Raw genomic sequence first — 72089 nt, forward strand, 5'->3', positions numbered from 1 at the left:
CTCCTTAAGACCAAAAGCACACTTGGATTTCTTAGCATATAGTTGATGATCTTTGAGTAATTGTAATGCTTGATCTACCTACTTCAAATGTTCTTCCGAAGTGTTGCTATAAATAAATATATCATCAAAAAATAGTAACATAAAATTTCTTGAGAACTTCTTACAAATGGAATTCATCAAACTTTGCAATGTAGATGTTGCATTGGTAAGACTGAATGGAATCACCAAAAATTTATAATGACCCTTATGAGTTTAAAATGTTTTCTTACAAATATCTTCTTTGTTCATCTAAATTTGGTGATAAACTGATATAAGATCTAACATGGTAAAATACATAGCTCCATTTAATTCATATATAAAATCATCAATGACTGGAATAGAAAACTTATTTTTAATGGTCTACTTGTTGACCACTCTATAATTAGGACATAGGCACAAAGTTTCATCCTTCTTATGAACCATCACCACAAGTGCAAAGTAAGAACTTTGGGTATGCCTAATAATTCCCGCTTCTAGCATTTCCTCAACATTTTTTTCTATCTCACCTTTTTGTATGTGTGGATATCTATAGGGCTTGACCTTTGGTGTCTAGCTCCTTGGAACGAGTTGTATGGCATGGTCATGATCCCTCTTAAGAGGAATTCTTTTTGGCATATCTCCAAGAACTATTGAGTGACAATTATTTACTGCTTGTAAATATGGATGAGTAAGATAATTGGAATGAGAGACTTCTAATGAACATAGCTAAGCCACAAATCCATCTGCTTCTTTCTTAAGAAAATTTTGGATTTGACAAGATATTACCATCTAAGGAGATTTTTCCTTCAAACCCCTTAGCTCCACTATATTTCCTTTTGATTAAAATCTCATAAATAATTCTTGGAAGTTCATCTCAATTATTCCAAATGTAGTAAGTCATTGTACTCCCAAAACAATATTTATTGTACCCATGGATATCACATACATTGGGTTATCAAGTTGATAATCTCCCATTGGTAATTTGATGCCATGACACTTCCTTGAACAACTAACTATACCCCCATCTGCAATCAAAATCTAAAACCTTGGGATTGGATATATAAAACAATTTATTTGCCAAACTTTTATTGATAAAATTATCAGTACTACCTAAATCGATCAACATTGTTACCTTTTTCTTCTTTAAGAAATCCATGACCTTAAGAGTTTGTGGTGCAATAAAACTTGAAAGTGCATGACAAGAAATGATTGGTTGAGAATCTTGTGATTCCTCACTTGACTGCCTATCCTCCACCAATATGGGTTCATCCTCTTCTTCCTCACTTGGACCTTCAATATAGAATAATTTCTTTTCACTACATTTATGTCCCCAGTTATATTTGTTATCACAATTGAAACACTACTCTTTTTCTCTTTTCTCTTCAATTTGTTTTGGAGTCAACCTAGTAGGTTTAAGAAGATAGGGTGTTGAATATCATTTTTCTCTTGTCACATTAGCCCCTTGCTTCCTAGGAATCAAGAACTTCTCCTCTACCCTATGTACCAATATAAAAGACTCATTTAATGAGCTAGGACTAAACATGCATACATCATATTGAATGTGATTTTTGAGACCACCCACTAATAAATCATTCGAGTTCTCCTTTGTAATTGTATCCTCTCTTAAGGATAGATTTTTGAATTTTTGAATATAATCCTTGATTGATCCTATTTGTTAAAGTGTAGCAAGTTGGCTAAAGAAGGTTTTTGTCACAATATTGCTATATTGAGTTTGGAGTTCTTCTATAAAAATTGACCATGATACAATGAGATCCTTTTTCCTACTATGAGTACAAAACCAATGATAACAAATGAGTTGATCTAGTTCTAGATATAAGGAAGCCATCGTGATCTTTGTCCATATGGGATTTGATGTACTTCAAAAAGATTCTCCATTTTATTTATCCATGCTAGAGGATCCTTCGCATCAAATTTGCTGATTTCCACCTTTGAAAAAAATTCCTAGATCCCATAGTAGTATTAAAATTTATGTCATTATTAGTTGACTTGAAGGCTTCACCTTGATTGCTTGAGAACTCTTTCCTTATTTCATTCATATAGGTTCTTAACATGATTTATATATCTAATATAACTCCTCATAGGTTACACATACCCATCTTAACCTCTTCCTTGAACTTACTTATTTCCTCATTGGGATGACTATCCTCTGTCATTTCCCAATTCTGATTAGAGGATTTCCCTAGTGTGGTAGCATTCTTTTTGCCTCTTGTTCGAGGCCCCATCATGATGGAAACCAATATTTCTGAAATAAATCACACAAATAAAATGTAAAATCTCTTATTTTTTTTTTCTTTAAATTATTGTAAATTACTAGGGCTAAGATACCATTACTCAAAAAAGAAATCCAAAAAATTAGCAAATTTTTTGCCTTGAGAGAAAATTTTCCTTAATTTTGCAATAACTTGCTTATTTTTGGTTCAATTTCTCCAAGATTTTAAATTTAGGCTTCTCTAATATGTATTAAAAAACCCAATACAAGTTATACTCTAATTCGACAAGATGTGAGAGATATGTAGATGTTAATAAATTATGTAGACATAGTAATTCTAAAATAATTTGTTCAAATTTGCTCCAATTTTTCTAAATTTTGGAATATATCTTATTTAATATGGTCTTCAAAAACCCTTTAAACATCTTTGGAAAATTCACTAAATTTTGAAAGTTATGCTCTTCCCAAAATCACTTCAATGCTGAGAAAAAATCTTGCCTCTATAGTGACAAGATCATACTCTAATACCACTTGTAATTAAATGACTTGCACAATAGAAGAAATAATATAAAATATTATATAATTACTTGATAATAACTAAGAGTAATAGGCCACTTCGAGGGGGTAACCTCCAAATATATCCAATAAGAACACACTTCATAATATGATGTTTAAATAAGACTCACAACCTCCTATATCTATCTAATTATGCTTAGGCTAAATAGACACAACCCTAAATAACATCTATGACAACCCACCTACCTATATAATAATATAATAATGATAATATGAATTAATTAAGGATTAAGATACCCAGAAGTTGACTATTCATAGCCCTATATATATCAATATTAAGGGCATAGTAGATATAGATCCTAATAGCTATCTTTTGTGTGTCATTTCCTATTACAATTTGAACATTGCCTAGTGTTTTTCCATTGAATAGATTTACATGAACCAAGTCATCATTTATTTTATCTACTATATAGCCTAGTCCCTCATACGTTGGTCTCATTGTTGGTTCAATAGCCTTTATGATCACTTGATCATGTTTTCTGAATCCTTTACCTCTGTAACCTATTTTCATCATGATAATCCAACAAACATTATTATTATCACAACTGAGCATATTTGATGCCACATTTTCATGTTCTATTTACATTCTTTTTCATAAACAACTTCAACACAATCCCACTTATATAGTGGTAAATTCAAATCATCTATACTATATGGAATATCACATACTAATTTCATCTTCACAAGGGTATTTCTTTCAATAAGTGATTGATTTAGTTCATCCTTTAACAAGTCATTTTCCCCTTGTATTGTCCCCATTTTATCCTCTAATTCATCATTTGTTTTCTTAATATCATCAAAAAAAATTAATTTTTGTTCTAGCTCTCGAGTTTCTTCTATATAAACACTATGATATAAAAAGTTACATTTTTCTACACTTATTTAATTTCTCATTTTTTTCAATTCTCCTAGCAAAATATCCTTGTCACATAGTACTCTTGCATTTTCTTTCTTTACCTTCATTAATTCTTATTCTAAATTATTGGTCTTCTCATTTTTAACTCTTCCAACTTTTCCCATTAATTTTAAATTCTCCCTCTCTTTTGTCAATTTCAAAAAAAAAAAACACTTATTAAATAATTATTGCGTTATTCAAAAACTCTCAAGTTTTCATTGACCATAATGTTTAAACCCAAAATCCCCTTAAACTACACTCTTTTATTTCTTATTTTGATTATTGTGAAATATACAAATCTGAACACCCTTTCTTAACATCAATAATTACCATCAAATTTCATGGTTACTATGATTCATTGTTTTGTGGCACTCCTCTAATGGAAATGATTTTCAAATTGTGATCTCTTACAACCATTTTCAGGAGATGAAGACTTCAATCTACTACTAAAGATGAATAATCATTTTTTAGGACTTCAATGTGATCTACAAACACTATGGTGCCTCTTTAATAATTGCAATCTCTTTCATCTGAAACTAGAAATTCTCAACAAACTGGTGGCTTCAAAAAACATTGCTCACTCTTTCTTCATAACCAATAATCCTATCATTAAGGATAGAAGAATAGGAATACTGAAAGAAGAAGAACTTTAGACCTATAAACAAATCAAAGTTTTACACACCAAAGACAAATAACACAACCCATGAATAAAAATGTGCTCTGATACCATGTTGAAAAATTATAATATACTTTCATATGATAGAGAGAAATCAAAACATAAATAGAATAGATAAAAATGAAAGTAATTTTATTCATTCATACATCTTTGTAATTAGGACACATCAGTGTTGGTTATCCCTCTATTTATAGAGGACTTTTACCAATCGTATACAAGAAGAAGGTTCTAGAATTAAAGTGATATCTAGCTTCCATCTATGTGCAATGTGTAAGTAGTATTCTATCTAAATACATTTGATAGCATTAACACTTCCTAATTGAATATTTGATATCCTTCTTTGATATTCTCCAAGATCTCGTCTGATAGTGTCACTCAGGTAGCCCCCTCCTAAACCTCATGATCCTCATCAACTATATCTAAGAAACCCTTTCAGTTTAGAGCATCTACCACCACATTTTATTTTAAGGATTATATAAGATCTCAAAGTAAAACTTTTCTAAGAACTCTTGCCACCTGGCTTGCTTTGGTGTCAACTCTGCTTGAGCCTTGAAGTAAGTTGAGGAGACATTGTCTATCTTCACAATGAACTATTTCTCTAAGAGATAGTTCCTCCAAGTCCTAAGATAATTTATGATCCCTATTATTTACTTCTAATGGATGAAGTACTTATTTTCCCCATCCAAAATTTCTAGAATCATATACAACTAGATGTCTATCCTGCATCAACACTCTCTCATCTACATTATCTGAAGCATCACTTTCAATTTTGAATGGTCTTGTGAAATCAAGAAATGCCAACATAGGGCACAATGTGAGTTTCTTCTTTAGTCCCTCAAATAATATCTGACTACTTCCACTTTTTGTCCTTGTTTGAGAGATCTATCAAGGGGGTAGCAAGCTTGGAATACTACTTAGCAAACTTCTTGTAGTAGTTTTCCAAGCCTAGAAATTGCCTCACTTCATGAAAATTCTTCTGACTTCCAATTCCTAATTTCTTAAAGTTTCTTTGGTTCTAGATGTATCATATGTTTACCACAATGTGACCCAAGAAGTGTACCTTTTCTTGAGAAGAGGAACACTTTTTCTTTTTCACAAATATCTTATTTTCCTTGACAAACTCAAACACCTCTGCTAAATGCGGCATGTGTTCCTCCATGTTTTTGTTGTAGAACAAGATGTCATCCAAATACACCACCACAAACTTATCTAGTAGAGGATGGAACACATCACTCATGAGTGTGCAAAATTTTGATCGTACATTGCATAGCCCAAATGACATCACCATCAACTTGTGTGACCCATATCTTGTCACACATGCAACTTTCTCTTCATCCCTAGTAGAAAATCTCAATAGTAGCCTAGCTTCATATCAAGCTTGATGAATAATCTCACTCCTGATAAGCGATCAAAAAAATATGCAATAAGAGGTAGGAGATACTTGTTCTTTATGCTTAACTTGTTTAGAGCTTTAAATTCAATGCATAACTTGAAAAACAACTCATCTTTCTTCTTTTGAAACAACACTAGAGCTCCATAGGGAGAATGGGATAGTCTGATATATCTCACCTCAATCAATTCCTCCAACTTCCTCTTAAGGTCAACGATCTTAGTTCCAAACAACCAATATGGTTCCTAAGATCAATTCCTTGCCCTTAGTACTAACTCAATCTTATAATCTATGGCACTTCTTAGTGGGAGTTGAGTGGGCAACTTGACTGGCATTAGATCCTCATATTCCAATATGACCTCATCCACTTCTATTGGGAGTGGTGTCTCCTTCACTCCTTGTAGCTCATCCCAACCTGTGAGTAGTGCTAACAAGAACATCAGTTCTTTCTCTTTCTTATTGGCTTCCTTCTTCATGCTTAATAATAAGATCATTGTAGCCTTCCTATATTTTTTCCTCTTAGATGTCTTAACCATGCCTAATTTGTATGGATCTAAGAACAACAATGGCTTCAAATAAGCCATTCATGGTAACCTTTCCTAACCTCAAGAACTCTTGGCCTAGTATCAACTCAAAATCATTAATATTAATAGTCATTAGATCTATGTCCCCCTTCCACTTTTCCACTTTCACCAATGTGTCCTTCACTACACTAGTTACTCTCTTAGCAAGTGAGTTCACCACCTTAAAGGAACTTGTACCTAGTTGCACCTTAAGTCCCAATTAAACAATTCTCCTAGCTAGAATATATTTTTGTGTGGCTCCTAAATCTACCATCTACATGATTATCCAGTTTTTCATCTTTGCCTCCCCATATTACAACCTATTTGGACTTTTAGGCTTGGTTGTTGTAGCCTTGTGTTGTTATTGTGGGCTCTTCACTGCACTCAAAACTTGGATCACATCCATCAGTAAGGTTGACCCATCCTTCTCTACATTCTCATTCTCCATTGAAGACAACCTCTATCTCTCTAGACACACCTTAGCCCAACTGTTATGGTTCCCATAGATGAAGTACCCACTTTTCTTTGATGTTTTGGACTCCTCAGAATTCCCCTTCCCCAAGGCCTTCTTGTGTGTTGGTTTTGATGTCCTAGACAACTTTTTACTCAAAGAAGATCTATATGAATTACTACTACCTTTAGTCTTATCATCATTCTTCTTCTAGAACTACTTTTTTTTTATGTTTCTGATGAGATCCATTATTGTTTTTCTTCTCCTTAGACCCAAATTCATGATCATCAAGTGCATTTACAATAGCAATGGCATTATCCATAGTTTCTAGTCTACCCTTTCTTACTTTAGCTGTTGTACCCTATTTCATGTGAATTATGAAGAAACTCACTTTGTCAAACTCATCCCAGTTTGGCATCTATAGCACATATGTTCAGAAGCTCTAGATGTACCACTTTAGTAACCTCATCTACCTCATATTCTTGAACTTATAACTAAGCTCCATGCCTACACTCTGTAGCTTAAAAATTTTCTTTAGATGTGTCAAAAAATTATCCCAAGTGTTCACAGTTAGCATTGGCCTCTGATGACTTTTGGTATTGCACCCTAGTTCTTTCCCATAATTTAGCTACCCCTAATAGACAACACACCACGTCATCAAGCTTCTCCTCATCTAAAATTCCTCTTGAAGTTTTCAAATATCTCTTCATTTTGGATATGAAATTCTCCAAGACCTTTTCATCCCTCTTACCATCATAAGCATCTAGGGGCTTCTGTTTATGCCCAATCTTGACACCCCCTCCTTGAGTGAAGAATTCCTTCAAGAAATGAACCTCATCAGTCAACCTCTAAACCTTTATTTCCAATGTTTGACAATCTAAGTATTATACTCACCCACTAAGGTCTATTATTTAGTTGGCAATGCTAGATGATCATCTCTCAAATTTTTATTAGCTTCTCCCAAAAGATCATGATGATTCGAGAGTGAATTATGCTACTGCATAAATGACTAACAATTCATATTCACATGTCTAGTGTCATTCATTATATCTTTGAAATCATCCCCCAACACAACTATTTTGTGTGTTGTGGCCATGTCCTTTATTGACACCATTTGACTCTCCATGTCATTGATCTTATCAGTTAATTTTAGTGTGTTCCTAGGCCTTTTATTGATAATAACTACTTTCCATCTACATACAATGTGGAAGTAGTATTCTATCTAAATACATTTGACATCACAGACACTTCTCTTAAACCACTAGCTAGGAAACTTGATAGACTAGCAGATTTTGACTTTTGATTGTAGTTTTGTTATAAGTGTTTGCTAGGTGAAGGAAGGATCATTAGCTCTTTCAATATTTTGCATCTCTACCCAAATTTCTCTTTGTGCTTTCTAGGTACTTTCCTACACAAATTGTACCCACTCATGAATCTACACATTTAGTCACCTTTTAGAAAGTTTGCAATTGCTATGGGTGACTAGCTGGTAGATGGCTGATAGATCTATGGGGCACCACCTATGTTGCTGGTTGAATAAAATAGTTTTTTTTAGGCACCAATTTTATTGAGATTTATCATTTTCTTGATTAAATTTAAATAACTTTATAATATTTTTCATCTAAATTAAACTTTTAAATGAATTTATTTGAATTATTTTTTCTTTTTTATTTGATATTTCACATAATTTTAAAAGTTTCAAAAAATAAAATGAATAAATCAATTATTTTCTAATGTCCTTTATTATTGTGTCTATGTAATAAGGTTTGGTATCCAAATAGTTAAACAATTAAAATATGATATAAGTCTTCTTTCAAATAAGTTGTTTATTCTAATCATATTTTAAAAAAATTAAATGTAATGATTTAATATGAATAATATAAATATGAACAATATTAGTACCAATTATTTAATAATGCTATCATTTAATAAAAAAATTATTCATTACATACTTCTTAGAAAAATATTATCAAAATTACTAATCTTTGACATTCCTAAATATGCAATAAATAATAAGTAATCATGATGTATTATCACAAAAAAAGGAATTAAAATATGTTTAATAATTATAGTGCTATCTTAAAGCTCATTTATCAATAGAAAATGTAGACTAGAGAATTAAAATATAGGTAGACAACTTTGTCAAAATATAGACAACTAGAGCATCAAAGATCGGGATTATGTCAGCAATCAATAATTTAGTTTGTGAACCTATTCTTAGAGTTGAGAACATGGTGGCAATGCCATGTTCAATGAATTTTCTTTGTTATACTAGGCTTCAAAGTTTGTATTGAATGGAACTAAGAAAATATTTTAGTGAATATTTCATTAATAGTATCAAAATATAAAATCAGACTTGATTAGTCTCTTTGCATGCCTTTTGATGCATCCATCTATCAAGTTTATAGTTATCCACTAACCTGTCAGAAATTTTATGTGACATGGTGGGTTGCCTCTATAGCCAAACACCCACCTACCTTCTTGATAACATTCGACTTAGTAGGTGAGTTTGAAGTTTGAAAATGAGAGGGAAACATTTTTGGTTTGGGACAAAAGGACCGAATCTCTTTCATTCAATAATAGTAGTGAGAAGGAAGTAGATAGAGCAGAAGTGTAGAGCATAGAGCAGAGAAGGAAGAAGATTAATAGATTAGAATAGAGAAGAAATATTTAGAGTTCAAAGGATAGAAGGAAGGTTCAGTATCACAGCACGTGTTGAATCTCTATGTCATTCTGTACATTCATTTTGGTTTTTCCTAAGAAGTAGCAATTGCTCCAAGTGTATTCTATGCAGCCTTCAGTGTTGTAAGTTTATATTTAAGTTTTATTAGTTTGAAGTATTATGTAGTTTTCTAGTTAAAGCTAAATGCTCCTAGATTTTGTAATAGTTTTTAACCTAGTTGAATAGAATGTAAGCATGCATACTTGGCTTATTGTTGTCTCCCTTCTATTCTCTATTGCACGTTTACTTTTTAAGAAGTTCATAATTAAAAGTTTCATTGTTGTCATCTCTATGTTTTAATGACAAAAATTCTCAGACTATAAATCTATTAAATAGCTTACTTGGTTCACTCCTTAACCAATGTCTTCCTCTTTCATTCCTACCAATTTTACTTCGTCAAAGTGTTGGTTGTGTGTAGAGCTTATCAAGCTCCACCTCCTTTTCGAGTCTAATCTCATTTGAAAAGCACTGTGTTGAGCTCCACCTTCTCTTTGGTGACCAAGCACATTTGGCATCCTTTTGTGTTGAGTTACCATTATTGCTGAGCTTACTCAGCTTCATTGTGTGCTGAGTCACTTGGCACCATTTGCCTATCACTCGACACCCTCTTTTGTTGAGTAGAACTATCAATTGACATTCGTTGTTTACCAAGCAAAATTTTTGAAGTTGTGAAGTTGAATTCTTTACATCCTTTCTTTTCTAGGTATATTTGAAATGGCAGGAGATGCTAGAAACATATGGCAGTAGTCACCATTCTTTAATGGACACAATTATGATACATGGGCAAAGAAGATGAAAGCCATAATTGTAGCTAATGATTTTTAGGAGTTTTTAATCGAAAAGTTCAATGATGTTATAGTCCTAGCACTGTATGTTTCCCTCACAAACCCACATAAGACATAGATAAAGGAGTCAAGGATGAAGGATGCGAAGGCATTAAGTTTGAGTGAGGCAACAATGCCAGAGATAGTCTTACCTAAGATTGGAGCAAAAAATTATTCAAAGGAAACATGGGATACCCTTGAGATGAGTTTCAAGGGGACTGCTAAGGTTAGAGTAGTGAAGCTATAGATGATAAGAAGTGAGTTTGAGAACCTTTAGATGAAGAACAATGAACCTATTGTAATTTTAGCTCACAAATCTCCACTTTGATAAATCAACTCAAATCAAATGGAGAAGATTGTGAAGAGTAAAGGATTGTGGAAAATGCATTGAGGAGTTTGCCTCAAAAATATGACAACCTTTTGATGATCATTGATGAAGTAAATGACCTCACCAAATTGACCATGGATGAGTTGATTGGAAATCTTCAAACCCATGAGCACTAGATTAATAGATCAGTAACAACTTTCCAAGAGTAGTCTTTTAATGCTCAAGAGAATTCAAGAGGTAGGGGGAGAGGAAGAAATGGCTCTGGTAGAGGCTCAAGAGGTAAATTTTGTGTTAAGAATGGTCAAAGGAATGTTGGTGTAGAAAGCTCAAGAAAAGAAAGTAACCAAAAGGGAGAAAACACCTCTCAAAATAGCTCTAGAGGAGCTAAGAAGAATTACAACTCCAATAAGAGAAACATAAAATGCTACTACTATCATAAGTATGGGCATAATACTAGTGAATATTAGAAGAAGCAGGGTGATTAGTCAAAGTAGAATGCAAATGTGGCCGATGTGAGAATGGGAAATGAAAACTATCTCACAACCTTCATCATTTGTAACATTGGTGAAGAAGGTAGCCCTGAGGTATGGTACCTATACAATGGTTATAGAAACCATAGGAGTGGTAATAAAAGTTTATTCTCTTTCATTGATAAGAATGTTAATTCTTAAATTAAGATGGAAAATAATGGAACCATTCCCATAGTGGGAAAAGAATTTATCATGATCTGCACCAAGCAAGGTGATAAGAAGGAGATATAGAATGTATATTTTGACCTCGATATGAAGAAAAACTTGATGAGTGTTGGACAACTCATTCAATATAGTTACAAGGTGCTGGTAGAAAATGACAAGTGTGTCATTCATGAGAAGGATAGGAGTAATTGACTACTTGCAATAGTCCAAATGACAAATAACTAAATGTTCCTTTTGAGGGAAAAGACATGCTTCTCTTCTTAAGTCAATGTTGCACCTCCCAAGCTCATGTATGTACAATAGTACATCAACAATCTCAGGTATAGATATTTTGGCTTTGTTGGTTTAAATTTTTTGTCCAATAAAAGAATGGTAGATGGTTTGCCAAGCATAGTAGATTCATATGACAAATGTGAGTCTTGTATTTTGGGTAAGAAATATATGCTTCCCTTTAATTCTAGAAATTCTAGAAGGGCTAGATCACCATTATAATTGGTGAATTCTAATTTAGTAAGCCCTATAAAAACTACTTCTATTGGGGGAGTATTTATTTTATGACATTCATAGACAATTTTAGTCGTAGAACATGGGTGTATTTTTGAAGAGAAAATGTGAAGCATTTGATAAATTTGGTTAATTTAAAGCCCTGGTTGAAAAGGGACATGGACACTATGTTAATATCCTTAGATTGGATAAAGGATGGGAGTATACCTTTAATATTTTTGTAAATTCTTCCACGGAGAATGGCATTTAGAAGGAGCTTACAGCTAGTTATACTATACAACAAAATGGACTGGTTGAGAGGAAGAATAGGACCATTGTTGAAATTGCTAGAAGCATGATGAAATCAAAAGAGATTCCAACTAAATATTGGGGAGAGGTTGAAAGAACAGGTGTCCCACTAATTTAATTCATGAAAACATTCCTCTTGAGGCTTGATCAAGGAATATATGGACAATTGATCACTTGAGAGCATTCAAATGTGTAGCATATGTACATGGGTAAAAGTACAAAATTGTCTCACCTTTTAGGTGAACTTATTAAAACAAGTAAATTTGAGTATTTCTATCTAAAATCTATTTTTTTAAAACATATGATCTAGATAAATTCATTCTAGCTAAGTTATATATGGTTTCACACTTTTCTAATTGGAAATGTCTATTAAATGCATGTTTTATAATAGTTTGTTTCCAATTACTAAAGAAATAAAATTATTTCAAAAAGGTGACATTTCAATAACTCTTATTATTTTTAAGGATTTTTTTTTTAATAATATGTAAACACCATTCTATAGAGCTCTAAGTCAAGAATATTCTCATATATATTTTATAGTGTTTTAATTTGATATAGTATGTTATAATTAAAAAATTCTACAACTACATATTTTAACACTCAAAAAGATTTTGATTTTGAGAAAGAAAAAACATTAGATCATGTGAAAAAAATATAAAAATAATATGACATTCTTAAGGAGAGAGTCCTCTTAAAGAATGTATAATTTTTCTCTTGTTTAGAATAGATTTTTTTTGAAAAATGTAGTGGGAGATGAAAACTATCGATTTCAATCCTTATAAAGGAGAAAATATAGGTCTAAAGAATTTTTTTATATTGATTGTTCTAGATATATATTACCTATAACATAGTCTAAGATTATAGGGAAATATGTTTATTTCCATATAGTTTTGTGGTGGGAACTAGACCACTAATTTTTAGCATTTTTCTAGACCTAAAAATTCATCTATAAAAATTATAAAAATATATTAATTCTTGTTCCAAATAATTATTAAAAATTATAATCCTAAAATTTATCCATTTCTACACATTTCAATAGTTTACTTCATTTTCAAACTCAAAATAATAATGCCAATTTTATTTCAATGAAGGTAAACAGTTATACTTTTGTTAGCCTTTTCCTTTACAAAAGGGTGACATAGGTTTGTGCTTTTACCCACATTTTCCAAAGGAACAAAGGAAAAAAGCTTGATGAAAAAGGTGTGAAGTTTATATTCATAGGTTATAGCTTAAAATCAAAGGCTTACAGGCTATATGATCCAATCACCAAGAAGATCATCATTTCAAGAGATGTGGAGTTTCTTGAAAACTAGTCATGGGATAGATTGTTTGATGTATCTTCAATCACTTCAAGAAAAGTGCCGATTATTGATGAGGAACAAGAAGAAATCAGTGATGAGTAGGATGATGGAGAAATAAACACGGATTACAGTCAAAGGAAAAAGGCAAGCAAACTCTTACATGTCAAATGATAGCTCCAAGTAGTTCAAGACAACCCTGAGCTAGTATGCAAACTAGTATTACCAAAAATACTGAAAATTCATACCCCACTCTCATCTCCCTATTTCTAAGAAAGACTAAGATTCTAAGGGAGATATACTAAGAAGAAAGGTACAAGAAACATTACAATGAGAGGGTTAATTTTTCACTATTTTCTCATAGTGATCCAATTTACTTTGAAGAAGCTATGAACAAGGAAAAATGGTATAATGCCATGAAAGAAGAAATAGATTCTATTGAGAGAAATGAGACATGGGAGTTAACTACTTTTCCTCCCAAGAAAAAAGTAATTGGAGTCAAATGAGTTTACAAGACCAAGTGAAATGCTAAAGGAAAAATAGATAGGCTTAAGCCACATTTAGTGGTCAAGGGGTACAAGTAGCAGTATGGAAGAGATTACAATGATACATATGCCCCAGTTGCAAGAATGGAAACCATGTTTTCTATCATAGCAATTACAGCCCAACAAAAATGGAAGGTATATCAAATGGATGTGAAGTTTTCCATCTTGAATGGTGTATTGAAAGAAGAAGTTTATGTGGAGTAGCCACCTAGTTATGAAGTCTCCGATGAAGAACACAATTTGCATATATTAAAAAAAACTCTATATGGGCTCAAGCAAGCCCCACGAGCATGTTACAAGAGGATTGATTCATATTTTATTACCAAAGACTTTAGCAAAAGTGATGGTGAGCCTACTTTTTACATCAAAGTAGAAAACGGTAAAGTATTGATTATTGTCTCATATGTAGATAGCTTAATTTTCACTGGAAATGATAATTTCCTAATTGCTATTTGTTGGAATTCTTTAGAATAATAGAGAGGGAGGGTGAATCAATTATTCTAAAGAATTTCAAAAATTGGTATTAGAGTCATCTACTTAAGACGACTAGTTTGAAGGTACTAGAAGATCAAAGATCAAGATGTCAAAAAGAGAAGTACCCAAGCTTAACTAAGATAAATTTCTTGCATTGCAAAGTTTGATGAAGCTAAAACTTAGAAGACATGGAGATCATGCACAATATACCATTACTACTAAGCATGTTGATTTTTCCAGAGCCTTAATTGCTAAAGATATGCAAAAGAAGAAAGAACACAACTAGGCAATTTTGGAGATTGCTTTTTCCCTAATCTATGCCAAATTTGATGATATCAAAGGTTGTGACACTACAAAGAAAATGTGGGATGCTTTACACACCATCTATGGAAGAGTCACTAATATTCAAAGAGCCAAAGGTGATAATCTCAAAGGTAAGTTTGATGATATGAAAATGGAAGTAGATGAGAATATTACTCAACATGTTGCAAGGATAAAATAAGTTGTTATAAAATAAGAGGAGCTACTAGTCATATTGATGATAATACTTTGCTAAGAATTTTTTTGATAAAACTACTACCTATTTATGCTATTAGATTTTTTGAAATTCAAGAACTAAGATGTATTCTAGGAAATAATCTAACCATTGAAGGTCTGGTAGGTAGGCTCACTGCTTTTGAACTATCTAACTTTGATAATTATAAACCTGAGAGTCTTGAATCTGCTTTCAAAGCTAAGTTGTAATTGAAGGATTTTGAGGAGAAGAAGTAGTACAAGAAGATAAAGATAAAATATGTCTCTAGTCATACTAATATAGATGAGGAAGATGTTGAAAAAATTGAAGCACTATTGTCAAGAAGATTTCATAGAGGTAAAGGTAAATTACCTATCATTTGTTTCAATTGTGATGAGGTTAGTCTTATTGCTAAGGTTGGTCTTATTTCTACTAGATGTACATAGAAGAAGAACTACAAATGTGGTGGCAAGAACAAAAGATAAAGAGATGATGAAAACAAGGACTATAAAGAAAAAGGAAAGAAGTCATGCTACATTGCTGAAAAGGAAACAAAAGATGAATCTGATGAACATGATGATGAAGTGGTGTATGTTGCAATGAAGGAAAAATCTAATGAAGATGGGACAACTACACTTGTGATTTGTGTGAAAAAAAATTATAGATGGTTTATTGATAGTGGATGTTCACATCCCATGACTGGAGATAAAAGTAAGTTCATTACCTTAAATTGTTATGAAGGAAATAGTACAAGATTTGGTCATGATGCACCTTGTTTGATAAAAGGAAAAGGCTCTATCAAACCCATAGATAAGATTTCATGTGTCAAAGGTTACTATGTTAAAGGAATGAACTATAATCTTTTGAGTCTGTCACAATTGGATAATTTAGGATGTAAGGTTGAGTTTAAAAATAAGACTGCTAAGATATATGATATTAATGAAAAACTGATTGGAAAGGGTGATGAGACTAGGAGTAATCCATTCTACCTTGACATAGAGGATGCTACTTTTCTAGTTGTAAAATTTGATGATGTTACATAGGTTATGTCATGTTAATATTGATAATTTGGTTAGTATTAGTAACATGAAGAAAGTTAGAGGTTTTCCTAAGTTGAACAAACCTAACAATACAATGTGCAAACAATGTTAGTTAGGAAAAATGACAAAGTCAAATTTCAAGACTAAAATTTATACCTCTAAAGGAATACTAGAGATTATTCATGTTGAATTGTGTGGAATAATTGATATGCAAAGCTACAAAGGAGATAAGTGCATTATGTTGCTTGTTAATGATTAATCTAGAATGATGATAGTTATGTTTCTAAAACATAAATTTGATACTTTCCAAATGTTTAAGTGGCACTTAACAAGAGTTTAGAAGGAAATATGTAAAAGTCTAAAGTGTTTGAGATCAAATAGAGGAGGATAATTCACATCACATGAGTTTGAGATGTTTTGTAATGAAAGAGAAATCAAAAGACAAACATCTACTCTTAAAACCCCTCCACAAAATGGAATTGTTAATCGGAAGAGAAGGTCTATAATGGACTATGCTAAGACACTCATGATGGAAAATAATGTTTCTTTGAAATACTGGAGAGAAGCCATAAGTACAACTATCTATACCTTGAATTGTTTGCAAGTCAAGAAAGGTTCTCATTCAACAGCTTTTGAACTATGGTGGGTAAAAGTACAAAGCTATGTCACCTTTTAGGCTAACTTATCAAAATGACTAAATCTGAGCGTTTATATCTAAAAACCAATTTTGTTAAAAAATGTGATCTAGATAAATTTATTCCAACTAATTTATACATGGTCTCACTATTTCTAGTTGGAAATGACTATTAAATGCATGTTTTATAGTAGTTTGTATCCAATTACTTAACAAATAAAATTATTTTTAAAAAGTGGCATTTCAATAACTCTTACTATTTTTTATGATATTTTTTTAATAACATATAAACACCATTTTATAGAGCTTAGAGTCAATAATATTCTCATATAGATTTTATAGTGCTTTAATTAGATATAGTATATTGTAATTAAAATACTTTACAAGAACATATTTTAATAGTAAAAAAGATGTCAGTTTTGAGAAAGAAAAAAATATTAAATCATATAATTAAAATATAAAAATTATATGATGTTCTAGAGGAGAGAATCCTCTTCTAGAATGTATAATTTTTCTCTTGGTTAGAATAGATTTGCTTTGAAAAATGTGGTGGGAGATGAAAACTATTGATTTTAGGTGAGTTAAAATGTAAATCATTATAAAATAGAAAATATAGGTCTAAAACTTATTTTTATTTTTTGTTGTTCTAGATATATATGTTATCTATAACATAGTCTGATATCAAAAGGAAATAAATTTATTTCCTATAGTTTTGTGGTGGGAACTAGACCCCCAATTTTTTACATTTTTCAATAACTAAAAAATTGTCTATAAAAATTAGGAAAATATATCAATTCTTATTCCAAATAATTATTAAAAATTATAATCCTAAACTTCTACAATTTCTAGAAATTTTAATAATCTACTTCATTGTCAAATTTAAAATAATAATACCAATTTTATGTCATTGAAGGTGAACAGATATACTTTTGTTAGCCTTTTCCTTTACAAAAGGGTGATACAGGTTTGTGATTTCACCCTAGTATGGATACTCACCCAATGTGAAATATTTTAAGGTATTTGGAAGAAAATGTTATATTCATAAAAAATTTAAGAAAGGTAAACTAGATGCGAAAAGTGAAGAAGGGATATTCCTAGGATATTCTACAAGAATTAAAGCTGATAAGTGTTTGAATACCAACATTAACAAAGTTGTGGAAAGTGCAAATGTAAATTTTGATGAATATAAAAAAGTACATGAGGCTGAACCTATAAAAGAACCAAAATAATACAAATCATTTGTATACTTTTATGAGGGTATGCCTACTGAAGAAAATGCTACAAATCAAGTTGCAAATCAACAAGTTTCAATGACTACTGAGTCACATCCTATGAATGTTGAGTTGCATTCAGGAACCAAGCCACATTTAGATGACATGTTATAGAATGAAGTTGGAGCACATTTTGATTCTAAGGTTATTGTACATGAAAGAGATGGAAAGATACCTAATAGAGAAGTACATAATGACTCTAAAATTGAAAGACAAAATGAAGAAACTAGAGCTGAACCAAGATTGTTTAAATATGTAATTTAAAGACATCATCCTACTAGACAAATCATTGGAGATAAAGATGCTATATAAATAACAAGAAATTGATGGAGAAATGATACATGTTTTCTGATCATGATAGAACCAAAATCGATGAGAGACACATTTGAAGATGTGGACTAGAGTAAACCATGGAAGAAGAGATTGAACAAATTGAGAAGAACAAAATATGGAGTTTAGTTCCTGGACTAGAAGACAAGAATTTAATTGGTGCCAAATGGGTATTCAAAAACAAGCTAGATAAAAATGGTGAAGTCACAAGAAACAAGGAAAGATTAGTCTACAAAGGATATCGACAAGAACAAGGAATTGACTTTGGAGAGACATTTTCTCCCATTGCAAGATTAGAAGGAGTAATAACTCGACTTGCTTATTCCACATACAAATGTTTCAAAGTTTATCAAATGAATGTTAAATCTACATTTATGAATGGTATATTAGAGGAAGAATTTTACATAGAACAACTAAAAGGATTTGTTGATGTTAACAATAAGAACATGGTATGTAGATTACACAAAGCTCTTTATGGTTTGAAACAAGCACCAAAGCAATGGTATGTGAGGCTTCATAACTATCTTATGAAGATTGGATTTCAAATGATTGATGATAATAGCAATCTGTAGATGAAGATAGATAAAGGCAAAGGTATTTTGTTATCTAAATTTTTTGTTTATGATATCATATTTGAAGGTCAAGATGCTTTATGCAAGGATTTTGCAAATTAGATGATGCAAGAATTTGAGATGTCTATGTTGGGAGAGATCAAATTCTTTGTGGGTTTGCAAGTATATTAGATGAAAGATGATATATACATCACTTGGTCAAAATATGTCAAAGAAATATTAAAAACATTTGCATTGGAAGATTCCAAATTAGTAAGTACACCTATGGTGATAGGCCATAAGTTGTCAAAGAATGATGATTCTACTAAGGTGAATGAAACATTATATAGTTCTATGATTGGAAAATTGCAATATGTAGTGCATAGAAAACCTGATATTGCATTATCTATAGGGATAGTTTCAATATTCTCTGCTAATCCCAGGGAGAATCATTTAATGTTTGTGAAGGGAATAATGAGATATCTAAAAGGAATAGAAGGGTTTTGTCTATACTATAAGAAAAATGAGAAATTTGAATTAAAAGTCTATACTAATGCTAATTGGGCTAGAAACATTGATAACATAAAGAGCACTAGTGGACAATCATTTTTCTTATGCAAGAGGCTAGTTACATGGACTAGTAAGAAACAAAATTGCACTTCACAATCTACTATTGAAGCTGAATATGTTACTGATGCTATAAATTGTACAAACATTGTATGGATCAAATAGGTACTCAGAGGTATCAAGGAAGAGATCATAGAACCTGTGACACTTTTTTGTGATAACACAAGTGTTATAAACATATCAAAGAATGTTGTGATGTACACAAAGACTAAGCACATTGCAATCAGGTATCATTACTTGAGAGAATCTGTTCAAGAGAAAGAGGTGAAGATGGAATATGCTAACACAAAATAGAAAATTTTCAATATCTTCACAAAATTATTACCTAAGAATGCTCATGAGTATCTAAGAGGTAAACTAGGGGTGATAGCCCTATAAAAGGCTATCTAAGTAACAAAATAAGTGCTCTACACCAAACAAGTTGATTGTCATATGTAACAAATTGATGTAGTGGACATTACTTTAGGGACTACCTAAAGTAATCAAAGTGCTAGAACTACAAATCAATCACATGTAAGGTGATAGAGGGAGAAACTAAAGAAGCTTATATGTGCATGTAAAGATGACAAGTCTTTAGCATTGTTGTAAAATAGTGAGAAAGAAATGCATTAAAATGATCCTAGAGTGAGAAATAAAGGGGGAGAGTTGTTGATAATTGAAGATAGATACTGATCTTAGGAGTAGATAGTTAGAAGAAAGAGAAATCCTAACACCTACCTAGTAAGAGGGAGAAATAGAAAAAATTCAGAGGGAGTTATAAGAGGTTTGTAACCTATTCATAAAATGGAAGTTGCTGGTAGAGGGAGAGATTTCAATACAAGGAATTATTTTCTTTTTGGTATATTTTGGTCTTACTATTTTAACCTAGTCCATTTGGTTGATCAATTTGGTTTATCATTAATGCCAAAGAGGTAGATTGTTGAAAATGATTGAATAAGATCGGTAAATAGGGAGATTGTTGTATATGCTTCAATCATTATTTTGTCATTAATGCCAAACCTATTATTTACCAGTAAGAGAACTACTTATATGATTTAAGTACTATCACTAATTTTATTGATGAAGAGGATTTAATCAAAAGATCTAACAATAGCACCTAGAGGAAAGGTTGAGTTATGATTATGTAGAGGAGTCTAAGAATCAGTTAAGATAGTGATAACATGATGTATTGATAATCTACTTAAGGTTACAAAAGCTGGCTACACTAAGAAAGTTTAGAAGAATAAGTTACACAAAGTTTGTCTGCCAAGTTTTACCAAGTGGATAGTAGGTGCGGAGCAATGTCAATGCAAGTTGAGCAGAAAATCAGTTGGAGCTAAGTAAAAGAAAAATTTAATGGATACTTAGCAAGAAAATTGATACTAGGTACAATTTAGTTGATGCCAAGTAACATGGTATGTTTCAGGCATCAAAAGCAAGATAGTGCCAAGATACTATATTATTTTAAAGATTGTGGATTCAATGAACCTACACCAACAAGTTTGTTTTCTTGGATTGTGTAACCTAGGTGGAAGATAAGGATGATGAGTTGGTGGCACAAAACTTAAGGTAAACAATTTTTAGGAAAATTCAAAGAGGATTGAAGGAGAAGTCTCCCAAACAAATATGGAATATGGGGTAGATATCCTAACCTTAAATTAGAAAATGGAGAATGAAAAAAAAGATATCTTAATTTCCTATTTATAGGGATGGCTAGTCATAAAACAAAGGTTTTTATGTGCAACAACCTAAGTAGGAGAATGAGTTAAGGGTTTTGCTTCATCAAGTGACTTAGAGAAGAGTCTATAGTGGCATGTTAAGCAAGAAGGATTAGAGTATGAATGCTTGAAGGGTGAACAAGCTAAAAAATCCATAATGAGTTAAGACCAAGTAGAATGTAGAACTGAAACAATGATCTATAATTTGCAAATGGAGTCATAACATTTTATCAGATCAAGCCTTACATATACTCTCTAACAATTGTATCATTCTAGGGTAAAATCTATTTGATTAAGGTTGACCTAATAGTCATTTGTAAATCCTTGAACTAGGCAACATTCCAATTGAATGGTAAAAATTCTTCTAACAAGGATCACTCCTAACAGGGTCAATAAAATCTTTTAACATGGTCACATTTAATAGTGTGTATTATAACCTTTAATAGGGTTGGCCTTTCATAGGGCATCAATTCAAAAGAGTGAAAAAAAGTAACATGTTATTGGTGGTCTTTCCCAAATTAGGTTTCCATGTAAATCATTGTGTCAAATGTGTTGTTGAATCTTTAATGTTTCATGTTTACATTTCTGCAGGTTGATTTGATAGTAACCTATAAGTTTTTAAGTGATTACACAATCTTATGGATGCATGCATGATGATAAATATTTTATTGGTTCACTAAGCTATGAAAACTTTTATTTATACATCTGGACCTTGAATAACTAATTCACCCCCATTGTTTTTATTCTAAAGAATTCCAGTAGTGAGTTCAAAGATGCCATGAAGAATAAGTTCAAAATGACAAATTTTGGTCTCTTGAAGTACTTTCTAGGTATACAACTAAAAAAATGCATGACAGCATCTTCATCTCTCAAGAAAATTATGCAAATCAGATCTTGGAGAGATCCAAAATGTAAAATAGTTAGGAAGCCCCCACACCAACATCGATATGTTTGAAGTTGAGCAAGGAAGATTGCAAAAAAAGTGTGAATCCAACATTATACAAGAGTATGGTTGGATGTTTGATGTATTTGATAGAAACCCAGTTGGACATGATTCACATAGTAAGTCTGATTTCTAGATATATGGAAACACCAAAAGATTTCCATTAGCAACCAAGGAAGAGGATTCTAAGGTATGTGAATGGTACTAGGGGATTTGGGATTTTGTATGCTATAGATAATGATTTTAAGTTGCTTGGTTATATGGATAGTAGTTGGGTTGGTAGTCTAGATGATAGGAAGAGCAATTTCAAATACATGTTCCATATGGATTAGGTGAAATTTTATGGGCATCCAAGAAGCAATATATTGTTTCTCAATCTATAGTAGTGGTTGAATACATAGTAGTGAATGCAACAACTTTTGAAGCTATTTGGTTAAGGAGAATGTTGATAGATTTGAATGGGAGGCAAGAGGATAGAACCACAATTTTTTTGATAACATTTCCTCAAGTGCATTTTCTAAGCATCCAGTCTTCCATGAGAGAAACAAGCACATAGAAATTAGATATCACTTCATTAGAGAATTGGCAGAGAATAGAGATATCAAAATGGAATTTTGTAAGTTTGAGAAGGACCTAGTAGACATATTTACTAATACTTTGGGTATAGGAACTTTTGTGCACCTAAGAAGGAGTCTTGGTGTAGTTCATTTGAATTATGAGTGATCTTTCCTTTTTTTGGTTTTGAACAAAGAGGGAGTGTCAGATATTTGATGTGATATGGTCAGTAACCTCTGGAGTCAAATGTCCACCTACCCACCTAATAGCATTCAACTTGATAAGTAAGTTTGAATTTCAAAAATAGAGGAAAACATTTTTAGTTTGGCAGAAAATGAAGGAATCTTATTCATCTAATAAGATTAGTGAGAAGGAAGCAAGCAGAGGAGAAGTCTAGAGCATAGAGTAGTGAAGGAAGAAGATCAATAGATTAGAATAGAGAAGAAATATTCAGAGTTTAGAGGATAGAAGGAAGGTTTAGTATTACAACACATATTGAATCTCTCTATCATTCTATGAGTTCATTTAGGATTTTTCTGAGAAGTAGTGATTTCTCGAGGCATATTGTATAGAACCTTTAGTATTGTAACTTTATATTTAAGTTTTATTAATTTGAAGTATTATGTAGGCTTTTGGTTGAAGCTTAGTGCTCCCAAATTTTGTAACAGTTTTTCACCTAGTCAAATATAAAGAAAGTAGGCATAATTGGCTTATTTTTGTCTCCCTTCTATTCACTATTGTAGGTTTAGTATTTGAGAAGCTCATACTTGCAAGTTTTGGTGTTATCCTCTTTGCATTTTAATGTCAAAAATGCTTAGACTATAAGTTCATTAAACAACTCACTCAATTCACTCCTTAAAGGAGATCATCCTCTATCATTCCTACCAAGTTCACTCAGTTTCCTTGTTGATTGAGTTCACTTAGTCTAAATGTTGGTTCTATGTAGAGCCTACCAAGCTTCACCTCCTTTTGCAGACCAATCTCACTTGGCAACCAATGTGCTAACCTCTGCCTTCCCTTTGGTGATCAAGCTCATTTAGCATCCTTTTGTGTCAAGTTACGCTTAATACCAAGCTTACTCAAATTTTTCATGTGTTGAGTCATTCAACATAATCTTCCTATCACTTAGCACTTTCTTGTAGTGAGTAAAACCACCACTCAACATTCCTTGTTTGTCGAGATAAATTTGAAGTTGTGAAGTTGTATTCTTTACATAACTATAGGGATTAGGGTATCATAGGAAATAAAATGCATAGAGGACATTGTTATTTTCATTAGTCTTCATCAAATTTGAATAAGTTTTATTTGATTGATTTGGTTTTGTACCAATTTAAAGATTATTGTTGATCATAATATTTTTTAATAGTTACCTGTATTCCTTCCTAAAGAATAAATGACCAAAAAATGTCATTTACAAGAACCATGGCATCAGGATATAGACTAATTTTCCATAACAAGAGCATTAGACTATAGACCCAAAATGACCAAAAATCTCAATTATCACACTAGAGCATCAATCAAAGTACACACTTGAAAGAAATAGGGACAAATAATCTCCAAAAAAAATGCACTAAAGACAAATTAATATCAATCTTTTTTTCTCCAAATTCCAAAAAACATAGTGATCTTTTTCTAATTTTTTTTTTTCTTTTGACTACAAACTATGCAAATCATCAAGATCAAATGCTAAGATTCTTAGGGAAATCCATGATGCTTTTTATTTTTTGAAAATCGCTCAACTGTATAGTATGTAGGGAGGATAGTTGTGTCTAAAGATATATGCTATTACATCAATGGCTATCTTGAGGGAATTAGGATTATGCCAATGGCTATTTAGAAGCATCATGTTAGTTATTAATAATTAATATAGTAAGCATATTTGAGGATTTGAGAAAATATTGGTTAAAACCTAAACTAAAGCGTAACATATAAAGAAGAAGTTTGAAAAAAATGGCTAAGTGACTCAGTTGGTAAGACACATGTTTTAATTTAGAGTTTAGACATTGTCACCTAATAACATAGTAGTGATGTTAAGTTCCTGTAGGACTTGAGACTAAGATGATAAATAAGTCTTCAATTTATAAAATAAGAGTCACATGAGTTATTATCATAAAATATGGCAAAGTGGTCAACATGTTTTAATTAGTCAACAATAATATCTTCTATTAAATTTAATGAATGAAATATAAGTATGATAAGAGAAAATAAATAGACAATATCTAAACTTATAAACGATATTTTTAACAAGGTTCACTAATTAACTAACTTGAATATCAAACCTTGAGACCATCAATCACTTACAAGGAATACTCTAATGTTCTGAATATGATGACCTTTCTGACAAGACCTCCAAACATTTATTGAAAAAATAAATAAATAGGGTGAGAATATTGTGGGATCATTTTTTCACCCTACCACAAATCGATTAAGCTTCCCTAGAATATTTCCTAATAGGAGAGATACCCAACATGACAAAGAGGAAGTCTAAATAAGAAAAACTAGGAGAAGTATGGAATCATGTAACACATTATTTACATTTTAACAAAAAATAAATTTTCAAATATTTATTTTAATTATATTTACAAAAACAAATGTCATTTACTACCATTCTATGGAATCCATTCCATTTAAACACATGGATAATATAGTGGTAATAATTGAAATAAAAGACATCACAGTGAAATTAACTCACAATAATATGCATATGCTATAATATGTTTGGTGGCAACAAACAAAACATGATCTATTTTAGTTCTTAGCCATAACATTAAATTTATGAAATCAAAATCATACTAAACTAGAAATGATCTTAAAATTGACACGATAACCAAAATAATTAGCATTTAATAAGTTGTTTCTTATTATTTCTAATCATTCTTATTTTTTAAATAATAATTAAATAAATATCTTTTCTAATCAATAAATAAATTCATTATTTAAAATATAGTATGCTAACACAAAAAAATAAGCAACCATTCTCTAAAAATAGTTATTCATCAATTCCTAATAGTTATTAGTCCAAAAGAAATCAACTTACTCAAAGCTACCATAAGTAAATTGGAAACTATAAAGAACAATTTTAAACACAGCTACTATATTGTTTTTTAAGTGAAATAAGAACATTGGATAATTTATAATATGCTTCCTTAAACCAAGATTAAATTTAAATTGGATTGAATAATAAAAATTATAGTATGAGAAATAAAATCCAATCTAAATTAAAAATGGCTCCACTAAATGTGAATTTCGAAGTAAAAATGAAGGAAAAAAGATGTTTTTTTGCAAAAAAATGCAATAAAGAAATCTATGGATGTTCAAAAAGGTTAATTTCCTTTCTAATCTCACAAAAATAAGTGAAGAATTTTGAAAATTTCCCCCCAAATCATGGAAAAGAAATCGCATCTAGGGAAAAAACTAGAACGTCAATATCTCAACAAGAATTATTATTTTCTTTCACAAAACATGCATAGAAAAACAAAGACCTAGGCATAAATTGTTCATAAAAATTATTCAATTGTATATTGTCATTGATGTTACACAAATTTTATTCTCTAACTCAACACTTCTAGTTGTAACCGAGTTTAGCAGACTCTAGTATCAACTTTAAAAAGGTTAACAAGAAGCTAAGATTAGTGATCAAGTGTAAATTGAACTAGGTCATTTGTTGAAGGATTCTAGAGTAAACTAAGTCAAGTTAGTTACAAAAGGGGTTCAATGTAAACCAAGTTAGATCGATTACCAAGGAACTCAGTTGTAACTGACTGTCCTAGTTTTAGTGTCAGCTGACCTACAACAAAATAATGTTGTTTATTATTTGGTTTATGTAAGACAACTTAGTGGATGTAATTTTTTTTATTTTTAAATTTATTCAAGCCAAATTAATATTTGGTTTCATATATATGAAAGGTCAAGTTATGGATTGAAATATGGAATTTGAAAAAGACAAGATGTGAATAAAGAAGGAAAAATGATTAAGGGTAGAACATCCAAGGAGTTGTAAAGAATATTTTGATCAAGAAGGATCTAGAGGATAAACCAAAATAGTGATTTGAATATTCAAATCCTTTCCTTCATCAACTAGGTCAATCATTCTTACTCTCTAACAATTGTAGCAATTAAGAAATTTCTTAACAGATTTGACTTAACAGTCAGTTTTGTAAATCTTCTAATGAGGTGTAATTTCGAGGTTGAAGTGTCTTAAGACCTATAACAATTCCACTTCTAACAAGGTGATTAAAATCCTTGAATAGAGTCACACCTAACAGTGTATTTTGTAACCTTTAACAAGGCTCACTTTAGAAGAGTGAAAACTTGTAACTAGTTGCATTAGTGGTTTTCCGAACTTGGGTTACCATATTAAATCTTGTTGTCTCATGTGTTAATGTTATTTTCTTACTACTTTATCTTTATGCAACTAAGTTACCAAAGGCTAATAAACATTAATATCCCAAGATTTTTGTGTTAACTGATTTACAATGTATATTTATTGCTAATTGAGTTGTGCAAGGATTTAAGTTTATAGTTTGTATTTACATCTAAGGGATTTGGAATTTTTTTAGTGGTAACTAATTCACCCCTCCCCTCTCAGTTTCTTCTCTTATATTTCCAACATAAACACCCCTAATCCTCTCAAACTACAAGTCATATCATATATAGAAGAAGTAACCCCCCTAGAGATCACTAAAATGGGATTAGTAGAAATAAGATAATGGACCATGGTAGAAAGGAGGAGAAAATTAACAAGGAAGACTCTTCTAAAGTAGCTTCCTCAAAAAAATGAACAAAGACTCGTAGGAAGAATCAAAAAATAAAGGAATCTAGATCAACATAACTCCTTCAAAAAGCATATGTATGTTCTATTCCAAAATGACCCTTTGGATTGGTGACCTATCAAATTATCAGAGGCCAACATCATTCCTTTAGGTGCAAATCCTAGAGTTAGCCACAATCTTGAAACAAAATAAAAAAATAAAAAATTTGCAATGAACTACCCCATTCGTCAGGCTCCATCTTAGCCCTAAATCCCCATCCCTAACCCAATCTCAATATCTAAACCCTAGACACAGAAAAATAACAAGAGATCAACCCAGAAGCATTAATGAAGTTAGCAATGCATTAATTATAAGCAATTAACACTCAAAAGGAAGATGGGATGAATGTGAAAATATTTTTGTCTTTATTTTATGAAATGGGCCCAAGGAAAAGGACATAGACCTTTCAGGTAGAATATATGACATCTATTGTGAAAATGTAAGTATCCCCCGCCTCTTTCAAAGAAATTACTTTATTTACATTGTAAAAGAAAAGAGATTAAAACATATCTCTTGTCTGGATCTTTGTGTTTTAATAAAGGATATAACATAGTTTTCTTTCAATGGATTCCTAACTTCAATGAAATATTATCAATGACATGGAAAATGCCCACTTGGATTGAAATTAAAGAAATTCCTCCAGAATTAATTATTTTTTACACTCTTTGAAAAATAGGATCAGTGATAGGAAATGTTATAGGGCTAGAAGCAAAATACAAATCCTCTAAGGGAATAAAAATTATAATAAGTATGAAGCCTATAAAGAATAAACAAGAAAAAATATAAATTACAACCAATAGATCAATCTATAACCTAAAAAATGAAAAATATAAAAAAAAATATTCAAAAGATACTTCATCTAGATTCCTATAATGAAAATAAGTTAGAAAACTCTATCAATGTGAATAGAGCCTCAAACCTAAAATATATCTTCCTTGGACAAATGGTATAGAAAGACAACAAAATTGAAGAAAAGAGGCATAAAAAAGTTAGATCTTCAAAACCATATCATTAGAAATAATAAGAAAACATATATAGAATAATCTATAAAATTTGCTAAACAAGCTATCAGGTCTAAATTGAGAAGGAGAAATTTGGGATCACATTAAAGAAAAGGAAGATACCTTACAATCAAAACCATAAGAAAACCAAGTGACAAAGAAAAACATAAACAATTATTAATAGAATGATAAAGAGGAGGAAGAATAAAAAAAAGATCAATGAAATAGAAAACAGTCTCAATAAGGGACATGTACACATTGCAATAAGACAAAAGTAGAATTAAGGAAAAGTGTGAAAGGCCTCATAAAAATAATGCATGAGAAACTATTAAAAAAGAGTGGTCTTCAAAACTACCTATTGACACTAGAAGAAGCACACAAAATCCGTACAGAGAGGGAGTGGCATAAAAAATAACAAGTGTAAATAATGACACATATAAGGAAAATCAATCAAGCAAAAAGAAAAAAATCAAAAAACTAAAAGAAAGGAAGGAGAACAGTGAATCAAATAAAGAGATAGCATCAAAAAAAAATAACAAAATTGAAGATTAAAATTACAAAAAGAGAGACAAAAGAAAAGAAAAAACAAGCAAAGAAGTAAAAATGCTACAAAAGAAACAAAGGAAAGATCCAAAAAGTAACAAAGAAGAAGAAAATGAAAAACAAAAAAGTAACACAAGGCCACATCATAAAAAAGAAACATCTCTTCCTCAAATAGAAAATTGGGTTGATATCCCATTGGTATCATCAGATCAATGGAAAAACATTTATCAATAAGAAAGAGAAATAAATCAAGGAACCATGCAAATTATGGCCAACTTTGGTAGATGGGAAAGACCCTTTTTCTTCTCCTAGATCTTCCCAAAAGAATATGGATGAGAAATCACTTGAAGATAAAGAAAAAAATCCTTATTCCTCTAGAAATCAAAACATTTATAAATAGAATCAAGCAAGTGGATGTAGAAGACATAGCCCAAAAGAAGAAAGAAGTGGAAAGCAATCAAGAAAAAGAAATGGAGATGAATATAGAAGAAAAATCAAAAGAAATAGAATTAGAATCATAAAATTAAATTAAAAAGGATCAAGAATATGTAAGTGAAAGAATAGATCTTGCAAAGAATGAAAATCAAAGTAGTAACATAGGAAGAGACAAAGAAACTATAGAACATTGGGAAGACTTTAGACTGATAGACTCCCTTAGTGATGAAGTAATGATGAAAAAAGAAGAAGAAACATGTCACTTAGTAAATGAAAAAGACATCAGTGGCTATATAATAAAATAGCTTTAAAAAGAAAAAAATAGAAATGGAAAAATATCTAATGCTAGAAAGTTCTCAAACAAAAGTCGATAATTTGAATACCCTAAGAATAGAAACTAACATGGGAGGTGTTAAATCCCCAAGAAGTTGAAAGATAAAAAAGAAAAGAGGCAAGAAAACCTTAATCAAATTAAGATCAACAATGGGGAATGCAAGAAACTAGAAAAATATTGAAGAAATACTAAAAGTTGGGAAGGGAACTTGAGCCTTCCCACAAAATGATTTTAAGATGACCATGTAGAATGTTGGGGGACTAAATTCCCATAGCAAGAAGTAGTTACTAAAGTGCAAATTAACCTTATTTGAATCTGAAATCATGTTAATCTAAGAAACCAAATTAAGAAAAGAAGAAGGGGAAAAGTTTAGTAAAAACATAGGATTCTAGAATGCAAATATTGTTGAATCAGATGGGGCATCGAGAGCATTGGGTATAATATGAGACCCTAGGAAAATTGACTATAAAACATTAATAGAAGCAAGAACTAGATGGGGGTTAAGATCATAAACTTAAAAATCATAGGAAATTTCCCATAGTAAATGTATATGGTCTAGTGCCAAGTTCACAAAAAAATCTCTATTGAATGAAGTAAGGTTTTTATGAACACTCAACAAATAGAAAAATTCTAGATATTAGGATATTTTAACACAATACTTAAACTAGGAGAAAAGAGTGGAGGCATTCAAATAGTTTCATAAACAATAGTAGATTTCAAAGAATGTTCCTCAAAGATAGTCTTATTGATATTCCACTAACAAATGGAATATATAAATGGCACACTAGAAGGAAATATTTCATCCAAATAACAAAAAGACTAGATAGATTCATCTTCAAAGGAGAGTTAAGAACCTTGAAATACCCCATTGAATCAATTATTCTACCAAGAGTTGGCTCATACCACCTCTTAGTCAACATAGAATTTAAAGAATAGTAGAAACCAGTTGGGAACACTTTCAAATGTGAAAAAGTGTGGTTCCTAGACAATAACTTGATGGAAAACATAAAGCATTGGTGCAAAGAAACAAAGGTTGAAAGATCCAGAATGTTCACCTTCATATAAACATTAAAAATAATCATAGAAACAATATTAAAATGGAATAAAAATCACTTGAATAACATATTTAAATAGAAACTAGAGATAGAAGAAAATCTTAAAAATCTTACTATTGTAGTAAAAAAAGAATGAATGATAATAGATATCTAAGTTAAAAATACTTATAAGTCAAACAAAAAATTAACCTTGCAAAAGAAGAAATATTTTGGAGACAAAAACTCTAGATAAACATGGCTACTTGAAGGAGACTACAACAGAAAATTCTTCCATTACAACACTCTAACTCAAATATATATAAACAAGATATCAAAAACAAAAAAAATGACTCAAATGAAGTAGTAGAGAATTAATGTCAAATTTTAGAAGTCTTTGTAAATTATTTCATGAAAAATTTAAATGATTATGAGATCTCTAACCTAATTTAGTGCAAAACAATATGTTAAACACAATCTAAAAGCTAATTATACATGAAGATAATAAATTCCTAAATAAGGCCTTCTCAATAGAAGAAATCAAAGACACTCTTTTTAGCCTTAATCTAGACAAATCTATGGGCTATTATGGGTTCCAAGATTTCTTCTTTTAGAAATGTTGAGACATTCAAGGAGAGGATATCTAGTCAGCAATAGAAGCTACTGGAAACTTAGGATCTGTCTTAGCAATAATAAACAACACTATGATCTCTTTTATCCCCCCAAAAAAGGTCAATAAAATCTAGGAGAGTTTTGACCTATGGCATTATCCAATACCATATAAAAATTCTTAACCAAAGCCCAAAAAATTATATTAAGAATGGTATTGACCATATTAATCTCTAAAGAATAAATAGATTTTGCATGCAATCAATCAATCCTTGATGGAATAATCACAATCTAGGAACTAATAAAATGTTCAAAAATTAAAAAGTGACATATATGTTAATAAAACTAGACATTAAAAAATCCTATGATAAGTTCGACTAGAGATTCCTAGGTAAAACTTTAGAAGCACTAAAATTTTCATACCAATGAATAAATTTAGCATTAAATTGCATTTCAAGCCCAAAAATATCTATACTACTAAATGGTACCCCCCAAATGTTTTCTCAACATATCAAGAGGTACTTGGAAAGGTGAGCTAATCTCTATTGGATAGAGTTGTCTAACCGTGTATTGTCTTTGATGTTATGCAAATGTCATACCAGTTGTCTATTAGTGCTCACTAAACTCACTTGGTCAGCAAGGCAATTTCCTGTGTCTACCAAGCATTCCTAGAAATTATTCTATGTAGATAGTGTCTACCGAGCTCACTCGAGCTTCGAAGGAAATTGTGGGAGAAAGCAATGTTAACTGAGTTCTCATGGTTAACGAAGGAAAGTTGGTCAAAGTTAGTTTTTATCGAGTCCACTCAATTTCCAATGGATTTTGCAAGTTTATAGTGTTAACTAGGCTTCTATTTGTCAACACAAGAAATCATTTTAGGATCAATGTTTACCGAGCAAGGTTGGCCAACGAAGGATTTTGTTAATTTGAAAAATAATTCTTAATTATTTTAAGTATTGATTCCAACCAACTTGACAATCTGAATGGTATAAATGAAAGGTCAAGTTGAGATTCTAAAATGGATGAGAGAGTATGGATGTGTATTGATTGTTTGGAGAGGAAAGTGTGAGTAAATTTGATGGATGGTCATATATCCTTATATTTGATCAGGAAGGATCTAGTGTGAAGCAAAATAAAGATCTATAATCAACAATTTAGTTGCATCCCATTCAGGTCATTTCATTGTTAATTTCTTACCATTGTATTAGTGATTCCACAATCTCTTAATAGAGTTGGTTTAACAGCTAGTTGTAAATCCTCTAACAAGGTGACAATTCTTTTGAATTGTTCTAAAGACCTTTTGCAAGGCCACTCCTAATAGGGTGATTAAATCCTCTAACAAGGTCACACCTAATAGTGTGTCTTGTAACCTTTAACTAGGTTGGCTCCTAACAGGGCTCTCTTCAAAAGAGTGAAAATCAGTAGCTATTTACTTGGTGGTTTTTTTCATATTGGGTTTCCATGTTAAATATGGTGTCTCATGTGTTCATGTTATTTCCTTTATGCTTGCATATTAATCACTATGATTGTTTAAGATCTGTTAAAGTATACCATACACTGCATTTACTGAGTTATAATATTTTAAGTATGTTTACCAAGTGACAAAAATAAATAGTTTTATCAAACATCTAAGGAATCTTTGGATTTTTTTTATGGTAAATGATTCACCCCACCCCACACCTCAGTTATTCCATCAATAGTTCAAAAAATTGGTATCAAAGTTTTTGGTACTTGTAGGAAAGGTTTCAAGGACCTAAGCTAAAGATCAAGATGTCTTACAAGAGAGAAATTCCAAGGCTTAATAGAGATAACCTTTTAGCATGGTAGAGTCTCATAAGACTTCATCTGGCTTCTATTGGTGATTCAGGTTTGAAATACGTGATGAAGAATACACAAATCCTTCTGGTACATTATCTGTTTGTGACATTGCTGAGAAAAAAACTCATAACACCATGATGATAGACATTGCATCTACTCTAAGCTATGAGGAATTTGATGATATCAAGGACTTCAAAACTTCCTTTGAAATGTAGAACAAGCTAAAATATATCTACGGTGGTGATGAGAACATCAGGAGAGCCAAAGCAGAAAGCCTTAGAGGATAATTTGATCATATGAGAATGATAAAGGATGAAAACATTGTCAAATATGTTGAAAGTATCAAAGCAAGTGTTAGTTCAATCAAAGCTTCTAGAGGAGAGACCAAGGAAGGAACTGTTGTAAGTAAAGTTCTCAGAATACTACTTCCCATTTATGCAATTAGAGTATCTTCAGTTCAAGAAAGAAGGTGTGAAACAAATCATAAGATAACTTTGGATACCTTAGTAGGAAGATTGACAGCCTTTTAGCTAGATAACTATGACAATTACATTCTAGCTTCCAAGAATATTGAATCTACATTTGAAGCCAAGATTTCACTTAAGAAAAAAGGCAAGAAAATAAAGGATACTTAGTTAGAAAGTGAAAAAGAATCAAAGGAAAGTTCTGATAGTGATCTTGAAGTTGATGAAGTTCTACTTGCAAGGAAATATTCTAGAGGCAAAGAAAAATACAAAGATAAAGTTCCCCTAATATATTTTTCATGTGAAGAAATTGGTCATATTATAGCCAGGTGTCCAAACAAAGCAAGCAAGGATGATAAGAAAGGTCATAAGTGCATTGGCAAGAAGGATTTCAAATCATTCAAGGAAAAAGGTAAGAAGACATGTTTTATGGCTAAGGATACTGATAATAGTGAAGATGAAATAGTTTACATAGTTGTGAAAGATGAATCTATTGATGAAGAAGATAAGATGGAACTTATCTCTCATGTGAGAAAAATGATACATGGATCATAGATAGTGGATGTTCACATCATATGAATGGTGACAAAAAAAAAAATTAAACACTTTGAAGACTATGATGGTGGTAGTGTAAGGTTTGGAAATAATGAACCTTGTTGCATAAAAGGGAGAGGTCAAATCTCATTAACCAAAGAACTTTTATGTGATAATGCCTATTGGGTTAAAGGACTAAAACATAATCTGTTGAGTGTGGCATAGCTAATCAACATTGGATTCAAGGTGGAATTCATGCATGGTAAGGCAATAATGCCAGATGACAAAGGAAAACTAATTGGATTAGGCAAAAAAACAAAACATAACTTGTTTTATCTTAATATTAGTGAGTGCTCATGTTTTATTTCTCAAGTTGAAGAAAGTTGTTTATGGCACAGAAGGATATGTCATGTAAATTTTGATAACATGGTGAAAACAAGAAAATTTAGGAAAGTAAGAGGCATTCCTACTTTGAAGAAACCTAATGTTGGTCTATGCAAGAATTTTCAAATTGGTAAAATGGGAAAGACTAGTTTTAAAACAAAAAACTATCAATATGAAGATATTTTGGAAATAGTGCATACTGATTTATGTAGACCTATTGGAATTGAAAGCTATAGTGTAGAAAACTTCTTCATCCTTTTTGTTGATGACTACTCTAGAATGATGGTTGTTATGTATCTAAGAGAGAAGTCAAAAGAATTTGAGAAATTCAAATGGTATTTGGCAAGAGTGGTGAAGGAAATAGGAAAAGATTGGAATGCTTAAGATCAAACAGAGGTTGTGAATTCATCTCCAATGAATTGAAGATCTTTTGCATTGAAAGAGGAATCAAAAGACAGGTATCAACCCCTGGAACTCCCAAGAAAAATGCAATAGTTGAAAGGAGAAACAAATCTATCATGCATTGTGCAAGGACTCTAGTGATTGAAAAGAACATTTCTATCAAATACTAAAAGGAAGCTATCAGCATTGTAGTTCATACCTTAAACCAAGTACAATTGAAGAAGGACTCATTCAAAACCCCCTATGAGTTATGGAATGCCTATACACCCAATGTAAGTTACCTAAGAGTATTTGGAAGTAAATGTTATATCTTGAAAGAATCTAGGAAAGGAAAATTTGATGTGAAAGGTTATGAAGGTATATTTTTAGGATATTCTTGCAAGAGTAAGGCATATAGATGTTTGAATTTTTCTACTTAAAATCATAGAAAGGGCACATGTGAAAGTTTATGAGTTTGTAGAAAGGATTGAAGAAGAAAGAAAAAAGGAACCAAAAGATTATAGGAGATTTGTTTACATTGAACATGATACATTGCCAGCCACATCTATTAATCAAGAGACTTCTACTCCTGAGTCTTCCTTAGTCAGTGAGTTGCAAGAAGTTCAAACCGAGTCACAAGGACTCGAGTCACATTCTAAAGCTATCAAGCCAATGCTTATCAAATTTGAGCAACCAAAACCTGAAGTTGAAGTTCAAGAGGATGATAATGCAATTCATTTAAGAGGAAAGGAGCCTGTATTGGCCAAGTGTGTTAGTGATGCAGGAGCAATCAAAGGTATAAGGGCAATCCTATGTCACCCAAAAAAAAATGTACTTAGACCTAGTTTCTGTTTCATGTGTTTTCATTTTTGGATACCCTTTTGGGCCAAATAAAGGATCCAACTCTCATAGTTCCACTATCAATGTGCTAAAAAATTCCAAAAAAATAGGAGCATGCAATTTGGTCATCATTTGGGTTTTGAAGGTGTGAATGGGCTAGATTAATGTAATTGTGATTTATAGCATTCCAAAAAAAGAATCAGGTCAAAAGGCCCCACGGTTTGAAAGTTATTGCAGTTTTTCAAGTTTTGGAGACCTCCTAAGAATGGTTCAAAGTCAAGTTAGGGGCATTAAATGACCTCAAAAAGGGTCAAAAAATGGGGGACAAGTAAATCTTGTCCATAGGGCTATAAAGCGCTTCAAGAGCTTTTTGAAAATGTAAACAGTTCATCAATCGAAGCTACGGTTCAAAAGTTATGCCTCCCGGAAGTTTGGTTACCATTTCTCGATTCTTCTAGATTTGCACCAACATCCAATGCAGCTTCTGGAACCTTCTATTTGGTTGGTGGATGCCTACTAGCACTTTCTAGAATGTACTCCTAGTCCTTAACTCTCCAGGGTCTATTTAAAGAGATTTATGGCATTGTAAAAGGTCGTTCGGAGTGGAGTTTGAGAGGAGGTACTGAAAGGAGAAATTATCTCCAGATTTATGCTATTGTAAGCCCTTATGGCATGTTTTGAAGTTTATTTTTCTCTGTACTATTTGTACTAGCTTATTTTCTCAGTTAATATAATTTTCCCTTTTTTGTTGTGTCCATTTTTTTCTTGGGTTGTGTCCCCATCAGTTAGGAGGCATCATGCACTAGACCAAATTATTGGAGATAAATCAAAAAGTATTATGACAAGAAGTATGCTAAAAGGTACATTTTTACTTGCTGATTTTGAACCTAGAAATGTTAAGGATGCATTGGAAAATGAAAGTTGGATTGAGGCTATGAATTAAGAGATAGAGCAAATAGAAAAGAACAAAACCGAGACTCTTGTACGTAGACCTAAAGATAAAAATGTGATTGGAACAAAATGAGTATTCATGAATAAGTTGAATGAAGATGGTAAGGTATCAAGAAACAAAGCTAGATTGGTATGTAAAGACTACTCTCAAGAAGAAGAAATTGATTAGGGTGAGACTTTTTCTCCTATTGCAAGATTAGAAGGTGTTAGGACCTTACTTGCATATGCAACAAAGAAAGAATTTAAGGTATATTAGATGGATGTCAAATCTGCATTTCTCAATGGTATTCTTTATGAAGAAGTCTACATTGAACAACCTAAAGATTTTATCAATCTAGACAAAATGGACATGGTCTGTAAATTACACAAAGCATTGTATGGTCTGAAACAAGCTACTAGAACATGGTATGAGAGGTTGCATAACTACCTTATTCAGATTGATTTCCAAAGAACTAATGATAAAAGTAGTGTGTATATCAAGGAAGGACCATACAACAAGATTTTTTTAATAGAAATATTTGTGGATGATACTTATTTACGGGAAATGATGACCTATGCAAAGAATTTGAAATGTCTATGTTTGGTGAGATTAAACTTTTTGTTGATCTTTAAATTCAACAATGCAAGAATAGTATCTCCATCACTCAGACTAAGTATATCAAGGAGATACTCAAGAAGTTTGGTATGGAAGATTCAAAACTAGTTGGAACACCCATGTGTAATAGATTAAAGCTTACCAAAGATGATGATTCAGAAGAGGTAGATCAGACTTTATATAGAGCAATGATTGGAAAATTACAGTATGTAGTTCATAGAAGGCCTGATATTGCTCTTGCAATTGGTATAGTAGTAAAATTCTCAGAAAAACTCAGAGAAAATCATATGATGGCAATCAAAAGAATCCTGAGACACTTGAAAGGTACTAAAGATTATGGCTTATGGTATAAACTTGTAGAAAATCTGGACTTAAAAGTATTTACTAATGCTAATTGGGTAGGAAACATTTATGATAGAAAGAGTGCAAGTGGTGGAGCATTCTTTCTTGGAAAGAAAAGAAAAATTGAACATCCCAATCTAAAACAGAAGTGGAACATGTTGTAGTAGTAGTAAATTGTTCTAATATTGTTTGGTTTAAACAGTTGTTGGAAGGCATGAAGATTGATATCAAAGAACCAGTTGTCATGTTTTGTTATAATACAAGTGCAATTAACATATAAAAAATTCAGCGATGCATTCCAAAACCAAGCACATTTTTTATAAAATACCACTTTGTCATAAAATCGGTGCACGATAAAGAAATTGGATTGGATTATGTCCATACAAAAAAAAAATTGTAGACATATTCACCAAGCCATTACCTAAGGATGCATTCTTGTATCTAAGAGGTACGTTAGGGGTCATTCCCCTATCTAAAGCTCCCTAAAATAAAGTTTTAGTGATGGATCAAAAGAACTAAGTTGAAGACCTATCAGTTGATGCAACACAATCAAGCAAACATTGCATATGAATTAGTATTCAACGTACATTGATACTCATTTGGTATGTGTTCTCTTTGGCATGTGGTGTCAAAGAGGGAGAGTTTGCTATCATATCTCTCTGAAATTTGTTTGAGGGAGAGTTTACTGTTTGCAGAAGAAGCTATGTAATTCTTTCATAGAGGGAGATTACTGCATTAGAGAAGTTTGTGGCATAAAATCTAAGAGGGAGAAAATTTCTATTAGAGAAAGACTTGTTTACAAATTTCATTGTGCTATGACATGTTGTGTTGCCATCAATGCCAAAGACGGTGATTGTTTGATACAATTGTCTAATTGTGTATTGTCTTTGATGTTGCACAAATGTCATATTAGTTATCTATCAGTGCTTACCAAGCTCACTTGGTCAGCAAAGCAATTTTCTGTATCTACCAAGCATTCCTAGAAATTACTCTGTGTAGATAGTGTCTACTAAGCTCACTTAGGCATCAAAAGAAACTATGGTAGAAAGCAATGTTAATCGACTTCTCATGGTTAATGAAGGAAAGTTGGTTAGAGTTAGTGTTTATCGAGTCCACTTGATTTCTAATGGATTTTGCAAGTTCACAATGTTAACTAATCTTCTATTTGTCAACATAGGAAATCATTTCAAGATCAGTGTTTACTGAGCAAGTTTGGCCAATGAAGGATTTTGTTAATATGAGAAATAAAGTTTAATTATTTCAATTATTGATTCCAGCTGAACTGATAATTTGAATGTTATAAAAAAAAGGTCAAGTTGACATTCTAAAATGGTTGAGCAAGTATGCTAGTGTATTAATTGTTTGGAGAAGAAAGTGTGAGTGAATTTGAAGGATGGTTAGATATCATTAAGAACCATCAAAGTTATATTCAATTAGGAAGGATATAGTGTGAAGAAGAATAGAGATCTATAATAGCAATTTAGTTGCATCTCATTCAGGTCATTTCAACATTACTTTCTTACAATTGTAGCAATGATTCCAAAATATCTTAATAGAGTTGGTTTAACAGCTAGTTGTAAATCCTCTAACAAGGTGGCAATTCCTTTGAATTGTTCTAAAGACCTTTTGCAAGGCCACTCATAACAAGGTGATTAAATCCTTTAACAAGGTCACACCTAAGAGTGTGTTTTGTAACCTTTAACTAGGTCAGCTCCAAATAGGGCTCACTTCAGAAGAGTGAAAATCAGTAGCTAGTTACTTGGTTCTTTTTCCCATATTGGGTTTCCATGTTAAATCTACTATCTCATGTGTTCATGTTATTTCCTTTATGCTTGCATGTTATTCAATATGAATGTTTATGATCTGTTAAAGTATAAGATACACAACATTTACCAAGTTACAACATTTTAAGTGTGTTACCAAGTGACAACAATAAATAGTTTTATCAAAAATCTAAGGGATCTGTCAATTTTTTTACCCCCCTCTTATTTACTCCATCTATATTTCCAACAAATCTCCCCATTCATTTTCATTATAATGGCTGAAACATTTGGTAGGGCAATTAAAAGTGTTTAAACAAAATCTAAGATTGAAGGATTTTTAGTAGCGAAAGAAATAGTGGTTGACATATATATATATGTACACACATCTATATACACACACATAGATATATATGTGTATACATATATATGTACACACACACACACACACACACACACACTCATATATATATACAGATACAAATTTATATATATATACACACATATAGATATGTATACACACACACATATTTACATGTACATACATACATACATATGTATGTATGTATGTATATATATGTGTGTGTGTGTGTATACATATCTATATATGTGTACATATATACATTTATATATGTATATATGTATATATATGTGTGTGTGTGTACATATATGTATATATGTGTGTGTATGTGTGTGTATGTGTATGTATACATATGTATGCATACATATACATACATATGTGCATACACATATATACATATATATATATATATACACACACAGATATACATACATCTATATATAACAATTTTTTTCTTTTTCACACATATGTATTTATGTATGTACATATCTGTGTGTGTGTGTATACATATCTATATATGTGTACATATATATATTTATATATGTATACATGTATATATGTGTGTGTGTGTTTGTATAGATATATGTATATATTTGTGTGTATGTGTATGTAGACACAGATATGTATACATATGTACATATATGTATGTATGTATACATACATACATACATACATATATATGCACGCGCGCGCGCACACACACACACACAAACATATAACGATTTCTTTCTTTTTCACTGACTACATTCAAGGAAATATTTCTATTCATTAGTTTTATAAAAAAACATTTTTGAGAAAATTGATATGGCACTAAGATGATTGATTTATTTAGTTTATGAAAAAATGGGTTGTGACAATATGGGAATTGACTATGGGGCTAGGAAAATCCGATGACCTTGTAAGGATATTCATCCCATGTCCTAAATCAAATAAGATAAGAATTGTGCTAGGTATTTTTTGATTGTATAATTGTTCATGCTAATCTAAATATTTAATTAGTTTTGTTAAAATTAACATAATTTACACTAATTTTTGTATGAATTGTTTTTTTCTATTAATTCATGGGATGTTAGGTCCCGTAAAAAAAGTTTACATGGCCTTAAGGACAAAAAGTAAAACTATACATTAAAAGATAGTAATATCCACTTCAAGCTACAATAAAAGTATTTGGTGAGGAAGATGGGTCTTGGTTATCCTCAAAACCCCATAAATTAGTTGGGTTTTATGGAGGATCTGTGATAAACCAACCATCATCTTCTTTCCCTCTCTCCTCTTCCTCTCTCCTAGGAGAAAAATAGATCAACCAAACAAAATATACCTATATTTGATATAGGTAGAACAATACATGACCATTATATCCACAAATGGAGTAATCCATCAAAAAAATTAAAGACTTCCCAAACCAACATATTTTTTTAGAAGATGAAAAGTACATTGAATAAATTTATATTTCTGGGATATCTGTCTTCTTGGTCATGTAATGCCCCGCCAAGGGATCCAAAGAATTACACTAAGTTTACCTAACAATTTTTTTTTAAACATGAAAGATAAACTATTCACAACACTTGTGGAAGCAATAGAAACAATTCGAATAAAAGTACACATAACATAACATAACAGATTACATTCTTTAAAGATCCCTTAATGTTGAATCACATCTAATCATAACTTATTCATCTAACATCACATCCTTATGAAATAACAATGATACATCCAATGTACTTAAACAATATTACGAGTGTCCTTTTTGTAACTACATTTCATATTGCTCAATCATCCACCATACATATCACAGGGTATGAAAAATCTTAAAGGAATAAAGCATCCACGTAAATAAAGTACATCATCATCCAATATTAATCCATGATGCAATTAAAGTAAATGAAACCACATATCATACATGATACATCATCATTATAAAGATATAAATATCCATTATAAGAGATAACCATATATCACAAACATAAATATCTAAGTGCACAGTTCCTCCCAACCGTAAATAGCATCATTAGACCATCGTGGATCCTAGCCATCCCTCCATGTGTAACATTCCAAAGTATCGAAGAGATCATCGGTATTAACATAGTAGAAATGTCACTCCTAAAACATCCTACTAACATGCAAAGTAAAGCATAGGATACCATCATCTAACATATGCAAATCATCAATATAGGAAACATACCAGCAAATACAACCATCATAAAGTATATCATCTATCATAATGCTCCAAAAACATAATGAAGATAAATACCAACCAAGAATGCTCCAGCCATGGTGTCCCTAACGGATCTCAAATGATAAGACTGGAAAATACACTACCACCCGACCGTGTGGAACCTAAGTGGTTCACTCCAACCGTGCTGAGGAGATAATCTCAAGTCCCAAATAGGCTATCAATCCACAAAGCATAAATCTCTATAAGTCCAGGAATCCTAAAAGTATACCAACTGAAAGGTTTCCATCACACACAAAATCAACATCTAATTCCCACATGCACACAATGACATGTAGAAAACCTACTATGCAAGTGGGAAAGTGTCATCACAATTATCACGTACAAGTTACCCTGGTAGTTAGCTAAACTTCATAGGTCCATACTGATCTCATGCGGCCACTAGTATCCTCTCATACTGATGAGGCATACTACGAAATGCAAGGTCACAACCATGCGTTCTCACTACTACCATCCTAGCCTGAACAAGCACTCAAGGCATGGGTGAGAACCAAAATAATTATCTTTTTAGATTCATTTAATCCCCATTTAGTGTGTAAATGTTATCACTTATTAACCAAACTTACAATGAGTTACCCTAGTAGCCACTTAGGGCCCCGACCCCCATTGCAAGCCACTTTCTGACACTACAAGTAGATTACCTACCCTAAGCTCATGGAATCATAAAATCACCATAGTCCTATACAAGCGACTGTAAAGAAAATTCAAAAGATAATCCATAAAAAGAATCATCAAATATCCACAATAAAAGCATCAAATATCCATAATAAGAATCATCAAATCTCTAAGATAAGAATCATCAAATCTCCATGAGAAACTGAAAAACATCCATAGAAAATTATAACCACAACAGTTCTCTATTGGCAACTGAAAGCATCACTGATAATCATAAGTATCCATTGGTTCTCAACAAGCAACGTAGAATATCTCAAAATCATACTGATCAAAGACTCTAAAATGGTTGAGTCAAACATGTCACAACATGACATCATCAAGAAATAAATCAACATTTTAGTCCCATCATGGTGACTAGAAAATAGTCCAAGGATAACTAATCGATGACTCAAAAATGATTAGCTCAAGTGTCTCATACACATACATCTCAGCTTCACACATGAAGACTGATGAACAAATACAGACATTTCATAGAGCATACGATCACATTACCATGTTTGGGCTTAAAAAATTGAGACCAAATAAGATCAACATGCCATCACATCTCATAACTCCCGAGCCTCTGGTAACAACCTAGGACTGGTCAACACTAGTTAATCCAAAATCCAAAATAAGAAGCATATAGAATACACGATACAGACACATGTTTTGGTTTTTCTATTTTACATAGTTGAATCAAGTGTAGAGGTTTCCAGTTTTCTGTTTGCAAGTATATTTTCAAGTGTCTTAAGTTTCATCATTTGATCTACAAGTCAACCCATTTGTTCCTAGATAGCATTATCCTTCTATTATTTAAAATAATATTCTATGTATAGCTTAAGGGTAAATATTAAATCATTTGACACTTAGTAAAATCATTCACTCAATATTACAAATTGATTGACTCTTCTTAATGTTACTTCAACTTTTAACATAAATCAAGGATCATTAATCATCTAAATTATAAGAGAGCCAATTACTAATCTTCAAATAAGAAGATTATAAATTTATTAAAATGATCAATTAAATCCACCAATTAACTTAGGTACACAATTTCGTGACCTAATATTTAATTATATGTTACTAAGTCTTCACCATTAAAATATCTAAAATCATAATTCAAGTCATAAGACTTATCAAATTTAATATAGATACTCTACAATCTCGTTAAAAGAATTATATTAAATAAATCTCTATTACATAATTTAATTATTAATTAAATTTAATTAACTCTCATTAATTGATTTAGTTAATAATTGCATAACCAGAGCAATGTTCCAATTAATATCAGTTGACTAATAACTAACAATGGTTCAAAGTTGACTATGATCCAATTCCCTTAATACTCGTATTAATAGTTCAATAATGACTTGTTATTGTTTAATAACAAGTTACATTTGGAAATCTATAATGATCACATTCGTTATTCTTTTCAAATAACACTCTATCACACAACTTTATTATTAATATCATGGTTATGATATCAACTCAATGAATATCAATTGATCAATTATACTTCAAATGCCAAAAACTAATATCTTTTTTACAAAATTTTAATCATTAAATAATCTCCACTAGATTATCTCTAATCAAATTTGTTGATAACTATTTGAACCATTATTTATTAATAGTTTGTTAGACCCAACAAACATAAATAAATAATAAACTCATCAAACTATATTTTCATAAGCCCCATTAGTTAATATTTAACTAACCTTTAAGGCATAACAATAATTTATAACCAATATAATAATTCAAATCGTAGTTATGTTATAACAATGTTATAATGTAACTATGACTCCTTGTCAATATAATAATTCTTATTTAAATCTAAATCCAATATCATTAAAATTTGAGTCTCTTAATAATCATCATTAAACATTTTTATAAATTACCACCTCTTAACTATATATTAAATAGTATTTAATATACATTAAATAATTAATATTAAAAGTCCTCCAAAGCTATTATCACTCGATCTATAGAAACTTCCATAACTATTTTTCGATGTATTCCAACTGATATAAAGTTAACTATCTCTAAATCTCATTACCTAATACCTATTTTAACCTTACGTCATATATCTCCCGAGATTTTGTCTAAACCAATTATTGATCTATAACTTATTGCTATACTTCAATTATTAACTATTCTCAATTTGAATTTAACTAAATTAATTAATAGTTATACTAACTATACTTATCATTCATTAATAATTGCTAACCTTAACAATTATTAATAAATAATAAACCCATTGATAATTTCAATATTCAACTATAATGATTGATATTCGAACCAATCAATGAATAACAACTAAATCATTAATATCTCTTCTCTTCTAATTTTTTTCCTCACTTAAAAAAAATCCATTTACTTAAATTGACTAATAATTAATTACACTTCTTCTACTATTAACTAGTTTTAATTAAATTTGATTTAATTAGATTAGATTATAAATCATATAAAACTAATGCATATTAATAAGATTCTAATAAGGAAAGATTACAATAATATCTTTAATTCATTTCATGCTTTGATATATATTATTTTTGTGAAGTTTAAGCATAAAGAACTCTTGGTTATAAGAAATGGAGAAATATCTATCCTTGAATAAAATAGTCCCAGTACGACGGCCATATCTCCCTAATGAACCGTTCGATCGGGCTGAAATTTAAATATGTTGGAGAGGGCCAAGTTGCGCCAATTCTGACTAGAGTGATCGAATAAATTCGATCACGATAAAAAGTTATGAATGACTGAATTTGGGTCTATCCAAGGGGCAACGACATGACAATTTGTGATGAATTAAGAATTTCCTCTTAAAATAATTGTTCTCTAAATTTACCCATTCATCCATCTAATAGGTTTGTCCATACGCATCTGAAAATATAATTTGATAGAAAGATTACATCTAATCATTCAAATTTTTAACTTAGAATTTTTATTTTTATTTCAAATCTTGTCTATCTAATTTTACAATATAAATTCATACCCAAACTCGATTAAGATGTAATTATTTCTCCTTAATTAGATTTAGGATTTTTCTATTGTTTTCTTCTCAACCAAATAAAATATCTAGATTCCAATTCATATCATAGATTCAATCATAGAGAAGATTCAAACACATATAACAGACATGATGAAGACAGAAATGCATGATGCGAAAATAACATAAGTAACATCACAAGAATCTACCCGAGTTCTAATGCTAATTAGCTCTTCCTCAGAAAACTTGCAAAGCAAGCTCCCTTCTTCAAAGTTCTTAAGTCTTGTCATGCTCCAATTGCTCTCCACCCTATATCTAAGCTTCAATAAATGCCTGAATATAAAGAGCTCTTAAGAAACCTTTGGAATGCTTCTTGAAACAGCTGGAAGGTGTCACCAACTAAGCATGGGTCTTTCCCAACCTTTTTGATGAGTCATAGAGTTGTAGACACCTTGTGCTTAATTGATGCACTAACCTCCGTGTTGTTGACATATGTTAATTCCCATGTAAGCTTATAACTTCAATTTACTTTACTCTTTCTAATTTAATTTATTTATTTATTAAGTCTCATGCACTAACTTTAATATCTCCACTTTTCAATCTTAATATATTTATATTTTAATCATATGAGATTTAGAATCTTTAAATAATTTAAAATATATTTTCCACTTTTAAATTTTATTTTCCAAAACTTTATTGCTAAAATATTTATTAGCTTTAATAATAATGTTATTTAGTCATTTATTTAAAAATGAGCTCCAAATATATTATTATTAAAATAAATATTGTCACATTCCAAATTTAATATTATAGCTTTTATCTTTCAATTTAATTATTTTATTTTCAAATTTAATTATTTTATTTAATTAATTTTTCAATTAATTAAATAAAATAAATATTAAAATATCATATTAATTTTTTATTTAATTAAACCATTAATTAAATCTTTTAATTAGGCTTAATTAATAGAAAATACTCCAAAGACTCACAAAGGTAAAAATACAAAAAACCCATCATAGCCAAAATACATACAAATCAAACCAAGGGGTTTATATCATGAATTACATCATCTGACACATTCAGAGGGTACTCAACTTAGATACTTGTCCTAATTTTTCAATTAGAACAAATGGCTTAAAGGGTTGGGATTTGGACTTGAGAATTTATCTCCCCTCTCTTATCATTGAGATAATGTGATAGGGTACGCTCATTGTAGCAATTCAAAAAAGTCGATACCCAATACCTGCAACCTGCATAAAAACTATGCATGTACAAGCACAGTATATACTAAACTAAACAGGCAATGGCAGGAAGTGGTGCATCGTGTAGATCCTGACTAGCAGGTGACTACGACTCCCTTCCTTAACCACATCAGACACACCATACAAAAGCAAACACACAAAGAAAACACGCACACCATACACATACAAGTATGGGGTAAGTATCCATAAGAAAACACATATGATAATAAATCATCTTACTAATCATCATTAATAACTGCAAACACTAAAAATAATCATCATACATACATGAAATGTAGAGTCTAAGTAATCTCATCACATATCAACTGAATCCATAGCACAATATCTGATAATCTCATAATAATGTTACTAACCATCAACATGAAACTAGCTCTAAAAGAGTTCAGCAATGATAACAAAATGCGAACTAGGGGCAAGCACTACAGGTCAATCGATGCTATCAAACTATATACAAGGAAGAGAACTCCTTATATTTTGCATCCCAAATTAGTCAAGAATTCCTAAAAGGGGATTACGTAATGCTCTCAAAGTGAGCCAAAAGAGTTCACAAATTAATTTGAAATTCCTTTATATGGATATTCCTACCATAAAAATTATAAATGCATGACCCCAAGAAAAGAAAGAAAAGATGGCACTGGGAGCACCATTGGCTTTGGAAACAATGCAATATTTTAAAGTACATAGTAGGCTATAGGTTTCCATGATAAAGGGATCAATACTATTAATTCTCATTATATATGATAAATAATAAGAAATTAAGATTGAGTAGGAATGTCCACATAAACAAAATTCTAAGTAGGGGAGGGGAGCTAATAAGTTAACATCCTCACTTTGTGAATCCACATGGCATTCCATGTGGGCTATAATATTTTTTCCTCTTACTATTCAATTATAAGTTGACCTATAATAATATATATTTTTAAATCAATTTTGGTTTTATTCTCCCATATATATAACATGTAGATGTTCTTGGCAATGATTTCAATATATTTTCATGTGTTGATGTATACCTAAGTTAGAACACCATAAAAACATTTTGTTGTACCAAATCAAATGGATATGGTAGCCAAGTGGTAGTAAACAACATGGACACCATTTATAAATAAACAAATCATTTACAATTTTTCACCACCCTACACTCATTATTTTAACTTCACTTTAAGTGTGTGTATGTTAACCTTTCAACCATAACATTTATCATAAATTTTCAAAAAAGGGTCATTAAATTCTCCTGACTCCTTTCCAATTGAGTAATTTTAAACTCCTTTCTCTCCCATATTTCTTGAGTATTCTAGACATTTTAGACTTAATCTTAATTCCCTAGCTACTTTCCAATTCAACTTGTAATTTAGGACCTACTCACCTTAATTGCTAGTGCATATAAAACTTTATCGATGGTTGTGCACTCTTTTTTTCTAGTGATTCTCATGAGATGATACATTTATTGTCATATTTAGGTATATATTGTTATAATGTGAATTTGTTGCTACCATTTTATTTTTCTAATTAATTATTATCATTAATATCAATGTATCTTATTCATTAATGATGATTGGATGTTTTGGTGTTTTGGTCCAAGTGCTCTATTGATTATGTGTCATAATATTTACATTTAACAAAGTCAATGTTGGTTTCATTCATCTTATAATGCATAGTTTGGTTTTTTCTAGGCCTTTTTCTATTTTAGAAGTGGTAGTTGTTCTTCAATTAATATATTTACATAGTAAAATATATATGTACTATTTTCTAGCACTATGGATCTTTGTGAGGATGAAATGTGTTGTTATGTGAGAGAAAAATTATATTGACCGAGTTGGTCTAAATTTTATTCCTTGCAACAGTAGGAATTCTTTGGTGATTCCTATTTCAAATTTCATTAGGTTGGTCTAGTCATTGGAATGGGGAAATATATAAGTTTGGTGGTTCTATTTGTTGATGTGGGATTAAATGTATGAGTTATACGTAACATGATTGCAAATATGAAAAAGGAGGAATTGTATATTTATTTATATATAATTTAGTACAACTACTTGTTGGCTATTTTTTAGTTTAAATTATATTGTTAATTATTAGTGATAACAATTTCAATTGGTATTTTAATAAGCATTGATGTTTTAATTCAAATTTGTAAATTTGTTTGTTTTCAATCCTAACTAATATCTTACTTCCAAATCTATGATATGTTGTCTCCTACTAAGTCCACTTACATATTTTGATGGTGTTTGACCCCTTTTTTGATGATCCTACCTATTACAACTTATAGGTCCAATGGTCCTTATAGGACCATTTGGACAATTTGACAATACATTGACATGATTACAATGAAAAGTCATTATAGGATTGAATAGGCTATAATTGATTCCTTGATTTTTCCCAATGCTTTCTTTGTCTCCATAATTTCTCCAATGTCCTAGTGACAACCTAGGTGTGCTTGCACTATCACTAATTATTTTCATCAAATGTTTGATTCATAAAACTATCAATGCCATATCAATGATATCATCACTATAAATATGATCAAATAATGGAAATCCAACTCCATCTATGACATGTACATTTATCTTCTCCTATACTTGTGGATAATCCTTATGTTCTATTAGTCCATGATTATGTATCATGAGATTGTCAAATTAATCTTGTATCATGAAAAACACATTACCAAACCTACTAAAGAAAGGAATAGTCAGTTAAATCATCCAATTGATTGTCAAACATCAGTCTATCAATTTATACTATCATCTACTTTCTCATCTTGAGCAAATCAACTTTGATTCATCTAGATCATGAGGAGAAAGAGCATCAACTATCATATTAGATTGACATCAACACAAAAAAAAAACCAAATGATTTTAATAATATCAAAAGATGTAAAAATATCATCAACCTATTTCAAGAATCAAAAAAATTTTATCTATCAAAGTTTTTTTCATGAAAACCATCTTAAATAGGGTGACTATCTTTCAAATCCAAATTATACTGAAATGAAATTTCAATAATCATCCAAACCACTCAATATCATTTTGATCCATTTCCCAATGGGGCATACATACTATCATCATAATTCAAAATTTATCATCACATGAAAAATAATGAAATTGATTGAATTAAAGACCATTTTCAAATCAAGGGCTTTAGAGATAAAAGTTTGAGATCGTCGATGGGGAATTTTAGCCACTTTTTTCTATTAATCAAGGCATGATATTGAGGTATTTTTACATTAAATAATGTAGTCAACAAATCAATCATCAATCATATTGGTAGTCATGTTAGAATTAGACACTAGTGAATCAAACATCAGTCATTCTTTAAATTGATGCATTTCAACATCAATTCAAAGATGGGAATTTAGAAACCTTAAATTAGGTAATAAAAGTCAATTTTTTTAATTTAATATTTTGACCTTTTAATAAATTAAGTTAGACATGAGGATTAAATATATTGTAAAGATTAAAAAATTCTATGCAGTTGATTTTCAAGATGACAAGGAATTTAAGACCTAAGATATTTTGGATTGAAGAGGATTCCCCAAATATTCTCAATTGTTTAACCATAGATGTTACCCCATTGTGGAAAATTGATAATATTATTAATGATTTTAAATGCCTTCTTAATCATTTTAATAAATTTAATATTTCTCATTTGTATAGAGAAGTGAACAAAGTTGTTGACTAAGTTGCCAAGCCATTTTTTTGATCTCAGATTGGTTTTGACAATTGAGTGTCAACACACCTAAGTTTTTTACCAGGTTCATGCTGAGCTAGTTATTGGAAATCTAATTGAAAAGCTCATTGTTGATGATCAAAGGGGGAGATTGTTACCAAGAAATAAGATTGTTGTTAAAATATTTTTTTCAATCACTTTTTTTTCATTGGTGCCACACCTTCTATTTGTGGGTATGACATTTTCTTATAAGATCCAAGTACTATCACATAGTTGATTGATGAAGAGGATTTGATCAACAATAAGTAACAAGAGCAGTGAGCACCTAAGGAAACAATTAAGTTATGATGTTGTAATGAAGTGAAAAGATCAGTTAAGTTGATGGTTAAATGATGTATTGATAACATACTAAAAGATACAAAGTTTGGTCACACTTAGAAACATTGGAGGGAGAAGTTGTAACAAGGTTGATTGCAAAGCTTTAACTAAGATCATTACTGGGTGCCGAGCAAGTTAGTTGAAGTTGAGAAAATTCTTAGTTGGAGTTAAGTAATAGAAAATTTTAGTGTGTGCCATGTGATCTTCAAGTGCCAAGTGAAGTTCAAGTATTGAGCATTAGAAAATCTTAGTTGGTGCCGAGTGATCTTCAGGTGCCAAGCATCAGGAAAAACTCAGTTGATGTCGAGTAATAGATTATGTGTCAAGCACTAGTATTTCAATAGTGCCAAGCTATTGTATTATTTTAAATGATGAAAATTTTCCAAATCTGAGCTAACAAAGTGGTTACCTTGAATTTTGTGAATAAGTTGGAAGATAAGGATGATGAGCTGGTGGCATAGAATTCTATGTAAACCATTTTTCAGCGAATTCAAGAGGCAAGAAAATATGGGTTAGATGCAATGAATCCCACCTAATCCATATGAATTAAAATTAAAGAATGGAAGAATTGAGAAATAAAAGAACTCCAAGACTTCTATTTAAAGAGTCATAGACCAAGAAGCAAATGCTACTGATACTTTCACTACTGAAGAGCCAAACTATGAAGTACTTAGAAGGGTGTCAAAGTAGATGACATCTAGGAGAAGGAAGAGCACAAAGGCTCTAGTTCTACAAGTAGTCACGAAGAGATTATTTCACTGGTACATTGAGCATGGAGACTCAAGGAGACTAAGGTTGAAAGGAGGGCAAGCTGTCAGAGTTGCAGAGATTGAAGGCCAGGGAATGATATGAGTTGAGAAGTGATCTAAGATCTACAAGTTAAGTTGTATGTTTTAGTTAGGTCAAAGATTTTCTAATACTCTGTAGCAATTATATTAGATATGAAAATCCTATGGAATTATTTGGTTTAATAGCCATTTTTGAATCCTTTAATAGGGTGGCATTCCAAGTGAATGTTCTAAAGTCCTCTAACCAGGCCCACTTCTGACAAGGTGGTTAAATCCTCTAACAATGTCACATTTAACAGTGTGGTGTAAGTTGTTAACAAGATAGGCCTTGCACATGGGATCACTTTAGAAAAGTGGGAATTGAGAAGCATGTTACTAGTGGTTTTTTGCCAAATTGGGTTTCCACATAAATCATTGTGTTATGTGTTCATTTCTTATGTGTTATGCTTACATGTTGATTTTTAGTAACTTGCTGATTAGAAATGTTAAAACTTGGACAAATGAATGATTGAATGGTCTCACTATACATAGTGAAAATTTTGAAGAGGACATTTTGACATTGAATAAATAATTCACCCCCCCTCCCAGTTATGCTAAAGCATTTTCTACAATTAGTATTAGAGCCATCTACTGATTTAGTTTCAAGGCACTAGAAGTAGGAAGATCAAGATGTCCAAGAGAGAAGTTCCCAAGCTCAACAAAGACATCTTTGTTGCATTGAAAAGTCTAATTAAATTTCACCTTGGATCAATAGGTTACTATGCACAAACCTCAATTGGAATAGAACATGTAAATCTAGTAGGACCTCATAGTATAGGGGATTCAACTAAAAAGAAGGAGCACAATCAAGCAATGTTAGAGATTGCCTCTGCACTTAATTATGTAGAATATGATGACATCAAAGATTGTGACACTACATTCAAAATTTGAAAAGCCTTATCAAATATCTATGGAGGAGATCAGAATGTCTAGAGAGCAAAGAGACAAAGCCAAAGAGGAAAGTTTGATGACATGAAAATGGAAGAAGGTGAAAATGCTACTCAATATGTTGCAAGAATGAAAGAAGAGGTAAGTCCGATAAGGAATCTGGGTGGTCAATTGGAAGAAGAAACTATCATTAGCAAATACTTAATAACTCTACTCCCTATCTATCCTATTAGAGTTTCAGCAATCAAAGAGCTAAGGTGTGTAAAAGGGAACACACTAGCCTTTGAAGAAATTGTGGGAAGACTTACTACATTTGAATTGTCCAATTTTGACAACTGGAGATCTAGCAACCTTGAAACTATTTTCAAGTCCAAGATGATAATAAAGGACACCAAGGAGAAGACATAAATCCAAAAGAGAAGAAGGGGAAAACATGCATCCAATAATAGTAGCACAAATGAGGAAGATGTGGAATAGTTAGAAGCACTATTGGCTAAGAGATTCCATAAAGGCAAAGGTAAATTCAAAGGTTAGCTCCCTATTATATGTTAAAATTGCAATGAAGTATGTCATATTGCTGCAAGATGTACATAAAAGAAGAACTACAAAGAAGGAAACAAGTACAGGAACAAGAGAGAAGATGATAGCAAAGACTAGAAGGAGAAAGGCAAGAGATGCTACATTGTTGAAAAAGATTCTGATGAGAATGATGATGAAGTAGTCTATGTGGCCATGAAAGATGTATTAGATAATGATGAAGATGAAGTGACATCATTGGTTACCTATGTGAACAAGAATGACAAGTGGATCATAGAAAGTGTATGCTCACATCACATGATAGGAGACAAAAGTAAGTTCATTGCCTTTACTCAATATGATGGAAATAGTGTTACATTTAGTAATGATGCTTCATGTCAAATCAAAGGAAAAGGCTCTATCAAAATCATAGAGAAAATTTCATGTGATAATGCATAGTATGTTGAAGTATTGAACTACAACTTGTTGAGTCTATCACAGTTAAGTAATGTAGGTTGCAAAGTTGAATTTGGAAACAATACTACCAAGGTCTATGACATTAATGGAAATCTAATAGTAAAAGGTGAAAAAACTAAGAGTAATCTATTTTACCTAGATATGGAAGATGCAACATGTTTTGTTTTTAGATTTGATGATGTGTGGTTGTGGTATAAAAAGTTGTGTCATGTTAACTTTGATAATTTGACTAGTATCAGTAGGACGAGGAAGGTCAGAGGGTTCCCCAAATTCAGGAAACCTAAAAATACAATGTGCAAACAATGTCAACTAGGGAAGATGCCTAAGTCTAGTTTCAAAAGCAAAACATACACTTCCAAAGAAGTACTAGAATTAGTCCATATAGACTTACATGGTCCAATAGAAGTACAAAGGTACATAGGAAACATATACATAATGCTATTTGTAGATGATTATTCTAGGAAGATGATCATTATGTTTTAAAAGAGAAAACTAATGTATTTCAAATGTTTAAGTGGTATTTAGCGAGAGTTGAGAAGGAAACAAGAAAGAACATGAAATGACTAAGGTTAGACAGAAGAGGTGAGTTCACATCAAAGGAGTTTGAAATATTCTGCAATGACAAACGTATCAAAAGGTAAACATTAGCACTAAGAACTTCATCAAAAAATGGTATTGCTAAAAGAAGAATAAGTTAGTGATTGACTATGCTAGAACCTTGATGATGGAGAAAAATGTTACACTAAAGTACTGGAGAGAAGTTGTAAGTACTGCAGTGTACACACTGAATAGAGTTCAAATCAAGAAAGGCACAAATGCAACACCTTTTAAACTATGGTATGGTCACTCACCTAATGCTAAACATTTCAAAGTATTCAATTGTAAATGCAATATTCTAAAAGATACTAGAAATGGCAAGTTTGATTCAAAATGTGATGAAGGCATATTCCCTAGATACTCCACTAGAAACAAACCATATAAGTGTTTGAACACTAACACTAACAAGATTGTGCAGAGTGCAAATGTAAATTTTTGATGATTTTGTAGAAGTTCAGGTTGATGAGTCCAACCAATCAATGTATTATAGATCCTTTGTATACTTCTATGAGGGAATGACTATTGAAGACAATGATGCAAATCAAATTGGAAATCAACAACAAATTTTAGTTTCTGTCAAGTCTCGGCCTATGAATCCTAAGCTGCATTTAGAAGCCAAGCTAAAGAATATAGAAAATGATCATTTTGATTCTAAAATTAGTATACATGAGAGGAATTATGATGTGCTAGATGAAGAAGAACAAAATGACTCTAAAGTGGAAGGATCAAACATGGAAAGAAGGACAAAACCAATATTAGCAAAGTATGTGAGAAGACCTCACCCTACAAATCAAATCATTGGTGACAAGGATGCTAGACCAATGACAAGGAATAGACTCAAGAATGAATCATGTCTGTTAAGCAATCTTGAACCTAAAATAGTGAAAGATGCACTACAAGATCATGATTGGTATAAAGCCATGGAAGAGTAGATAGACCAAATTGGGAAGAACAAAACATGGACCTTAGTTCCTAAACCAGCAGATAAGAATGTGATTGGTACCAAATGGGTGTTTAGAAAAAAACTTTATGAGAATGGTGAGAAAACAAGAAACAAAACTAGACTAGTTTGCAAAGGCTATGCATAAGAAGAAGGACTGGATTATGGGGAAACATTTTCCCCTATTGTAAGAATGGAAGTAGTAAGAACATTACTTGCATATTCTACATACAAAAGTTTAAAAGTCTACCAAATGGATGTTAAGTCTACTTTTCTGAATGGTATACTAGAAGAGGAACTCTATGTAGAACAACCTAAGAGATTTGTAGATGAGAAGAACAAGGACATGGTCTGCAAAATGCACAAAGCACTTTATGGATTGTAGCAAGCACTTAGAGCATGGTATGCGAGACTGCACAAATATCTTGTAAAGATAGGATTTCGGAGACCATCTGACAATAACAACTTGTATAGCAAAGATAAAAAAAGGTAAATAAATTTTGATATTTGAAATCTTTGTTGATAATATAATATTTGGAGGAAAAGATGTTCTTTGCAAAGATTTTTCTGATAAAATGAAACATGAATTTGAGATGTCAATGTTTGGAGAAATTAAATTCTTTGTTGGATTACAAGTACATCAATTGCAGCATGGAATATTTGTGACCCAATCCAAATACATCAAGGAGATACTCAAAACATTTGGGTTAGAAGACTCAAAACTAGTCAACACACCAATGGAAATAGGCTAGAAGCTATCCAAGAATGATGAATCTGCTCAAGTGAATCAAACATTGTATAGATCTGTGATTGGAAAGCTACAATATGTTCTACATAGTAGACTATATATTGCATTAGCTACTGGAATAGTGGTGAAATTTTTGGCAAATCCAAGAGAAAATCACTTAATGGAAGTAAAGAGAATACTGAGGTACCTAAAAAGAACTAATGACTTTGGATTTTACTACAAGAAAAGTGAAAAGTTTAAATTGAGAGCCTACACTGATGCCGATTGAGGATGTAACATTGATGATAGAAAAGCTCTAGTGGAGGAGAACTTTTATAAGGAAAGAGGTTGATTAGATGGGCCAGTAAAAAGAAAAGTTGTACCTTACAGTCCAATACTGAAGTTGAATATGTGGCAGCTACTATAAATTGCACCAATATTGTTTGGATCAAACATTTGCTGCAAGGTATGAAGGAAGAGGTAACTGAACCTGTGATTCTTTATTGTGATAATAGAAGTGCTATCAAAATATCAAAGAACCCTATAATGCATGCTAAAACCAAGCACATTGCAATCAAGTATCACTATGTAAGAGAGTTGGTGGAAGACAAACAAGTGAAGATGGAAAATGTTAGCTTAAAGGAACAAATTGATGACATCTTCACAAAAGCACTACCTAAAGATGTTTTTTGAGTATCTTAGAGGTAAGTTAAGGTTGATACCCCTAGCTAAGGCTACTTGAGGAAAGAGCAAGACTACCCTACATCAAATGAGCAAAATGTTAAAGATTTTATACAGTGATGCAGAGGATGTTTACTTTAGGATTCATGCCTTAAGTAATAGAACTATTGAAGTTCAAGATCAGTCACAAGCAAGGTGATAGAGGGAGGAAATTGAATGAACCTAAAAAAGCTAAACTTGCATATGTCTTTGGCATTGTTGTCAAAGAGGGAAAAAGTGCCTAAAAACTGATAAAAAAGAATGTGATCAAAAGTATGAGGGAGAAGTCGATAGAAATAATCAAAGGTTGATCAAAAAAATAGAAGATGAGCAATACAGAGGGAGAAAAACAAGGAACAAGTATAGACTAGCAAAGAGTGAGAAACAAAAATGAAGCAATCAGAATAGTAGAGCTAGATGTGAAGATACAGTTACTTTTTGGCATTTGACATACTGTTTTAACCCATTTAACTTGTGGTTGAATAGTTTAGTCTGGTGGTTGATTAGTTTTTTTTTTCCATCAATGTCAAAGGGAGAGATTGTTTAAAATAGGATTGATAAGTTCTTTGTTGAAGATCAAAGAGGGAGATTGTCACAAAGAAAGAAGATTTTTGTTAAAAGAATGTTTTCAATCATTGTTTCATCATTAATGTCAAACCTTCTATTTGTGGGTATGACATTTACTTATAAGATCCAAGTACTATAACTTAGTTTATTAATGAAGATGATTTGATCAATAAGATGTAACAAGAGAACCTAAGGGAAAGGTTGAGTTATGATATTTTAATGAAGTACAAAGATCAATTAAGTCAATGGTTAAATGATGTATTGATAACATACTCAAAGATAGAAAGGTTGGTCACACTTAGAAACATTGGAGGAAGAAGTTGTAACAAGGTTAACTGTAAAGCTTGAACTAAGATAATTAGTGGGTGTCGATTAAGTTAGTTGAAGCCGAGAAAATTCTCAGTTGGAGTGGAGTAACAAATAATTCTAGTGTGTGCCAAGTAACTTTTATGTGCCAAGTGAAGTTCAAGTGTTGAGCATCAAAAATATTAGTTACTATCAAGTGATCTTTAGGTGCCGAGCATCAGGAAAAACACAGTTGATACGCGAGTAACACAGTATGTGTCAAGCACTAGTAATTCAATAGTGCTAAGCTACTAAATTATTTTAAATGATGAAGATTCATCAAATCTGTGCTGACAAAGTGGTTACCTTGAATTTTGTGAAGGAGTTGGAAGATAAGGATGATGAGCTAGTGGCACATAATTCTATGTAAACTATTTTTGAGCAAATTCAAGACGATTATTCAAGAAGTTTCTAGAGGAAACAAACTATGGGTTAGATGCAATGAATCCTACTTAATCCATACAAATTGCAATTAAAGAATGGAAGAATCAAGTGCTAAAAGAACTCCAACACTTTAATTTAAAGATTCATAGCCCAAAAAGAAAATACTACTAATATTGTTGCTACTAAAGAGTCAAACTGCAAAGTAGTTAGAAGGGTGTCAAAGGAAAAGACATCTAGGAGAAGGAAGAGCATAGAGGCTCTACTTCTACAAGTCATCATGAAGAGATGATTGCACTGGTACATTGAGTATGGAGAATCAAGAAGAGTAAGCTTGAAAGGAGGGCAAGCTATCAGCATTGCAGAGATTGAAGGCCAGGCAATGGTTTGAGCTGAGAAGTGATATGAGATCTACAAGCTAAGTTTTATGTTGTATTCAAGTCAAAGATTTCCTAATACTCTCTAGAAATTGTATTAGATATGAAAATCCTATGGACTTAGGTTGGTTTAATAGCCATTTGTAAATCATTTAATACGGTGGCATTCCAAGTAAATTTTCTAAAGTCCTTTAACTAGGCCCACTTCTAACAAGGTGGTTAAATCCTCTAACAAGGTCACATTTAACAATGTGTTGTAAGCCTTTAACAGGGCAGGCCTTTCATAGGGCACCACTTTAGAAGATTGAGAAAATAGTAGCATGTTGCTGGTGGTTTTTTTCCAAATTGGGTTTCCACATAAATCACTGTGTTATGTGTAGATATCTTATTTTTTATGCTTGCATGTTGATTTACAGTAACTTGATGATTAGAAAAAGTTAAAGCTTGGATGAATGAATGACTGAATGGGCTCACTATACGTAGTGAAAAGTTTGAACATGACATTTGGACCTTAAATAGCTAATTCACCCCCTCCCCCCCCCCCCACCCCCCCTCCCCCCCCCCCCACCCCCCCTCCCCCCTCTCAGTTATTCTAAAGCATTTGTAACACTAGTAACATATGTGGAGTATAATATGTATATATGTTGAGTTGTAATGAGTTCTCAGTCACTCATGTGTCAAGTAAATCAAGTGTTAACTAAATAGTAAGTGTTGAGGAGTTCAAGTGCCAAGTGAATAGAAGACGTTGAGTAAGTTCAAGTCCCATGCCAAACTAAATTATAGTATGTGTCGAGCATCAATATTAACAAGTGCTAAGTAACACAGAAAGGACCTAGTTGTTTGTGTTGGCACAAACAACTATGTAAACTATTTTTTGAGTTGACTTATGGATAGATCTCGAAGCTTTGAAGATAAGATCAAATCTATTTGGATTCTTTATGTGATCAATATACAACCAATCAAAAAAATGGAAGGAATTGAGCTAGAAAAATGGATGAATCTCAATCATAAATTCATATCTAACCCTTAGCCACTAAAGTCTTTTTAAAGCGAGATGAAGCCCCATAATTCAATGTTGAGAGAAGATTAGAGAATGCATGCAAGGAGATAATGCTAGTCAAGATTTAAAGTAAGTGAAAGGGGTGAATTGATTAGTATACATTCAAGGTGACTTAGAAGAAGGACATAATTGCAGAATCAGTTAGCAGAACAAAAGACCAAGGATACATCAATTTCATATTAGATCTAAAAGGATAACAATGGAATGAATTGAGATTTGAAATCAGCAATACTAGATTATAAATAGTCAAATCAAACATTCTACTATACTTTCTAGTAATTGTATTAGCAAGATGAAATCCTTTAAGAAGCTAACATTTGAAGTGAGTGTTCTAAAGTCCTTTAGCTAGGCACACTTCTAATAGGGTGTTAAAATCCTTTAATAGGGTGTGATCTAACAATCCTTTCTAAGCCTTTAATAGGGTAGGCTTTTCATAGGGCAGATCATGAGAATGGTGAAGTTATGTAATCTTAATAGGTGAACTTTACTGCTACAATAGTGAAGAATTGTGGGTGTCATCTCCACCCCAATTTTACCTTCTGATTGGAGGGTATCAGGGTAATCATATCTGGTGTCAAGTGTTTATATGGATGAATTTACTTTACATGTTATTTCAATATGTTTATGCATGCATTTTTTTAAAGTTAAAAGTTTTATTGGTTAGAGATTGGTACTTCTAATTCACCCCCCCTCTCAGAAGTGTATATTTCCATTTGTATTTCCAACAATGGGTATCAAAGCTATGTTCTCATCAGAAGAAGTCATACAACTTGGAGAAAAAATCTTGAGATGAAAGTCTACAAGTGGGAAAAAACCATTGAAAATTAGGAGATTGAGATACACCTCTTACTACAACAACTGAATGAAGCCAGAGATGCATTGACAACTTCACTAAAGAGAAGGAAAGAGATCGCTATAGCCAAAAATGACACATAATATAAAGAGGTTGACACCACAAAGTTATTTGTATCTAGTAACTCCTATGAATTTGATGCAACAATTTTAGATCTCATGGACAAGAATAGAGCACAAGCTGAGGAAATTAGAAATCTCAAGTTGGAGCAAGAATCACAAGCTATATTGCTATGTAAGGTGACTAAGAAAAGGAAGAAAGCTATAGAAGACAAGGCCATGATTGAAGAAGACAAAAGAATTTTGGCAAATAGATTAGAAGAGAAGTCAATAGAGCTATCAAGGATCTCAAACATGTAATTGGACACCCTAAGCCAAATGATGAATTCCCATCATGAGTTGAATATCAAGGACATTGAGATAAGTACATTGTAGAATGAACAATTTCAAAATGATAGAAGAAGAGAAAGAGACGTTTTTGAAAGTTTCAACAAGCCCAGTGAAGCTATCAAATACTTTGAACAACTACTAAAATCCCCTAGATACATCATTAACATTTTAGGACTACATTATACCAGCACTGAAGAAGGAGAATCATTCAAAGCTGGTAAGGAAATAAACAATAAAGGTAATAAATCTAAACCAACTTGTCATCATTGTGGAAAGAAAGGATACACAACTAATGTTTACAAAAGCAAGATTCCTAATCAAAATGCTAAGCCAAAGAATATGATTCATTGTCACAAGTGTTAAAAAGCAAAGTCATTAGGCACATGAATGAAAAACTAGAAACATGCATGCACCAAATTAGAAGGACACTTCTACAATTGTTCAAAGTTTGGACACAAAGCCTTTGAATGCTGATCCAAGTTCACATGGCTATCGAACAAGGAAGAAGCTATGAATATTCTTATAATGGTCATTATTATCAAGAGTATGGACACATCCCTAAGAATTTCATAAGAACACACTTTGGTGGTAGCTACAATAGATGGTTGAGTCAAACTACATGATTTAGCTATTTCAAGACTAGTCATATCAGCAAGCACTACCCAACAAGGACAAAGGCACCTAACTTAGTGTTAATCAAAGGAAAAGGCAAGGTAGATGTTGAGCACATTACAGGAGAGATTAAAAAAACATAGAGAAAGAAATATGGATACAACACATCAAATGAAGGGATCAATTCACTTGAAAGGTCAAGGGATCACATCTCAAAAAACTAAGAAAAAAGGAGGTATGTGGGATTGATATCTAAATGCTTCATCATACATCAATTGCAAGATAGGTTAGTGCTTATAAGGATAAACTAGCATGAATAAAGATGCAAGTCAAAAAGGAAAAATTGAGGTCAACTCTTTAAGTTTTCATCTTACTACCAAGCGTGAAAAGTCCTCCTCAATTGTCGAGTAAAATTCTAGTGTGTGTAAAGTTGTCAGCCAAAGCTAGTTGAAGCTGAGTTAGTAGTAGCTATTGAGTGAATGAAATTTCTATAGAAGCTAAGTAAGTGTAATTCTTATAGAATTCAAGTAATGGGAAAACCAATGGATGCCGAGTAAAACATAAATTGAATAGAAGCCAAGTTGATAGTTGTATATGCACCATGCATTAAATATGATGTTTTAAAGTGTATAAGGTCAACTTTGATTCATCTTTTTTGTCATTAAAAACAAAAAGCAAGAGCGAATAGAGCAAGGAAGTGATTTTCAAGCAAGAACGAAGCATTTGCGTTGATACTAGAAATGATCAAGCATCATTTCATCAATCTAAAGGTATTCTTCACGTGTCGATTTATGCAGTTATGTAGTTTTATATTTTTTGAAACCCTAGTTTGTAAAATGACATCTAGTTCTAAGAATCCTAAGGATGAGGAAGCATTTGAAGTTTAGCTAGTCAGTAATAAGGTAAAACATCCAAATTTTAGGGTTATTTCAGAGGTGGCATACAAGAATGACCTAGTAGGCACATTGTCTGTTGTTCTAGCCAAAGTTGTAATGTATAGGATGTAAGGAAAAAATATAACTAGAAAGTTGGAGGAATTGGAGACTTCATAATTTTTCAGGCTTAGGATAAATTGTGTGAATATGGAGTGTTAAAGGAAGAGTTCAAAATTGTTGAGGGAAATGTGTTAACTCGTTCCCTAGATATCCCCATTGTCTTCAAAATGAAATAGATAAGAATTGCCTTAAGAAGAATCCATGATGGATGCCTATGGTTAGAGGGTAGACTATCAAACTATCAAAAAGAATTGTACATAGGGTTATAGAATATCCAACTCTAGATTGTCCCAAGACCCTAAAGAGTGATGCTCAAGAGGTGATTGAGCGAAATACAAGGGCAAAGTAGAACAAGAGAGGAATGACCATTAATACTATCAAAGATCCACTTCTTGAATTTGTAGTGAGGGTCATATCACACAAATTCTATCAGTCAAGTTGATTGAATAGTGTTTCATGTATAGTAGTTGATGTAGGATATAAGATTGTTAAGAAAGATCACACTTATGCTCTTGTAGAACTCCAGTTGCAGCAAATCATTCAAAACCTAGGAGCAATAAGGAAGTCCAAAAGTGCTCATGTAAGTTTGGATCCATATTGATATTCATATTCTTTTATGTTCAAAATTAATTTCCATCTTTTGGTAACATAGGATGGAAGACCAATAGGTCTATGGCTGTAGAAATAAATGAGTACATTGAACAAATGGGAGACAATTTTGAGTCAGTAATGACTAGTTACTTTGAAGATTTTATGTAGTAAATGAAATAGAGGCTAAGAATTCCTATTTCCCTAATGGAGAAGTACTACAATGATATTTGTTTCTTGATAGATATTGACTACACCCTTACCAAGTTGCAGTACCTAGAGTGAGATGGCTAAAGCCTTTTGGTTATAAAATAAACATTAATGACACTTCAACTGCTATCACTGAAGAAGAAGTTATTAAGTTAGATAATTTTTTTGGTAACTATGATGTTGTGAAATCCAAGTTCAAAATGCAGTTGAAAATAGCCTCAACTCTACAAAAGAAAGACAAAATGGTGAGGAAGCTAAAAGATAAATTTGGTGAAGGAGCTTAAGGAAATGATAAAGATGATGATGAAGAAGAAGAGGAAGAGGAAGAATACGAGTAGAGCGAAGGACATCTTGCTCCAACCCAAGGAATGAGTGAAGATGAAGAAGAAGAAGGTGTTGAGGAGGAACAAGTTGAGGAAGCACCATCCAAACAAGAACCAAAGAAGAGAAAGGCTAAGACACAACTTGCAACTCAAGCAAAGGGAAAGAAAATTGTAAAACCAAGCACTAAAAAGCCTACTACCCCAACTACAAAAGCCACCACAAGGGAAACCACCCAAAAGGCTAGGGAGTAAGTAAAAGAAAAGAAGAAGGCTACTAAACAATAAGGTCCTAAGTAGAAGAAACCAAGGAGAAAACATTTTGCACCACCAAAGTTAGATGACGAAAGGACCAAGTTAGAAGACACAAGCCAGTTTAGAGTGGTAAGTCATACTCCAAAGTCTGATATTGAAAACATTTGTGATATTGTTAGAGATAATGTAGACTTAACTGGTTTGAAAAGTATTGAATTTAATAAATTGAGTAGAGAAGATCAAAATAAAGTTGAAGAATCAGTGTATGCCATGATAGAAAAATTGAAGAATACCCCTCTTGAATTTGACAACATAGTGCCCAGAGATTTATATTCAATTGTTTAGAATAAATGGCATTATTGCATAAATATGGAGAAGGAAATAAGAGAGTCTACATTGGCACAAGTGATGCCTAAATTGTCAAAAGAGCAAATAACTAAGGCAAATAAGATACATGGTAGAAAATTTGCACCAAACTATAGGGTATTCAACATTCTTCAAAATAAGATTAAATATGTTGCAAAGAAATTAGTTCAAATGTGGAAGTTGATATATGGCTTGAGTATTGTCAATGAAGGAGAAGAGGATCCCTTTGAGGGAAGAAACAATGGAGAAGATGAGTAAACAAAAAGGAAGAAGAAGCTGAGAAAGAAGAGGAAGATAACACAGTGGAGGAGACACAACAAAAGGGAGATGAAATGGAAATATATAAGGAGTAGAAAACAAATCAAAGTGTGAAAGACACATAGTTTCCACCATCAAGCCCTCCACATGACACAAACACACCTGTAATCACAATAAAAATGAAAGATGTTCTTGAAAACTTAGCTCAGAACATTAATCCATTAACTGCAGAGGATCTGAAGATGATCTTTGACCAACCCACACTACAAGCTAAATTATGTGATAATCTAGTATTGGTCAGTATGGATGAGTTATAGAAAGTAGTACTTAACATTACTAGGGATAAAGTAAACACACAAGAACCACCTTCTACCATCCCTATAGCTACTAGTGGTCAGCCTACAATGCAAACATCAGAGGATACATCAACAAAGGTTGATATTGTAGTTAAAGTTGTTATGACTAAACAATAGACTCAAATTGTAGAGAAGCCCATTAAGGAACAAGAATGATAGATAGAGGTATCTATACCTACTGCAAAAACACAAGCGGCACCACAAATAATTGTAATTGATCAAGGGAGATCGGAAGAAGACAAGGTTACTCCAAAGGAAAAGGTTCCAAAAGCCATTCAAACATTGGTTAATTTACCAAGAGCTAGCACTCCTACAAAAGTCCTTTAGAGGCCAAGTACTAATGCAATACCACTTCAAATTTCAGCACCAAGCTTGAGCTCCACAATAGTTGCAAGAATACTTCACTATGGAGACCCAACATTAGATAAAGAATAGTAATACCAACATATGACTATGCAACCATGAAGCTAGAATAGATCAATATCATACATGAGGCATTGGAAAGGAAGAAGAACCAAGAGATACTCAAAAAGGGATATAAGCAAAGGAAAGCACTACGTGAGATTAAAGCCATCTTTTTAGATGCATTTAGCTTACAAACACCTGATTAAACCAAGCCTATATTGGAACAATTGTCAGAAATTGTTGAACACGTGACAAATGAAGACCAAGAAGCCAATGTAAAACTCATGGAATTGTCTAAAAAGAAATTTCAAGGAAAAGCTAATGAGAAGATATCCAATGGAATAGCACTATCACAATTAGAGTTGGCTATAAAAATAGAAAAAGTGAAGAAGGGACTTGAGAATATATTCTCATTGTACACAAAATTGTGTGACCCCACACTCTTCACACAAGAGACAAGCCATTGAATTTTGAGTATAGAAAGGATTTCGAAGATTTCAAGCACACAAATACCTCAAATTCTAGCTCAAAGTGAGAAGAACTTTCATTTAATGCTTCACACACAAAAGGAGCTAGTTGTACTAATAGTAGAAGAGGCTAACACAAGAGCCAAGCTAGTCCAAATTCAAGCTTCCCTAACCCCTCACATGGTGATACTATAGAAAGGACTAGCCTATGTTGAAACAATACTAAAGAAAGATCTTAATCTTTTAACTTTGGATATCTTATTTCACCTTGTAGCAGAGACAACTATCCAAATCAAATCATTAGATGTTGCAATAAACAACTGGGGCACTACTCTAAAGATTGCAATGGAAGTGAGTAAGAATTTTGTGGACAAATACACACTCTGTGTATAGACCGTTTGACATAAGTGTTAGGATAAACCACAGACAAAAATAAAAAACTACATGCAAATATAACCAATAACTAAAAAATAATAGATCACACAAAAATGAACACAAGGCACCAAGATTTAACATGGTTCACCCAATCGCTGGGCTACGTCCACCAAACAACAAGTCTGATCTTTTTACAATCCAATGATTACAACCTGATTACAATCTATAATCCCTTACATCTCAATACCGTTGCAAGAACCAATTTCACATCACAACATAATGAAAAATACCCAACCCTAAGCCCTCTTATACAAGTATTAAACTGCTTTAGGGTTATAACATGTCGGCCATATGTCAGCCATAATATGTTAGCTACCATGTCAGCCATAGCCCAAAAAAAATTTTCAACTAAGCCCTTTTATACAAGTATTAAACCGCTTTAGGGTTATAAAATGTCGGCCATATGTCGGCCATAATATGTTGGCTACCATGTCGGCCACAACCCCAAAATTTTTTTTGGCTAAGCCCTTTTATACAAGTATTAAACCACTTTAGGGTTATAACATGTTGGCCATATGTCGGCCATAATATGTTGGCTACCATATCGGCCATGGCCCAAAAAAAATTTTCAGGGCGATGCCCCGAACCCCACTATTTATGAAGTATGTACAGTACTTTCCTGATCAGTCACCATAATCTAACAATAAATGTCAAAGAGGGGGAGAAATATTAAATGGGGAGATATATGCAAGGGGGAGACATGTGCAAGGGGAGATAAAGTAAACAAAGAAATGAACAAACAAAGGGGGAGAAAACAACAAAAAAGTAGAATCAGGGCATATTAGATCATATCAGATAAAGAGCATTAGAATGATTGAAGACAAAGAGTATTAGCAAGAGGCAAATCTACTCAAAGAGATTTTGGATATAGAAAAGACACATTAACTTAGGGGGATTTACAGAATTTTGAGGTATATAGTCTATTACAAAATTATGAAATCTTTTGAATTTTTTTATATATGTCAAACTAGATTTATATTATACTCAAGGAGATTAGATTCATCATGTGTAGTTAAGTATTTTTTCCACTCATGTCAGAGGGGGACATTGTTGATCTCAATTTGGTTTTAACAATTGAGTGTCAACAAACTTAAGGTTTTTACTAAGTTCATGTCAAGCTAGTAACATATGTTGAGTATAATATGTATCGATGCTGACTTGCAATGGGTGCCAAATCACTCGTGTGCTAAGTAAATAGTAAGTACCAAGTAGTTCAAGTGTCAAGTGAACAAAAGATGTATAGCAAGTTCAAATGTCAAGCGAGATAGAATTATAGTATGTGCTAAGCATCAGTATTAACAAGTGTCGAGTAACACAAAAAGGACCTAGTTGTTTTTCTTGGCACAAACAACTATGTAAACCATTTTTTGAGCTAACATATGGATAGATCTCAAAGTTTTGAAGATAATATTGAATCTATTTGGATTCCCTATGCGATCAACATACAACCAATCAGAAAAATAGAAGGAATTGAGCAGGAAAAATGGATGAATCTCAATCGTAGATTCATACCTAACCCTAAGCCACCAAAGTCTTTTTAAAGGGAGACAAAGCCCCATAATTCAATGATGAGAGAGAGGATTAGAGAATACATGAAAGGAGGTAATTCTAGCAAAGATTTAAAGTAAGTGAAAGGGGTGAACTGATCAGTATATATTCAAGGTGACTTAGAAGAAGGACAAAATTGTAGAATCAATTAGCAGAACATAAGATCAAGGATACACTAATTTCATATCAGATCTAAAAGGATCAAGATGAGCTATATTAAAATCTAAAATCATCAATACCAAATTTTATGTAGTCAGATCGAACATTCTACTGTACTTTCTAACAACTGTATGAGTAGGACGAAATCCTTTGTACTAAGGTTGACTTAACAATCATAATGAAATCCTTTAACAAGGTGACATTCCAAGTGAGTGTTCTAAAGTCCTTTAGCCAGGCACATTTTTAATAGGGTGTTAAAATCCTTAAATAGGGTGTGATCTAATAATCCTTTTTAAGCCTTCAACATGATGTTTCTTTCATAAGGTAGATCATGAGAATGGTCAAATTATGTAACCTTAACAGGTGAACTTTATTGCTATAGCAGTGAAAAGATTGTGGGTGTCATCTCCACCCCAATTTTACCTTCTCATTGGAGGATTTATGAGTAATAATATCTAGTTTCAAGTTTTTATGTGGATGCATTTACTTCACATGTTATTTCAATATGTTTATGCATGCATTGTTTCAAAGTTAATAAGTGTTATTGGTTAGAGATTAGTACTTCAGATTCACAACCCCCCTCTTAGAAGTGCATATTTTTTATTTGTATTTCCAACACATTTCCTTGGAAGCCCTAGATGAGATAAGGCTATACTTGGATAGAAATTGAGCCAAGGAAACCATATTTCTTGCCAAGGTGAAGCATTTTGAATAGGAATTGTATTATAGAAGGATAGAGAATTTAATGGAGACTCTATGGATGCAAGGAGGAGTGTTTGAAGTTCTTAGTGAAGGAGCAAGAGTAGTTTTCTTATTGACTCATCTAAAGTGTTGGTAAGCCCTAAAAAACCCTCAAAAATTGGGTTAGGGCATGTGGTAGATGTTAGAAACCTCAGACCTCAAGAATCTTGAATGCCGTTCAAAAGGGGATCTCAATCTAATTTTTTTTGAGACCTTCTTAAGGAAAGATTTACACAAGTCAAAATTTAGTCTATTAGGAAGACTAATTTAGGGCTATTAGGCATAATATGAGTGGGTATGTTCATAAACATGGTCAACCAAACTATGCTCTTAAGTGGCAATAAAAAGTCACAAAATTAGGGTTATGTCAACTTAACGTGCAATTTTCTATTTGTTATTAACTTTATATCAAAAATATGAGACAAAAGAATCTCTAGGAAATTGAATCTAGTTTCTAAATTACTAGGACTTATTGTTGAAAATTTGATTGAAAAGTTGATTGTTGAAGATCAAAGAGGGAGATTGCTACAAGATTATTGTTAAAATAATGTTTTCAATCATTTTTTTGTCATTGATGTCAAACCTACTACTTGAATGAATGACATTTTCTTATAAGATCTAAAGTACTATCACTTAGTCGATTGATGAAGAGGATTTGATCAACAAGATGTAACAAGAGAACCTAAGGGAAAGGTTGAGTTATGATGTTGTAATGAAGTGCAAAGATCAATTAGGACAATGGTTAAATAATGTATTCATGATATACTCAAGGATAAAGAGGTTGGTCACACTTAGAAACATTGGAGAAAGAAGTTGTAACAAGGTTGAATGCAAAGCTTAAACTAAGATCTTTAGTAGGTGTCAAGCAAGTTAGGTGAAGCTGAGTAAAATCTCAATTGGAGCCAAGTATCAAAAAATTCTAGAGCATGCTAAGTGAAGATCAGGTGTGGAGCATTAGAAATTTCTTAGTTGGTGTCGAGTGATCTTCAGGTGCTGAGCATTAGGAAAAACTCAATTGGTGCCGAGTAACATAGTATGTGCCGAGTACCCGTATTTCAATAGTGTCGAGCTACTACATTATTTTAAAAATGATGTAGATTCACCAAATATGAACCAATAAAGTGATTGTGTTGAATTTTTTGAATGACTTGGAAGATAAGGATGATGAGCTGGTGTCACATAATTCTATGTAAACCATTCTTGAGAAAATTCTAAAGGATTATTCATGAAGTTTCTATAGGAAATAGAACATGGGTTAGATGCAATGAATATTACCTAATCCATATGAATTGAAATTAAAGAATGGAAGAATCAAGCAGGAAAAGTACTCCAAGACTTCTATTTAAGGATTCATAGACTAAGAAGCAAAGAGTTTTTGATACTATTGTTGTTGAAGAGCCAAATCTTTGAAGTGGTTAGAAAGGTGTTAATGAGAGGACATCTAGAGAAGGAAGAGCACAGAGTCTCTACTTCTACGAGTGGCCATGAAAAGATGATTAAATTGTACATTCAACATGGAGACTCAAGGAAACTAATCTTGAAAGGAGGCAAAGCTATCAAAGTTGTAAAGATTGAAGGCCAAGCAAGACTATGAGCTAAGAAGTGATCTAAGATCTACAAGATAAGTTGTATGTTGTAATCAAGTCAAAGATTTTTTGATACTCTATAAAAAAATTATTAGATCTAGAAATCCTATGGACTTAGGTTGGTTTAATAACCATTTGTAAATCCTTTAATAGGGTGGCATTCCAAGTGAATGTTCTAAAGTCCTTTAACAAGGCCCACTTCTAACTGGGTGGTTAAATCCTCTAACAATGTAACATTTAATAGTGTGTTGTAAGCCTTTAATAGGGTAGGCCTTTCACAAGGCATCATTTCAGAAGAGGGAGAATGGAGTAGCATGTTATTCATGGTACATTCCAAATTGAATTTCTACATAAACCACTATGTTATGTTGATTTTTTATGTGTTATGGTTGCATGTTGATTTATAGTAACTTGTTGGTTAGATAAGTTAAATCTTGGATCAATGAATGGTTGAATGGGCTCAATATACCTAGTGAAAATTTTGAAGAGGAAATTTGGACCTTGAATAAATAATTCACCCCCCCTCTCAATTATTCTAAATCATTTGTAACAATTGGTACCAGAGCCATCTGCTGATTTAGTTTCAAGGTACTAGTAGTAGGAAGATCAAGATGTCCAAGAGAGAAGTTCCCAAGCTCAATAAAGACAACTGTGTTGCATGGAAGATTCTAATGAAACTACATCTTGGATCAATAGGTGACTATGCACAAACTTCAATTGGAATAGAAAATGTAAATCCAATAAGACCTCTTACTACAGATGATGTGAACGAAAAGGAGCATAATCAAAAAAATTTGCAGATTTCCTTTGCACTCAATTATACAAAATATGATGACATCAAAGATTGTGACAATGCATTCAATATGTGGAAATCATTATCAGATATCTATGGAGGAGATCAGAATGTCCAGAGAGCAAAGAGAGAAAGCCTAAGAGGAAAGTTTGATGATGTGAAAATGCTTCTCAATATGTTGCAAGAATGAAAGAAGTGGTAAGTGCAATAAGAAGTTTACATGGTCAGTTGGAAGAAGAAACTATCATCAGAAAGTACTTAAGAACTCTACTCCCTATCTATACTATTAGAGTTTTAGCCATCCAAGAGTTGAGGTGTGTACAAGGAAACACACTAACCTTTGAGGGAATAGTGGGAAGACTTACTACATTTGAACTATCCAATTTTGATAACTACATACTTAAGAACTTTGAATCTTCTTTCAAAGGCAAGATGAAAATAAAAGACACTAAGGAGGAGACATCAAAAAAGAAGAGAAGAAAAGGAAAACATGCACCCAGTGATAGCAGTGCAGATGAGGAAGATGTGAAGTAGTTAGAAGCACTACTAGCTAGGAGATTCCATAGAGGTAAAGGTAGATTCAAAGGTAAGCTCCTTATCATAAGTTTCAATTACAATGAAGTAGGTCGCATTGCTACAAGATGTACATAGAAGAAGAACTACAAAGAGGGAAACAAGAATAGGAATAAGAGAGAAGATGATAGAAAAGACTACAAGGAGAAAGGAAAAAGATGCTACATTGTTGAAGAAGATTCTAATGAAAATGATGATTTAGTAGTCTATCTGGCCATGGAGGATGAATTATATATAAAGATGAAGATGAAGCAAAAACATTAGTTAGCTATGTGAACAAGAATGACAAGTGGATCATAGCCAGTGGATGCTCACATCACATGATAGGAGATAAAAGTAAGTTCATTACCTTTACTCAATATGATGGAAATAGTGTTACATTTTGTAATGATGTCCCATGTCAAATCAAAGGAAAAGGTTCTATTAAGTTCATAGACAAATTTTATGTGATAATGCATACTTTGTTGAAGGGTTGAATTACAACTTGTTGAGTGTATCATAGTTAGGCAATGTAATTTGCAAAGTAGAATTTGGAAACAAAACTGCCAAGATCTATGAAACCGATGGAAAGTTGATAGGAAAAGGTGAACAAACTAGGAGTAATCTATTTTACCTAGATGTGGAAGATGCAACATGTCTTGTTGTTAAATTTGATGATGTGTTGTTGTGGCATAAAAGGTTGTGCCATGTTAATTTTGATAATTTGATTAGCATCAGCAAGAAAAAAAGAGTCAAAGGGTTGCCCAAATTGA

Source organism: Cupressus sempervirens, chromosome 8 (assembly GCF_028749045.1).
Source record: "Cupressus sempervirens isolate cs-2001-9-10 chromosome 8, ASM2874904v1, whole genome shotgun sequence".
In the NCBI taxonomy this organism is placed as follows: domain Eukaryota; kingdom Viridiplantae; phylum Streptophyta; class Pinopsida; order Cupressales; family Cupressaceae; genus Cupressus; species Cupressus sempervirens.